The 69,964-nt window shown below is 46.2% G+C and overlaps 4 protein-coding genes across 4 annotated transcripts in view; 3 read left to right on the top strand and 1 right to left on the bottom strand.

Moving 5' to 3' along the window:
• NXN (nucleoredoxin) overlaps positions 1 to 21,787 on the top strand; it is a 93,784-nt gene extending 71,997 nt beyond the window's left edge. The window contains exons 6-8 of the mRNA XM_081945469.1: positions 1,776 to 1,955; positions 13,570 to 13,694; positions 18,566 to 21,787. Coding sequence (XP_081801595.1) covers positions 1,776 to 1,955; positions 13,570 to 13,694; positions 18,566 to 18,748 — 488 coding nt within the window. The 3' untranslated portion in view covers positions 18,749 to 21,787. The remainder of the gene's footprint in view (positions 1 to 1,775; positions 1,956 to 13,569; positions 13,695 to 18,565) is intronic.
• An 11,995-nt stretch (positions 21,788 to 33,782) lies between these two features.
• On the bottom strand, positions 33,783 to 39,821 carry MRM3 (mitochondrial rRNA methyltransferase 3). The gene is made up of 4 exons (XM_081945484.1): positions 39,540 to 39,821; positions 37,928 to 38,172; positions 35,640 to 35,807; positions 33,783 to 34,440 (listed from the first exon to the last, which is right to left on the bottom strand). The coding sequence occupies exons 1-4, from the start codon at positions 39,812 to 39,814 to the stop codon at positions 33,914 to 33,916; spliced, it is 1,215 nt and encodes a 404-aa protein (XP_081801610.1). The 5' UTR covers positions 39,815 to 39,821; the 3' UTR covers positions 33,783 to 33,913.
• Positions 39,822 to 40,045: 224 nt separating this feature from the next.
• GLOD4 (glyoxalase domain containing 4) lies at positions 40,046 to 58,871 on the top strand. The gene is made up of 9 exons (XM_081945494.1): positions 40,046 to 40,265; positions 45,052 to 45,101; positions 47,423 to 47,543; positions 48,411 to 48,555; positions 50,524 to 50,660; positions 52,921 to 53,007; positions 54,696 to 54,809; positions 55,410 to 55,496; positions 58,103 to 58,871. Exons 1-9 carry the CDS (start codon positions 40,176 to 40,178, stop codon positions 58,166 to 58,168), a joined length of 897 nt encoding a protein of 298 aa, XP_081801620.1. The 5' UTR covers positions 40,046 to 40,175; the 3' UTR covers positions 58,169 to 58,871.
• A 4,601-nt stretch (positions 58,872 to 63,472) lies between these two features.
• Positions 63,473 to 69,133, top strand: GEMIN4 (gem nuclear organelle associated protein 4). Its single transcript, XM_081945395.1, has 2 exons — positions 63,473 to 63,763; positions 65,832 to 69,133. The coding sequence occupies exons 1-2, from the start codon at positions 63,586 to 63,588 to the stop codon at positions 68,984 to 68,986; spliced, it is 3,333 nt and encodes a 1,110-aa protein (XP_081801521.1). The 5' UTR covers positions 63,473 to 63,585; the 3' UTR covers positions 68,987 to 69,133.
• Positions 69,134 to 69,964: the final 831 nt, after the last annotated feature.

Raw genomic sequence — 69,964 nt, 5'->3', positions numbered from 1 at the left:
GGAAGTAAACCCCCGAAGGACATTTCTTCCAACAGCAGTACCCACAGATTCTGCAAAAATTGTCTATACAGGTGCTCCTTGACTTACTGCGAGTTCATTTAGTGACCGTCCGAAGTTACAGCGACACTTTAAAAAATTTGACATGACCCTTTTTCCAAACTTAACTGCCGTTGCAGCATCGTTTGTCACATGATCCAAATTCAGGTGCATGGCAACGGGACTCGCCTTTATGACGGCCGCAGTGTCCCGGGGTCATGTGATCAACTTTTGCGGCCTTATGACAAGCAAAGTCCATGGGGAATCCGGATTCACTTAACAACCAGGTTAACTAATTGAGCAACTGATTCATGTAAGCTTGGTAAGAAAGGTTGTAAAATGGGGCAAAACTCACTTAAGAAGTTTCTTGCTTAGCAACAGGAATTTTGGACTCAATTGTGGTCTGTATAGCGGGCAGGTGTTTGTCAACATTAACAACTTTAAGATACTTGGACTTCAACTCCCAGAATTCCCCAGCCAGCATGTTTAAAGAGGGGTGGACTTCCACTCCCAGAATCCCCCAGCCAGCATGCTTTAAGAGGGGAGGACTTCCACTCCCAGAATCCCCTAGCCAGCCTGCTTTAAGAGGGATGGGCTTCCACTCCCAGAATCCCCCAGACAGCATGCTTTAAGAGGGATGGGCTTCCACTCCCAGAATCCCCCAGCCAGCCTGCCTTAAGAGGGAAGGACTTCCACTCCCAGAATCCCCCAGCCAGCATGCTTTAAGAGGGATGGGCTTCCACTCCCAGAATTCCCCAGCCAGCATGCGTTAAGAGGGAAGGACTTCCACTCCCAGAATCCCCCAGCCAGCATGTTTTAAGAGGGGAGGACTTCCACTCCCAGAATCCCCTAGCCAGCCTGCTTTAAGAGGGATGGGCTTCCACTCCCAGAATTCCCCAGCCAGGATGCTTTAAGAAGGGTGGACTTCCACTCCCAGAATTCCCCAGCCAGAATGCTTCAAGATGGGTGGACTTCCCCTCCCAGAATTCCCCAGCCAGAATGCTTCAAGATGGGTGGACTTCCACTCCCAGAATCCCCCAGCCAGCCTGTTTTAAGATGAGTGGACTTCCACTCCCAGAATTCCCCAGCCAGCATGCTTTAAGAGGGGTGGACTTCCACTCCCAGAATTCCCCAGCCAGCATGCTTTAAGAGGGGTGGACTTCCACTCCCAGAATCCCCCAGCCAGCCTGCTTTAAGAGGGATGGACTTCCACTCCCAGAATCCCCCAGCCAGCATGCTTTAAGAGGGATGGACTTCCACTCCCAGAATCCCCCAGCCAGCATGCTTTAAGAGGGGTGGACTTCCACTCCCAGAATTCCCCAGCCAGTATGCTTTCAGAGGGGTGGACTTCCACTCCCAGAATCCCCCAGCCAGCATGCTTTAAGAGGGGTGGACTTCCACTCCCAGAATCCCCCAGCCAGCATGCTTTAAGAGGGGAGGACTTCCACTCCCAGAATCCCCCAGTCATCAGGCTTTAAGTGGGTGGACTTCCCCTCCCAGAATCCCCCAGCCATCAGGCTTGAAGGTGAGTGGATGTCCATTTTGAATCGAATAATTTTCTTAATAGATGGTGGGGATGCTGTGTAGGCATAGTATATCTTGACTTCAGCACAATGTTTGACGAAGTACCGGGCGATGTGAAATATAGCACATAATATGACCTGATGAAGGTTTACTTCTTCTCTTCCTCCTTAACCCTTTCTTTATCTCGGTTTCTTTTTCGTTTTGTCCGATCGCAGGTATCCCTACTCTTATCGTCTTGGACACTAAGGGAGACGTGATCACCCGGCAGGGCCGAGTCGAGGTCCTGAATGACATTGAATGCCAGGAGTTCCCCTGGCACCCCAAGCCTGTCTTAGAGCTGACTGACTCCAACGCTGTCCAGCTGAACGAGGGTCCTTGCCTTGTCCTTTTTGTAGGTATGCAAACCGCCATCTCCCCCCCCCTCAAATGAAATCGGATTTCGCTGTTGTTTGTTTCTCTTTTGCCAACAAACAAGAGTGGAGCAAAAAAAATCAGGTGGAAGGGTAGTTTGCTATAAAAGTACTTAGGCTTGATGAAGTTTCTAGTCCTCATGATTGCAAAGAGAAACGTCTGCGGGCAATTTCTTAGTGGAAGCGAAGTCTTCTGTAAAAGTACTTAACTTTGGTGAAGTTTCTCGTCCTCATGATTGCAAAAAGATACTGTGGGGACAATTTTCTGGTGGTAATGTAGTTTTCTGTAAAAGTAATTAAGTCTGATGAAGTTTCTGGTCCTCATTGCCAAGAGATACTTGTGGGGAGAATGTGGACGTGTAGTATTCTGTAAAAGCACTTAAATCTGATGAAGTTTCTAGTCCTCATTGCCAAGAGATACTTGTGGGGAGAATGTGGACGTGTAGTATTCTGTAAAAACACTTAAATCCGATGAAGTTTCTAGTCCTCATTGCCAAGAGATACTTGTGGAGAGAATGTTGGACGTGTAATTTTCTATAAAAGTACTTTAGTCTGAGGAAGTTTCTAGTCCTCAAGCTTGCAAAAAGATACTTATGGAGATAATCTCCTGTAAACAAAAAAAAAACTGATTAAGTCTGATTAAGTTTCTAGCTCCCCTGATTGCAAAGAGAAACCTATGGGACAGTTTTGTGATGGAAGTGTACTTTTCTGTAAAATTACTTAAATCCGATGAAGTTTCTAGTCCTCCTTGTTGCAAAAGAGATATTTGTGGGGATGGTTGATGTCAAAACGTGAGGAGGCTGGATTTTAGATTCCTGCTGGTTAAGAAATTGACTTATATTAAGTCTGCACTCTTAACTCCTGAGGGATTGATTAGTCATGATGTGCTCAACGAAGGAAAACATGTTTTGCACGAAAACCTCCTGCCACTGTATGGAATTTAGAACATGGCGCTGCAAATTATGAAATCGTAATTTGGAACAAAGGTGCAAATCCTGCTCCACCTCAGTTCAACCGAACGTGTCGTGGCTTGTATGTTTTGTGCAATATTTTGCATTAAATGCAATATCTTGCACTAAAACCCACAACAATGTTCTTAAGTGCGGCAGGGGTTCTTCGCCGTTTTTCTGCCCGTTTAGTGAGTGTTAAAATGGTGGTTTGAAAAATATTTTCAGTGCCATTAGGTGGAACTGCCATTGGAAATTCACTATAGATCGTACTTAACTTAACCAACGTTCACTTAAACACTTGAAAATACGATGGTGCTGAAAAAAAATAACTTAGGAGCAGCCCTTTCAGTTAAAACCGTTGCGATGTCCCTGCAGTCATGTCATCACAGTTCAGGCACTTGGCTGCCTCTCTTAAATCAGGGAATTCTGGGAGTTGATGTCCACCCATCTTAAAGCATGCTGGTTGGGGAATTCTGGGAGTGAAACTCCACCCATCTTAAAGGATGTTGGCTGGGGAATTCTGGGAGTTGAAGTCCACCTATCTTAAAGCATTGCTGGCTGGGGAATTCTGGGAATTGAAGTCCACACCCCGCTTAAAACACGCCAGCTAGGGAATTCTGGGAGTGAAAGTCCACCCCTCTTAAAGCCTGTTGGCTGAGGAATTCTGGGAGTGGAAGTCCACCCATCTTCAAGCATGCTAACTGGGGAATTCTGGGATTTACAGTCCACCCATCTCCACACATGCTGGCTGGGGAACTCTGGGAGTCCAAGTCTTCTGACTTGGCTTGTCAGAAGGTCGCGAAAAAGGATCACGTGACCCCAGGACATTGCGACCGTCATAAATATGAGTCAGTTGCCAAGCATCTAGATTTTGACCCCATGATCCTGAAGCTCCTGCAAGGGTCGCAAGTGTGACAAATGGTCATAAGTCTCAGCTTAAATTTGGGGGGAGGGGGGAACCAACCCTGCGGTCACCCTCCACGATATAAATTCCTGCTATGTGGGAATGCAGGAACCGGCGCAAAGCAGAACTCCGCTCCTGCCGACGAAGGGAAAGGCAGTTGTCTTTTCCCCCCCCTCCTCTTCGTACACGAAGCATTCCATATGCTGCATTTGTTTCTGGCCCTGTTCGCGCCCCGCTGTGTCTGAATGGGGTATTGTGAAACCCCTGGGGCGCGCAGCCAGCTTAGTTCATCCGTCTTTAAACAGCACATGCGTTTAAGCCCCTCTCGTTTCCTTTTTTCCGGGGTTTTTACAAGGGGAAAAACGCAGGGGGTGGCTGCTTAGAAGCACAATTATGCCATCATTAATTCTTGTTTCTTTTTGGGGGGGCTTTGGCTTTGAAGCCTTAATCTGAGTCACGTTCCCTGGATTTCCTCCCGCAACAAAGCTTGTTCAAGGGGGTCACAACACTCCCGGCGTGCCCAGAGCTTGGAATGGGTTGTGCGGCTTTTGCACAGGCGTTGGTGCGCAGATTCTGGTTGCCTGGTGTGTAGACGACTCTTTGGTGGCTACACACCAGACAGCTTGGTGTGTAGTTTCTGCATCAGCTGAATTTTCCTCTGAGATCTCGTAGAGTTGGTTAAACGGAGGGTTGTCGTACAATACAATACAATAGCAGAGTTGGAAGGGACCTTGGAGGTCTTCTAGTCCAACCCCCTGCCTAGGGTGAGCGTGGATTTTCAGGTCATCCTGGACTTAACAACCACAATTGAGCCCAAGCGAGACATTTCTTCCATGCGTTTCGCCTCATGTCATGGCTTTCCTTAGCCGGGGTTGTTAAGTGAATCGCCCCAGTTGTTAAGTGAGTCCCGCGGCTGTTCAGTGACCCTGGACTCCCTCGTTGACTTGGCTTGCCAGAAGGTCGCAAAAGGGGATCACGCAACCCCGGGACCGTCATAAATATGAGTCAGTTGCCAAGCATCTAGATTTTGATGGATTGATCCTAGGGATGCGGCAGGGGTCGTAAGTGTGAAAAACGGTCATAAGTCCCTTTTCTTTAAGTGCCATTTGAATGGTGCAGTTTAGCCGTAGAACAAAACAGTTTTCAGGAATAAGCGCAGAATAAATTTTACCTCAGTTTCTTGATTATTTCCCCTCCCTAAAAGGGGATGATTCTGCGCTGTTAGATTAGGGTACAGGTAGTCCTCAACTTATGACCACAATTGACCCCAACATTTCTGTTGCTGAGCGAGGCAGTTAAAGGGGTTTTACAACCCGCCTTGCCACAGTTGTTAAGTAAATCACTTAACAATCACGGTTGTTAAGTGAACCCAGCTTCCCCATTGACTTTGCTTGTCAGAGGTGTCGCAAAAGGGGATCCCTGGGTACACTGCGACCGTCATAAATACGAATCGGTTGCCAAGCCTCTGGATTTTGAACACGCGACCGGGGGGGATGCTGCAACGGTTATAAGTGTGGAGAACGGCCATAAGTGACTTTTTTCCAGTGCTGTTGCAACTTCGGTCACTAAATGAACTGTTGTGGGTTGAGGACTGGCAGTAATTTATGCACTGGCTGAAACAGGGAACCATGGGGGTTGGAGTGACATGGATGGACATTTGAATTTCTATGAAAATTCGCCACCCAGATTGATATAGAATAGAATAACAGAGTTGGAAGGGACCTTGGAGGTCTTCTAGTCCAACCCCCTGCCTAGGCAGGAAACCCTCTACCGTTTCAGACAAATGGCTATCCAGCATCTTCTTAAAGACTTCCAGTGTTGGGGCATTCACAACTTCTGGAGGCAACTTCTGTTCCACTGATTAATTGTTCTCACTGTCAGGAAATTTATCCTCAATTCTAAGTTGCTTCTCTCCTTGATTAGTTTCCACCCATTGCTTCTTGTTCTGCCCTCAGGTGCCTTGGAGAATAGCTTGACTGCCTCTTCTTTGTGGCAACCCCTGAGATATTGGAACAATGCTATCATGTCTCCCCTAGTCCTTCTTTCTATTAAACTAGACATACCCAGTTCCTGCAACCGTTCTTCATATGTTTCAGCCTCCAGTCCCTTAATCCTCTTTGTTGCTCTTCTCTGCACTCTTTTTAGAGTCTCCACATCTTTCCTACATCGTGGTGACCAAAACTGGATGCTGTATTCCAAGTGTGGCCTTACCAAGGCCTTGTAAAGTGGTATTAACCCTTTACCTTGATTCTCTCCCTCTGTTGATGCAGCCTAGAACTGTGTTGGCTTTTTTGGCAGCTGCTGCACACGGCTGGCTCCTTTTTAAGCGGTTGTCCTAAGCGAAGAGCTGTAAGTCAAGGACTACTGTATAAGGTCACGAATCTTCGATTCAGTCTTTTTGTTCCCGAGCAAGTTGGGAAGACCGGGAGTGGGGCGGGAGATTGAGGCTGGGAGTGAATGATTTGGGGAGGGGTGTCTCGTTCCCCCTCTCCCATTTTTAATCCCTGCACTTTTTAGCAACTGCCTTTCCTGTCCTTAGGCGGTTTTGCCTTTCTCTGGATTGTCATTATTTTGTGCGCTGTTTAGTAGCAACCCCTTGGGACCTGGGTACAAATGCATTTGGTCATAAATAGGTATTTCTAAAATGGAAGCTATTTGGGAAGTGGAGAAGTAAGCCCGTTCTGTGAAGGGAGGGGGGGAAAGAAGGAAGGGAGGGAGAAAGGGGGAGAGGGGGGGAAGGAAAGGAAAAAGGAAGAGGAATGCAAGGAAGAATCTAAGGAAGAAAAGAGGAAGGGAAGGGAAGAAGGAGATAGCAGGAAGGGGGATGGTGGGAGGAAGGGAAAAGGGAAGGGAAAGAGGGTGGGATGGAGAGGAAGGAAAGGGGAGCCTAAGGAAAAAAGGAGGAGAAGGAGGGAAGGAAAGAAAGAAGAGAAAGGAAGGGGGATGGAAGGAAGGAAAGAAAGAAAAAGGATGGGTGGATGGATGGATGGAGGGATGGAGGGATGGAGGGAAAGGAAGGGAGGGAGGAAGCATAGGAAATAGGAAAGGAGGGAAAATCTAAGGAAGAAAGGAGGAGGAGATAGCAGGAAGGGGCATGGAAGGAAGGAAAGAAAGAAAAAGGATGGATGGATGGATTGGAGGGAGGGAGAGAAGGAAGGAGTGGCTTCCCATGAATGGAAGGAAGGAAAGAAAGAAAGAAAATGGCTGGCTGGATGGCTGGATGGATGGGATGGAGGAATGGAGAGAAAGGAGGGGAGAGAAGGAAGCAAAGGAAATAGGCAAGAGGAAAGGAAGGAAGAATCTAAGGAAGAAAGGAGGGGAGGAAAGAAAGAGGAGATAGCAGGAAGGGGTGTGGAGGGAGGGAAGGAAGGGGGGTCTTCCCACGAAAGGAAGGAAGGATGGATAGCGAGACAAAAGAGAGAGGAAGGAAAAAGGAAAGGAGAAAGGAGAGAAAAAGAAGATCAGCAGGAAGAAGGAAAAAAGGAAGAGCAAAAGGAAAAAAGAACAAGGAATACAGGATGGAACGAGAATGAGAAAGAAGAAAGGAAAGGGAAAGAGAATAGAAAGGGAGGGAGGGAGGAGAGAAAGAAGGAAGGTTAAAAGAATGAAGAAGGGAAAGGAAAGTAAAAGAAGAGAAAGGGAAGGAAAAAAGAGAGAAAAATGGAAGGAAAGACAAAAATAAAGGAGGAAAGAAAGGGGTGGGGAAAGAAAGGGGCTATTTTGAATTTAGCCTGATATCCCCCTCCTCCCTCTCCTGGGGGCTCTCCTTATTTCCCCCCCCCCTCAAAAAAAACAATTCATAACTACTCCCCTCTCCTCTTTGCTCTCCATCAAACCTTCCCTCCATCCATCCCGGCTCTGTCTAGTTAAAAAGGAAGGAGGATTCGCACAATAACCACATTTCCCTGGCTTGCAGGGTGAGGTGGAATACATTTTCATGCGACCCACATAGGGTGGGTTTAATTGTGGGGTGGGGTGGGGGCTGCTGTCTCACCAGTGATGGATAACTCTGGGAGGGAAATGCTTAGCCTCGTTGTGGGATGGCGTCTCTCTCCTTTGTGTCTGGCCAGAGAGAGGGGCATCAATTCAGACTGTTTATTTAGCAAGACGTTGGAAGGGTCCAGAGAGTTGAAGCTTTTGAATAGAATAGAACAGAACAGAATAGAATAGGATAGGATAGGATACAAATAAGAATGAAGAGAATAGAATAGAAATAAGAATTTGGAATAGAATGGAATGAAATGAAATAGAACAGAAATAAGAATGAGTAGAATAGAAATAAGGATTGGATAGGATAGCATAGCAAAGGATAGAATAGAATAGCAATAAGAATAGAATAGAAATAAGAATAGGATAGAATAGGATACAAATAAGAATGAATAGAATAGAAATAAGAATTTAGAATGCAATGGAATAGAACAGAAATAAGAATGAAGAGAATAGAATAGAAATAAGAATTTAGAATAGAATGGAATGAAATAGAATAGAAATCAGGATAGGATAGAATTTGAATTTGAATTTTATTGAATTTATAGACCGCCCCCTCTCCCCGAAGGGACTCGGGGCGGTGTACAGACAGCAGCTAAAAAACCATATACACAATAGAAAATATTAAATACCCCTTAAAAACAGATTAAATATACAGCCGTACAATAATAAAAATTAAAAAACAGTCTAAAAAGTCTACCCCTGAAAATTTAAAATACCAGCCAGAAGGATTAAAGATTAAAGCTACGGTTAGGCCAGGCCAGCTAAGTGGAACAGGTGGGTCTTAAGTTTCTGTCGGAAGGAGCGGAGATCGGTGGTAGTTCTGATGTCGGGGGGGAGGTCATTCCAGAGGGTCGGGCCCATCACAGAGAAGGCCCTACTCCTGGGCGCCGCCCGCTGGCATTGCCTAGTGGACGGCACCCGGAGGAGTCCCTCTCTGTGAGAGCGAATTGGTCGCAGGGGTGTGTGGGGTAGGATGCGATCCCGCAGATAGCTAGGTCCTGTGCCATGGAGCGCTTTGAAGATGATAGTCAACACCTTGAAAGGATAGGATAGAATAGCAATAAGAATAGGATAGGATAGAATAGAATAGCAATAAGAATTAGAATAGAATAGCAATTAGGATAGGATAGGATAGAATAGCAATAAAAATAGAATAGAATAGAATAGAATAAGATTTAAATAGAAGAATATAATATAATTAATATAATATAATGGAATAGGAATAGAAATAGAATAGCAATAAGAATTAGAATAGAATAGAATAGCAATAAGAATGGAATAGAATAGAATAAGATTTAAATAGAAGAATAGAAATAGAATAGAACAGAATAGAATAATAACTTTTATTGTCACTTTGAATGTATAATCAGCATATATGAAAGTGAAATTTCGTTGCATACAGTTCTCTCTCACCTCCAATATAACACTACAATAAGCATGACAAAATAAATAAATACAGAAGTATGCATATAGCCACATATATTACCTGTCACATATTTCATTTGGGTAAAAATGCATAATTTTTGTTGGCTCTGCTGGCACGATGGGATCTGGTTAGGCCAGAGGTGGACATCCAGAAGTCCCCGATGTGGCCAAATCCGTTGGTTTCCAAAGGAAAAATCATCTTTTTTTAAAAAAAGAAGAAAGAAACGACCCTTTTCCTCTCTTCCTTGAGGACAGCGCTGGGCCACCTTGGATTATTATTTAGAGTGTCCGTCTTACTCTTTCGTTTATTTCTCTTCTATTTAATTTTAATTTTATTATTTTTATTTTATTTTGGGTCATCCCGGACTCTTCAGGGGGAGGTGAAAGAAAAGAAGGGGAAAAAAGAAAATGAAGAGAATGAATGAATATTTTTCTTCTTAAAAAGTTAGAATAAAAAATGATTTAATTTTTTGTTTAGAAAATTAAAAAAATAGAATAAAAAACCCGCTTTGGATGCCAACCTCTGCTTAAGGTGCCGCCTATGCTGAATCCGAAGCAGACTTTTTCAAAAGGAAAAGTTTAGCAGACACGTTGAAAAATCCTCCTCCCTCCCCTCCCGTCCCCTTTTGCGACCTTCCCACAAGCAAAGTCAGTGGGGAAGCCAGATTCACTTAGCTGCCGTGTCGCTAACTGAACAAGTGCAGCGATTCGCTTAACAACAGTGGCGAGAAAGGGCGTAAAATGCGGCAAAACTCACCTGGCAACTGTCTCGCTTAGCCAGGGAAATGTTGGGTGGGCTTTCAACCATGATGGTCGTGAGGCCGGGGTGACCCGAAAATAAAATAAAACAATAAAATTAAAATTAAAAAAAAAAGAATAAAATGAAATGAAATAAGGCACAATGAAAGAAAAGTTAGAACAATTAATCAGTGGAACAGAAGTTGCCTCCAGAAGTTGTGAATGTCCCAACACTGGAAGTCTTTAAGAAGATGTTGGATAGCCATTTGTCTGGAACAGTATAGGGTTTCCTGCCTAGGCAGGGGGTTGGACTAGAAGACCTCCAAGGTCCCTTCCAACTCTGCTATTGTATTGTATAAAAAGAAGGAAAAGAAAAAGGAATAAAAATTAAAAATAAATAAAAGAAAAGGATAGATAAAAGAAAAGAAAAAGAAAAAAGAAACAAATAAAATAATAAAATAAACAATAAAATTTTAATTTTTAAAAATAGAATGAAATGGGATAAGGCACAATAAAAGAAAAAGAAAACAACAAAAGGAAAGGAAAAGGAAAAGGAATAAAAATTAAAAATAAATAACACAAAAGAATAGAGAAAAGAAAAGTAAAAGAAAAGAAAAAGAAATAAAGTAATAAAATAAAACAATAAAGCAAAATAAGAAATAAAGTGAAAAAAATAAAGTAAACATAAAAACAAATTAAATAAGAGAAATAAAATAGAATAAAGTAAAATAAAGTAAAACGAAACAAAAAATGAAACAAAACATAACAAACATAAAATAATAAAATGAAATAAAAATGAAATAGTAAATAAAATAAAATAAATAAAATAAATAAAATAAATAAAATAAATAAAATAAATAAAATAAATAAAATAAATAAAATAAATAAAATGAAATAAAATAAATAAAATAAATAAATAAAATGAAATAAAATAAAATAATAAATAAAATAAAATAATAAAATAAAATAATATAAAATAAAATAAAAATAGTATATTGTCCTTGCTTCCGGCTCCGCGTTCTCCCCTGCCCCTAAGTTGCTCCCTTCCCAGGTCCAGACTCCTGGCAGAAAAAGCCCCCTCCCTCCCTCCCTGCCCCGTCTCCCCTCTTTCTCGCCCTCCCTCCATTGCAAACGCTCCTTTTTGAGGCTGGGGGCCATCCCCGCTGCTGCCTGTCTCTTCCTCTGCAGAGCGTCGCGTGGGTGGGGGGCCCTTTGTTAATGGGTTTCGCCCCGTTGATGTTTGCCCCCTCGGTGGGAGCCGCAGGAGAGGTCAGCCCAAACCCCCCTCCCCCCAGAGAGCTGGATCTGAGCCAAGGGGCTTTGGGTAGGGGGGACAGATTTAATCCCATTAATAATGTTTTTCTCGCCGAATGCAAACACTGAAAGAAGCTGGGAGGAATTTGAATTGTTGTTCTCAGCAGATTCTCTTCGGGGGTTTAAATAACACTGCTCATTTTGGGGAGGGGGGGTTCAGACAGCTTCCCGCCCCCTCCCCACAACGCCCCACATGTCCAAAATTCATCACTCCCGCCTTCAAACCTTTTCGTGGACCACAGATAATCCTCGACTAACCATAGTTCATTTAGTGACCGTTCAAAGTTGCAACAGCACTCGAAAAAAGGTGACACGGCCATTTTTCACACTTATGCAGCAGCCAAGGGAGGAAGAGGAGGAGGACTGTGAGATCCTTGATGCTCTCTGAGCTGGCTGTTTTTTTGCAGACGTTTCATGACACAACTAGGTAACATCATCAGTGATAGAAGGGAGTGAGGTTTGTGGAGCGAAGGAGAAGGGGAGGACGAGGAGAAGAAAGAGGAAAAGGAGGAGGAGGACTGGGGGGTCCTTGCAGCTCTAGGAACCTGGTTGTTTTTTTGCAGATGTTTCATGACCCAACTAGGTAACATCATCAGTGATAGAAGGGAGTGAGGTTTGTGGAGCGAAGGAGAAGGGGAGGACGAGGAGAAGAAAGAGGAAAAGGAGGAGGAGGACTGGGGGGTCCTTGCAGCTCTAGGAACCTGGTTGTTTTGTTGCAGGCGTTTCATGACCCAACTAGGTAACGTCAACAGTTCTAGAAGGGAGAGGGGTTTTGCGGAGAGGAGGAGGAGGAGGAGCAAAATATGGAGAGAAATGCTTAAAAAATAAATGGAACAAAGGCCTCGCAAAAGAGAAATCTAGGAATCCAAACGGAAGCAGAAAAGAGGAATGAGGACTAGAAACTTGAAATATGCGTTCTGCCACTTTCAGCAGTCACCCTAAAATGGAGAGGAAATTCTTCCACACGTCGTCCTCGGCTTACGACCAGTCGCTTAGCAACAGTTCAAAGTTCCCATGGACTCCCCCATCCCTACTCCAGGGATGTACAACTCAGATTTGAAATTTGAATGTCACCTTTCACAAATGTCACAACATTTTGAGGTTTCTGTCACTGGCCTGCAGTCATATGACCTCAACTTATGACTTTTCCCCCAAAAAACGGTGTTTACTTCCAGTTCTGGTGAAAACCAACCCGTAACGAACAATGGATGCGCTTAACGACTGCGGCATTCGCTTTACGACTGAATGCAAAAAAAGGTATAAAAATGGATCCAGTTACGTGCTAATTCACTTTGCGGCCATAATTGCCAGGCTCCATGTTGGTCATAACTTGAGGACTGTTTGTAAGGTGTTTACAGCAACCCTCTACCTCCTGGGCTCTTTTCTCTCTTGCTATCTCGCTTTCTCTCTGCTTCTGTCTCTCTTTTTTCTCTCTCCCTTTCTCCTCTTTCTCTCTCTTCTCTCTGTCTTTTTCTGTCTTCTCTGCCTCTGCCTGTCTCTTCTCTCTGTCTCTCCTTTCTCTCTCTCCCTCTTTCTGCTCTTTTCTCTGTCTCTTTCATCTCTTCTCTCTCTCCTCTCTCTGTCCCTTCTCTCTCTCTCTTCTCTTTTGTCTCTCTCTTCTTTCTCTCCTCTGTCTCTCTCCTCTCCTTTCTCTCTTTCCCTCTTTCTACTGTCTGTCTCTTCTTTCTCTCTTTTCTCTCTGTCTGTCTCTTTCATCTATCTTCTCTCTTTCCTGTCTCATCTCCCTGTCTCCTCTCTCTGTCTCTTCTCTGTCTTCTTTCTTCCTTTCTCTCTCTCTCTCTCTCTCTGTTTCTGTCTATCTATTCTTTCTCTTTCTCTGTCTTCTTCTTTTTCTCTCTCTTGTCTCTCTCTCTTTCTCTCTCTTCTCTCTGTCTCTGTCTCTCTTCTCTGTCTTTTCTCTGTCTCTTCTCTCTCTCTCTGTGTCTCTCTTACTCTGTCTCTTCTTTCTCCTCTCTGTCTATCTTTCTCTTCTCTCTTACTCTGTCTCTCTTCTCTGTCTTCACTGACTCTCTCTCTCTATCTGTCTATCTCGTCTCTGTCTCTTCTTTCTCCTCTCTCTGTCTATCTCTCTCTTCTCTGACTCTGTCTCTCTTCTCTGTCTTCACTCTCTCTCTCTCTTCTCTCTCTCTATCTGTCTATCTCTTGTCTCTGTCTCTTCTTGCTCTCTCTCTTTCTCTTTCCCTTCCTCCTTTTCCTGTCTGTACCCACTTTGGGCGTGTGTTCATCATTCCTCCTTCTGTCTCCCCCTGTGCTTCAGATTCCGACGATGACGGAGAATCCGAAGCGGCTAAGCAGCTGATCCAACCGATTGCCGAAAAGATCATAGCGCAATACAAAGCCAAAGACGAAGAGACTCCACTGCTGTTCTTTGTGGCCGGAGAGGTAAGGGGCAGAAGGGAGTGGGAAGGGGGAAACTAGCAGACATTCGTGGTTTACGGGCAGCTGTGCTTCAGACGGGTGGCTAGATCCATTGGCCTGCCTTAGCCCAGTTTTCACAACCTGGGAAGCCTCAGCAACAGCTTCGTTTACAGGTAGTCCTTGACTTACGACCACAACTGAGCCCCAAACCTTTGTTGCTGAATGAAACATTTGTTCAGAGAGCTTTTGGTTCCGTTTGATGACTTTTCCTGCCCATCGTTGTTAAGTGAATCCATTCAGCTGTTAAGTGAGTTAAGTGAATCCCCATTAACTTTTGCTTGTCAGAAGGTCGCAAGAGGGGATCGTGTGACTTTGGGAAACGGCAACTGTCATAAGTACGTGCCATTGGACAGGCGTCCGAATTTGGATCACGTGGCCATGGGAATGCTGCAACGGTCGTAAGTGTGAAAAACAGTCAATCACTTTTTTTTCCCAGTGCCGTCGTAACTTCAAACGGACATTAAATCAGCTGTTGTAAGTTGAGGACTTCCTGCAGAGCAAACTAAACTACACTTGGTTGCCAGACTGATGTTCTTGCTTTTCCCTATACTGTGGCTTCCATCTTGATGTCGTGGCCCGCCAGTGGCCAGCGGAACTACCAGTAGATTCGGACAGTGAGGAGGTTGGGGAGGAAGATGGGCCACTCCTGGAGTCTGGGGAAGGCTCGGATGAGGGCTCTGTGTCGGAGGCAGAGAAGGGGCCAGGGCCGTATGCCAGTTATCAGCTGCCTTCAGAGTCAGACATCAGTGAGGCAGACGAACAGTTGGAGCCTGTTCCCAGTATGTGCGTGCACAGAGTTGCCAGACGAAGGGAGCAGCTAAAGAACAGGTCAACTTGGGAGTGAGGCCACAGGTGGACGATGAATGGCCCCTCCCAGAGGGAATAAAAGAGGAGCAAAAGGGGAGTGGAGTTTGCAGGAGACCATTAGTTCACTTCATTGGTTCGTGATTCTCCTTGCCAAGTTCTGCAGATCTTGGCCTGGCAGCTCTCCAAGCCAGATAAGGTCTGTGACCGTAAATCCTCCCTTGAAAGACTTTGCTGGATGTGAAGGAGCAGAATTCACAGTCAATTAAGAAAAGGGTTTTTTTGTCGGGACCAGAAGTTGGCTTCATGCTCTTGGGAAGCCTCGGTCAGAACACTTTATTGAAGAAGGGCACTTTAGTCTATCAGTCCTTCCCACCCTCCCCGGGACCACCAACCCCATTTCCCACCCCTCTGTCCTTCTCCACCCACCCACCTCTCCAAAAGCTCAGGAGACACTCCCACCTACTCTGCTCCGGAGATCGCTGAATGTGTCCGTTGTCAGCCCAATGAATCCTCAAACAAAAGACCCTCTGCGCCCCCTAAACCAACCCCTCCTCGCCGCCCCCCTCCCCACACCCCTATCCCTCCTACCGACCTCACTCCGTGGCCAGGCCTGCCCCAAACTACACAACAACTTCATTCATCCACCCGTCCATCTGCTCGCCGGCTCAGCTGACAGCTCTCTGAATGACCCATTCATCGGACGCCACGCTTCGCCCTTCGCGCCGGCCCTGCGAGGGGAAGGGGGCTGCGGCAGGGTGGGTGGGGGTCACGAGGAAGAGGCCTCCGTGGGGATAGATTTGGGGGGTGGGGATGCTGGCTCTTGTACATGCACCCCCCCGGGTAGGTTAGCCTTTGCACCGAGGGTGTTGAGAGACAATAAAACAAGGCAGCTAAAAAAATTTAGGAGGAGATGGTTTTGGAGGAGGGAAAACACCTGTGTGCTAGGACAACAAGCAACACACACACACACACACACAATCTTAGGAACCAACATAATGACCCTACGAGTGTGTGGGCCATGGCAATCCCTTGGAGGGAAATATACACCAAATTCCAGGTTTTTTTTTCCTGGAAGAGGAGGACGATCACAGCTCCGATTTCTGGATTTCGTCCACCCGTTCAGCTCAAGATGCACCGCCTTGGGTTTCCGGGCCGGGGTCTTGGGCGCATTGTGGGGAAGGGTAGGGTGGGGAGGACGACAAAAAGAGTTTCAGACAGACATACACACGTACACACCCCTCTTCGACAAACGCCCTGCCCTCTCGTGGTCTACCGGCAAGTCAGGAGTTACACACACCCGCCATTTTGCGGAGGGCAGGAAAGCAAGATGGACGCAGGGAAGCAGGTGGGTGGGTGGGCTGCGGCAGGACCCACACAAAGCCGGGAGAGATAATAAATTCAGCTATAAATTCTATCTAGCAAGCCTTTTTTTTTTTTTTTTGCAATTGGGAGCCTCTGGGAAAAAAAAGCTGCAGAATAAAGCCAGTGGAAGAAGGAAGCCGGTGCCGGGGCGAGATTTATTTTTCCCGACTTAAAATAATTCTAAGCTGTCTTGTTTTTATCGGAGGAAAAGCAGTGCCAACAGAAAGCAAATTATTTAAGGCCAAGAATGCTATTCAAAGGGAAGCCGCAGATCCAAAATATTTTAAAAATTTGCTGGCCTCCAAAGATGGGAAACGTCAAGGCAAAGAAATGCACCTTAAATATTGGCGCTTATAGGGCATGGCAAAATTGGAATAATAAAAGGTATTCCAGGCACATGGGGGGGAAGGGCCCCCTACTTGGTGGATACCAACCTGCCAAGGAGATAATATTGTGACCAACCTTAAGACAAGCAGGAGAGGTTGAAGGGAGAGAAGTACATCACAAGGGTGTTGTATAATGTAGGAAGGGAACTGCAGAGTATATGTAGCAGATACTGGATCAGTGTTTCTCAGACTTGGCCAGTTTGGGATTTCTGGATTCCAACTCCCAGAATCCCCCAGCCAGGATGCTTTAAGAGAGGAGGACTTCCACTCCCAGAATTCCCCAGCCAGGATGCTTTAAGAGGGATGGACTTCCACTCCCAGAATTCCCCAGCCAGGATGCTTTAAGAGGGATGGACTTCCACTCCCAGAATTCCCCAGCCAGGATGCTTTAAGATGGGTGGACTTCCACTCCCAGAATCCCCCAGCCAGCCTGCTTTAAGAGGGATGGGCTTCCAATCCCAGAATCCCCCAGCCAGCATGCTTTAAGAGGGATGGGCTTCCACTCCCTGAATCCCCCAGCCAGCCTGCTTTAAGAGGGATGGGCTTCCAATCCCAGAATCCCCCAGCCAGCATGCTTTAAGATGGGTGGACTTCCACTCCCAGAATCCCCCAGCCAGCCTGCTTTAAGAGGGGAGGGCTTCCACTCCCTGAATCCCCCAGCGAGCATGCTTTAAGATGAATGGACTTCCACTCCCAGAATTCCCCAGCCTGGATACTTTAAGATTGGTGGACTTCGACTCTCAGAACTTCCCATTTAGCATGCTGACTGGGGGATTCTTGGAGTGGAAGTTCCACCCATCTTAAATTTGTCAGGCTTAAGAAAAGAAAATTCTGTGGCTCAGTCATTCACCATACAGCTAAGTCTATTTCTGAAATTTGTAATTTGTGGAATAAAATTGGGAGGAATGGAAAGTGCTGTTAAAGATGGCAAAATTTAGAAGTAGAAGAAAAAGAGATTTGCTTGTACACCCCAAAAATGTACAAAATATAACTGCAAAGTATAAACAGGAGACCTGGAATAAAACAGGCAGAAGAAGACTTGAAATCCCCCAAGAAAAATATTAAAGCAAAGAATGTCAGTTTCGAATAAATCGGATCTTGAGAAATGCTTGTGAGCTGGAAAATCCAGAATTAAGGAAGGCCAGATGTGGTTAGGGGAGTCTGCCTCGTGGCTGGAGATGATGCAATTTAATCGCAGGGCTTTGAGACCGCAAGAAATTTTCAATCTTAGGAAATCTCTTGGCCGGTTTCAAAGGCGGAGGTCTTCAACCCATCATCCACTGCTTGCGTGGAAATTTTGGCCGTTCAAATCAGCACCGTAACCTAGTCCGGAATGCAGTGAACCAAAATGCAGTGAACAAATTAAATTTGTTAATTAAATTGGCGATTGCAAGGGTGTATGTATGTATGTATGTGTGTATATAATGTATAATGACCATGTTGACTAGCTTAAGAACGGCAGTGACTCACTTAACAATTGTGGCAAGAAAATGTTCTAACCGAGGCTTCCCGAGAGCATGAAGCAAACTCCTGGTCCCGACAAAAACACCTTTTATTATTTTGCTGTGAATTCTGCTCCTTCACATCCAGCAAAGTCTTTCAAGGGAGGATTTACAGTCAGACCTTCTCTGGCTTGGAGAGCTGCCAGGCCGATATCTGCAAAACTTGGCAAAGAGCCTTGGAGAGTCACGAACCAATTAAGTGAACTAATGGCCTCCTGCAAACTCCATTCCCCTTTCGCTCCTCTTTTATTCCCTCTGGGAGGGGCCATTCATCGCCCACCAGTGGCTTTATTCCCAAGTTGACCCCTCTTCTTTAGCCCTTCCCTTCGTCTGGCAACTCTGCGCATGCGCACACTGGGAACAGGCTCCATCTGTTCTTCTGCCTCACTGATGTTTGACACTAAAGGCAGCTGATAACTGGCATACGGCTCTGGCCCCCTCTCCGCCTCCGACCCAGAGCCCTCATCCGAGCCTTCCCCAGACTCCAGGACTGGCCCAGGTTCCTCCCCAACCCTCCCCACTGTCTGAATCTGCTGCTACCTCCCTTGACTGCTGGCGGGCCACAACAGAAAAGTCGTAAAATGGGGCAAGACTCACTTCACAAACGTCTCACTTAGCAGCAGAAAAGTGGGCTCCGTTGTGGCCATAAGCGGAGGGCTGCTTGAGTAGCCTTGAGCAATACATTTTTGACTTTTGAGCTTGGCATTAATGCCCCAAACTAATTTTAATGAAATTTATTCTCTTTTCCCCCGTTTTTCCTTATCTGTCCCCTCTCCAGGATGACATGACTGACTCTCTCCGGGATTACACCAACCTGCCCGAAGCCGCCCCTCTCCTCACCATCTTGGACATGTCAGCCCGTGCTAAATACGTCATGGATGTCGAAGAGATCACGCCACCGATTGTGGAAACTTTCGTGAATGACTTTCTGGCCGACAAACTGAAACCTGAGCCTATCTAATGCCGAAGCTGGGGCAGGGACGGAGGAGGGGGGGTCTTTTCTCACCCCTTCCCCATCTCTGAGATGCTATTTAAAAATGGTCTGCGCTCCCCCTTTGGTGCGGGCCGGCTGTCATTTCCTCGTGGTGCCTTGTTTTAACCCCAGAATGATATTTCTGTCCAAATGCTTTCCAGGTGCTTTTTTTCCCCGCAAGCAACGCGGTTGGGTGGGTGGGGGGCTCCGGGGAGGGGCAAAATTTGGCTTTGGGGATGGGTGGGTGATGGGGTAAAGGGACGGGGGAGGTACCCAGAGGCCATCCAGACAGGGCAAGCAGGAGACTCTTTTAAAAAGCTCCACGTTGCAAAGCGGTTTTCATAAACCGGGATGGATTTCAGAACTGACGCTCCGAGCCCAGAGTAAATTTGGCGTTTGTACCCCCGCTTTCCACTCCGCAGACCCCTGCCCACTTTTGAGTGAGGACACTCATCTCTTAATTTCTTCCACCAAGCGTTGAAAGGGTGAACCAGTGGGGGGAGTGAGTCGACCCATCGAAATGTTGGTTTAAAGATGGCTAAAGCTGAGGATATTGCCGCAAACTAAACCACTGAAGAAGACATTAGCACCACGTCCGTATTGCTGTGTTTCTCAACCGTAGCAACTTGAAGTCCCCCCTCCCCCCCCCCGGTCAAAAAGGACTCTGGCTGGGGAATTCTGGGAATGAAAGTCCACCCATCTTAAAGTCCACCCTTTTCAAAGCCAGTTGCCTGAGGAATTCTGGTAGTGGAATCCATCCATCTTAAAGCGTGTGTCAGGTTTCCTAAAAATGCCCTAATTGATTCATGAGTATCAAGCCAAATTTCAATACAAAACTAGTCATTTACTAGGAGCACCATTAAGGCAAGATCTTTTCGCAGCCAGGTCTAAGCTTTGTTTGATTTATAGCTGAACTTTAGCCCTGTTCCTTCCCTCCCCTCAGTCTGTGTCATAAATCACATTCCCCTATGACTGTGATGGCGAACCTATGGCACGCGAAGCCATGTTGCCTGGCACGCGCAGCCTTGCCTGTTTGTCTTCTGGGTTTCTGGCACGCTCGTGCGTGCAACAATCAGCTGTCCTTCACGCATGTGGCAATGCCGAAAACCGGTGCGCTTATGCGCGCCGGCCAGCTGATTGTTGGGCACCCATGCACGTTAGAACCTGGAAGTCAGGCTTTTCTGGAGCGCAGCCCATGACGAGCGTGCGTGCGACGTTCCTGTACGACCTTTTTGGCACTCGGTACCCTATGAGATGCAAGCCTGCTGCAGTAATCTGAGGTCGAGACGTCAGCCGACAGTATGCATGGTATGTGCTTCCCCCCTTCTCTCACTGACAATGTTAGGAGTTCACAGCATGCTGGCTGGGGAATTCTGGGAGTGGAAGTCCACCCCTCTTAAAGCATCCTGGCTGGGGAATTCTGGGAGTGAAAGTCCATCCCTCTTAAAGCATCCTGGCTGGGGACTTCTGGGAGTTGAAGTCCTCCCTTCTTCAAGTTCCCACGGTTGAGAAACACTGCAGTTTATTGCAAAATTTAGTCTCCTCTATTTGCTGGGGGGCAGGAAAAGTATTTTAAGGGTCCTGATTCAGAGAATCGATGGATTGTGTTCCCCCAGGATGCTGAACCCTGGTTCGCTGAACGCGGTCTCCGACCTTTGCTCGAGATATAATCCAAAACTGACCCCAGAGCCTGGATTCGCACATGGAAAAGGCGGTTACTAGGCTGTGTTTCTTGTGAAGGCATCTTGGAGACAGCTAGAATCCTTTAGTAAAAAATGGGTACCTGTGAAATGGGGAGAACTTGGTCTTGCATACACTTTAGCTATGAGAGGTGACCCCAAAACTCGTAAAGGACTGGGCACAGTGTCCTCTATGTCAGAATGTCCCGAGACAAACGCAGATTGTGTCATTGTAGCATTTGCACAGAGACACGGGATGTCATCGTGCCTTGCACCAAATGGCCCCGTGGAAGTTTTCAAGATGAGCAGCAGTGCAATTTTGGAAGGTGATCGACTTTGCAGGAGCCGTGTCTATTTCAATCGTGCCATTTCTCAAAGCTATGCCAAAAGGTTTCTAACTTAAGTTCATAGCTGGGATGGATTCAGAGGTGACGTTCCAAGCCGGGAGCAACTTTGGTGTTCCTGCCTCTTCATCTTCCCCAACCGCCTGCCGATTTTTTACAAGAAAAATGAAACCCCTCATTTATTTCGCCAAGCATAGAAAGGTTGAAGTAGCGAGACAAATAATGCAGATTGTGTCATTGTATCGTTTGCACAATGAGGCAGGGGTTGTCATTGTGTCGTGCACTAAATGCCCCCATGGAAAATTTAAAATGAGCCATGGTGGATTTCTGGCGGGTGGTCAATCTGACTTTGCAGGGGCTGTGCTTATTTCAATCGTGCCATTTATCAAAACTACGCCAAAAGGTTTCTAACTAGACAGGGACTACGCCTACTTCAATCATGCCATTTATCAAAACTACGCCAACGATAAACTTCATTATTTCAGTGACTTTCCTGAAATTGGACCCGCCTGCTGCCCCCAACTCACGGGGCAAACCCGCTATTTTTTTGAATGTCGCAGTCTTAATCACCCTAAGCCATTAATTATAATAACTATAGCAATGGATTAAAATCAGCCTCTCTCTTTTTTTTAGCCAGAAGGTGCTATGGAACATCTGTGAACATTCCAACTGCTAAGGATTCTGGGATCTGTAGTCCCAATGCAGACAGAGAGCAAGCGGGGCGGGGGGAAAAACACCACTCGAAAATAACATCCAGGATGCTTTTTAGATCGTTTCTCCCTCTTTCTTTTAACCCAAATGTCTCTCTTTTTTTTTTTTTTTGCCTCTGTTCCCCATCTTGGTAGAAGAGTTGTAGATAAAATTCTACCACAGACTGGTGATTTTTGATTTGGGGAAATTGGAATTAACGCGTTGTCTTCTCCTCTTCTGGCTAAGTGGAAGTTGTAAAAACTGTACATGGTGATTGGATCTTTGTAATAAAAACGGTTCTAATAAACTCACAATACACTGTAATTTGCTTCAGAGGCACGCCCAGTGGTGAAATTCAATTCCACCCCCACCAGTTCTGTGGGTGTGGCTTGGTGGGTGTGGTCATGTGACTGAGTGGGTGTGGCTGACGAGGCGGGCAGTGGCTCCGGGGCCTCGGAGAATGGCGCGTCCCTGGACCCTGCCCCAAGGTGAGTGGGCGGAATGCGGGCGAGGCGACTGGTGAGGTTATTATTATTATTATTATTTATTCACATTTCTAAACCGCCCCCTCTCCCAAAAAGGGACTCGGGGCGGTGTACAGTCCACAATAAATCACAGATAAATACAAATATAAATAGAACTATAAATATATGTATGTATGTGGAGGAGATTAAAATTAAGAGTACTGTACAGAAGAATAAATATGAGGCTAAAAGCCCTAAAAACAATTAAAACTAAAACATTACCCTTAAAATAACCAGATGAGAATATACTACCAGGAGTTCATAGATGTAACATTTATAATCATGCCAGGCCAGCTAGTCGGAACAGGTGAGTCTTCAATTTTTGTCGGAAGGAGCGGAAGTCCGAGGTGGTTCTAATGTCGGGGGGGGAGGTCATTCCAGAGGGTTGGGCCCATCACAGAGAAGGCTCTACTCCTTGGCGCCGCCCGCTGGCATTGCCTAGTGGACGGCACTTGGAGAAAGCCCTCCCTGTGAGAGCGGATTGGCCGCAGGGATGTATGTGGGAGGATGCGATCCCGCAAGTAACTAGGTCCTGAGCCATGGAGCGCTTTAAAGATAGTAATCAGGACCTTGAAACGCACCCGAAAAACCACAGGTAGCCAGTGCAGCTCGCGCAGGAGCGGTGTTACGTGGGAGTATCTAGACCTCCCCATGATAACCCGCGCGGCCGCGTTCTGGACTAGTTGCAGTCTCCAGGCGCGTCCCAAGGGAAGCCCCATGTAGAGAGCATTACAGTAATCTAGGCGAGACGTCACCAGCGCATGAGTGACTGTGCGTAGGGCATCCCGGTCCAGTAGGGGGCGCAACTGGCGCACCAGGCGAACCTGGTGGAACGCCCCCCTTGCAACGGCTGCCACATGGTCATCCATTGACAGCCGGGCATCTAGGAGGACGCCCAAATTGCGCGCCCGTTCCACAGGGGGCAGTAGCTCGTCCCCTATGGCCAGCGATGGAGTCAGCTGGCTGAACCGAGGTGCCGGAAGCCACAGCCACTCAGTCTTGGAGGGGTTGAGTTTGAGTCTGTTGTCCCCCATCCAGACCCCGACGGCTTCCAGACACCGGGACATCACTGCGACAGCCTCGTTGGGGTGGTTTGGGGTTGAAATGTACAGCTGCGTATCATCAGCGTACAGATGGTATTCAACCCCAAAACCACGGATGATCTCGCCCAGCGGCTTCACGTATGCATTGAACAGAAGGGGCGAGAGAACCGACCCCTGCGGCACCCCACAAGAGAGTGGCCTCGGGGTCGATCTCTGCCCCCCTGTCAACACATATTGCATCCGGCTGGAGAGGTAAGAGTCGAACCACCGTAACACGGTGCCTCCGACTCCCATCCCCTCCAGCCGGCGCAGAAGGATACCATGGTCGATGGTATCAAAAGCCGCTGAGAGATCTAATAGGACCAGGATAGAGGAACAACCTCTATCTCTGGCCCTCCAGAGATCATCAACCAACGCGACCAAGGCTGTCTCAGTGCTGTGCCCGGGTCGGAAGCCGGACTGGCGTGGGTCTAGATAATCGGATTCATCGAGGTGACCCGGAAACTGCTGCGCCACCACATTCTCAACAATCTTCGCTAAAAAAGGAAGGTTGGAGACTGGACGATAATTAGCTAGCTCCATTGGGTCGAGTGAAGGCCCCTTGAGTAAGGGCCTCACCACCGCCTCTTTCAAGACGGTAGGTAAGGATCCCTCACCCAACGAGGCGTTCACCAGGCCCAGAAGCCAGCCTCGTGTCACCTCCCAGGATGCCAGTACCAGCCAGGAGGGACACGGGTCCAATGAACATGTGGTGGGTCGCAGCCTTCCACGCAACCTGTCTAAATCCTCGGGGGCAACAGAGTCAAACTCCTCCCAGAGTGGACTCACAAGACTCACTGTTGACGGCCCGTCCAGACCACTGGAGGGGGCCCATCCACTCCGGATCTGAGCGACTTTGTTCTGCAGATATTCTCCAAACTCCTCTGCTCTACCCTGTAAGGGTGCCCCCCGCGTCTCTTGCACCAAGAGGGAGCGGGTGACCCTAAACAGGGCGGCAGGGCGGTTATCCGCAGACGCAATAAGAGCGGCACAATGTCTACGTTTGGCCGCTCTCAATGCCACAAGGTAAGTCCGTAAATAGGCTCTTACCTGTGTTCGGTCAGACTCGGAGCGTGAGGACCTCCACCTGCTCTCTAGACGTCTCCTCTGGCGCTTCATCACCCTCAGCTCCTCGGTATACCAAGGAGCCCGGGTGGGTCGCTGCCGTAGGAGAGGTCGCAAAGGCGCAACCCGGTCCAAGGCCCCAGCCGTCGCCCTATTCCAGGCGGCCACTAGGTCCTCCGACCGAGCGCGGGTCAGGGCTACAGGTAGCGGCCCAAGCTCCGTCTGGAACCTATCTGGTTCCATCAGGTGCTTGGGGCGGTACCAGTTTGGACAAACTGGCTCTGCCTCCTCGCGGTGGGGGGTAGCGCCAGGGAAGTCTAGCCGGAGACAAGAGTGATCTGACCATGACAGGGGAGTAATGTCTAAGTCCCCTATTCCCAGATCACTCGTCCACTGCTCAGATACAAAAACAAGGTCCAGTGTGTGGCCACCCTCATGTGTGGGGCCCTGAATTAGTTGGGTCAGGCCCATGGCTGTCATGGAAGCCATGAACTCCCGAGCCACCTCAGATGCTGCTCCCGTCGACGGCAGGTTGAAATCCCCCATAACCAAAAGTTTGGGGATCTCCACCGCCGTCTCCGAGATCAGCTCGAGGAGCTCGGGCAGGGCTGCTGACGTATAGCGAGGAGCCAAGTATACAATCAGCAAACCCCACTGCCTCCCTGGGCCCCATTTCACACCAAGTGACTCACACCCGGGTATCTGAGAAACAGTGAACTCCCTCGGCTCTAGACCATCCTGTATAACCACCGCCACCCCTCCACCCTTACCCAGGGCCCGAGGCTGATGAAATGCATGGAAACCTGGTGGGCACATTTCCACGAGGGGCAAACCACCCTCGTGACCCAACCAGGTCTCTGTTATTCCTGCAAGGTCCAGCTCCCCCTCAAAGATCAACTCATTAATGAGGGGGGCCTTGTTGGTCACGGACCTTGCATTGCAAAGCATCAGCCGCAGGCCCTGTCTCTGTAGATCCCGACCACCTAGGTTGCGGGGGTTGGTACAAACGACCGGGCGTAGCCAGCAGCCACGGTCTCCCAACTGACCTTGTGATCTTCTCTTGTCCTCACATCCCCCCCCTCCCCGCGACCGTTGTAATAAAACAACCCTCTACTGGAATAGTTTGTTCCCTCTCCCCCCCCCACTCCGCTCACTTCCCTCCTGGACTCACCTGTTCGTGTGGCACTGGCTTCCCTCCTGGCCTGGTTATCCCCCCCCCTTCCCAGAACCCCCTAAAAACAGTATAAAACATTTTGCTAAAAAGCCCCTCAGCTTCCTCTTCTTCCACCTCTCGGGGTTCACGAACCCGTCATCAAGGCTGGCCCTTAAGAGAGCCAAGGGCCATACCTGCGAGAGAGGGGCCTCCTGCAGGCGAAGCAGGTCTGTCCTCGAGTAAATTGGTAGGTTGTTGACCATCCCGATAGGGTAGGGGTGCAGATGATATAAAAGTTAATAGTTAAAAACCAGCGGGCTAGAGTCTCAATGGAGGGCGGAGGGTTTTTCAATGTCCAGGTGGTACTTAGAACTTGGAGAGAAAGGGGGGGGGAGAGCAAGCCATGATTAAATATCCCAGATGGTGGGGGGAAAGGCAAAGGTGGTAAATGGTAAATGGTGGCAAAGGATAGGTGATAGTTCCATTCATCTGTTTCATGGTGGATGTGGCCCCCCCCGATGGATGGGGGGGCATTCTTGGCCCAGCTGCTTGGCTCCCAATGTTAGTCCGCTCGAGCCAGCAGGGTGATTAACTGGGCCGCGTGGCGAAGGCAACATATAGGGCGGGAGTGAGTGGGCGGGGCAAACAGCTGGAAGGGGCGAGCGGCTGGAAGCAGTGGTGGGTTTCTGCCGGTACAGCCATAACGGGAGTGGCCTGGAGCAGCTGAGAGCGTACCGGTACGGTGGCTTGTTTAGCCCACCCGCCTACCCGCGCTCTATAGCTGTATTTATGCCAAAAGGCACACTGCGCACAGCATGTAGCGCCTGCGCAAGCCCCAACAAGCAGCTGGTTGTCGCAGGGGTGGATTGCGCATGCATGCGCAGCGCACGTCAGGCACATGCACAAACAGATCAAGTCCGCTAGCGACAGGAAGAGCAACCCACCACTGGCTGGAAGGGGTGGGAGGCGAGTGGCCAAAAGGGACGGGCGGATATGGGCGGAGCCAACCAGGGGTGGTCGAATTTCACCGTTGGGTCTGCCGTTCCCGCCTTCTTCCTTTTCAAAAACCCCATTTTACAGATTCAAAGCTTCCCTCCCAAAACAGAATTACAGGTACGGTAGTCCTCGACCCACAACTGAGCCCCAAATTCCCGTGGCTAAGCGAGACAGTTGTTGGCTGAGTTTTACCCCGTTTTACGAACCCCCCTCTTTCCACGGTTGTTAAGTGAATCCCTGCCGTTGCTAGGAACACGGTCGTTCAATGAATCGGGCAACTTTGTTGGTTAGTCGGTCGCAAGGGGGGATTGCGTGACCCCCTGGGACACTGCGACCGTCATAAATAGGAGTCGGTTGCCAAGTGTCTGAATTTGGATCCTGTGACCCTGGGGGGCTGCTGCAACGGTCGTAAGTGTGAAAAATGGTCATAAGTCACTTTATCAGTGCTGCTGCAACTTCGAACAGTCACTAAATGAATGGTGGTGAGAATTACTTGTATTCAAGCTTAATCAGTATATTAGACATCTTAGACAAGCCCTGGAGATGGATGGATGGTTTGTTGGTTATAACACTACAGTCTTGTTTGTCTGTGTGTAACCTTTAACTGGGTTATGACACTTGGCAACTGGCATGTATTTATGACAGTCGTGATCCCCCTTTTGCGACCTTCTGACAAGCAAAATCAACGTGGAAGCCAGACTCACTTAACAACGGTGTGGCTACCTTAACAACTACAGCGATATCTCAGGGGCTGCCCCAAAGAAGAGGGAGTCAAGCTATTCTGCAAAGCACCTGAGGGCAGGACAAGAAGCAATGGGTGGAAACTAATCAAGGAGAGAAGCAACTTAGAACTGAGGAGAAATTTCCTGACAGTTAGAACAATTAACCAGTGGAACAGCTTGCCTCTAGAGGTTGTGAATGCCCCAACACTGGAAGTCTTTTAAGAAGATGTTGGATAGCCATTTGTCTGGAATGGTATAGGGTTTCCTGCCTAAGCAAGGGGTTCGACTAGAAGACCTCCAAGGTCCCTTCCAACTCTGTTATTCGATTTGATTCAATTCATTTATCAACTGTAGCAAGAAAGGTCGTAAAACGAGGCAAAATTCACTTCACAAATGTCCATCGGGACAACCCAATGTCTCTCCTTGCCTGGGTCTGTCTGTGTGCGCAGGACGGGAAGAATGCAAGCATTTCTACCAACAATGTCTGAACGCAGGGCGTCCCCAACAACCGTTCATTTAGTGACACTTCAAAGTTATAATGGCACTGAAAAAAGCGACTTACAACCATTTCTCACACTCACCAGATTAGACAAGACAGACAGATGATAGACGGAAAGGTAGACATAGAGATAATAAATACCGTATATAGAAGATAAATGATAAGATAGATGATAGAGATGATACATAGATGATAGATTAGATACACAGAGATAGATAAGATACTTAATAGGTAGATATAGATATGCATAGATTAGTGTGGATAGATGATAGGTAGGTAGGTAGGTAGGTAGGTAGGTAGGTAGGTAGGTAGGTAGGTAGATGATAGATAGATAGATAGATAGATAGATAGATAGATAGATAGATAGATAGATAGATAGATAGATAGATAGATAGATAGATAGTGTTGTGGCCCAGCAGGAGCCGTTGGAGTTGCCACCAGACTCCGACAGCGAGGGTCCCTCTGAGTCGGCTCAAGAGGAGGTGGGGGACCCTGGACAGGGTTCCGACGCTGAGCAGGGCGCAGAGAGGCTGGTTGGCCACCAGGGGGTGCCTGAGGCATGGAGCAGTGGTGAAAGCCAAAGGAAGGGGGCTCCTGATGTCATGCCTTGGAGCAGTGGGGTGGAGTCACAGGACAGTGAGTCAGACATCAGCAGTGAGCTATTAGATGCTCGTTACCGACGTGCTACCCGGCATAAGGAGCAGTTGAGCAATTACAGGAGGTAATGGCTCTCAGCTGCTGATCATTAGACTCCTCTCCAGACTATAAAGGGACTGCTTGTGGACACACCCTTTGCAGGAATCAACTGATCATTGGAGTTGGAGAAGCTCAGATCTGTGTTGTACTTTGGCAGGCTGGATTGCTGTCAATCTGTTCCCTGGACCTTGGCAGGCAGGAGTGCTGCTAAGGTGATTATCTGGAGCTTGGTAGCTGGATTGCTGCCAAGGGGTGTCGCTGTAGCTGGATTGCTGCCCAGAGTGCTATCTTGACCTTGGCAGGCTGGATTGCTGCCAAGGTGGAACCTGTATGTCAATAAACATCTTTGAAGAGACTTTGTGTCAGAGTGTCTTGGTATACAAGAGGAGGGGGTCAGAATAGATAGATGATAGATAGATAGATAGATAGATAGATAGATAGATAGATAGATAGATAGATAGATAGATAGATAGATAGATAGATAGAAATAGATACAGAGATGGATGGATGATAGATTGATAGATATGGATATATAAATAGTATGGATAGAGATAGATGATGGATGGATGGATGGATAGATAGATGATAGATAGATATACTGTAGATAATGATATAGATATAGGGATGGATGGATGATAAATTGATAGATATGGATAGATGTAGATGGATGATAAACAGATAGATATAGGGATGGATGGATGATAAATTGATAGATATGGATAGATGTAGATGGATGATAGATATAGGGATGGATGGATGATAAATTGATAGATATGGATAGATGTAGAGTAGACAGATGGTAGATAGAGTGATGGATGGATGATAGATAGATAGAAGATAGATAGATAGATAGATAGATAGATAGATAGATAGATAGATAGATAGATAGATAGATATAGGTAGAGCGGATGGGTGGATGATAGATATAGAGATAGATTTATAGAGATGGATAAACAGATATTAGATTGATAGATAGATGATAGACAATACAGACAGACACCAGAGAGCTGTGGGGTCGGTGGTCTCATCTAGCCTTACAATGAAGACATTGCCACCTGCTGGCCAGGAGTAGCTCTCCGGCCTCATTTCCCAAAACCCCAAAGGAAAGTATTTGAGAAAAATGCTTCCGAGTCCAGGAAGGGAAAACCGATACGACATCTAAGCCCTCAAAAAAGGAGAAGAAAAAGATTCCTGTCAATCGCTCCTCTTGCAAATGGCAGCTCCGCCCAGGTGCGGAGAGACACCTGGGAGGAAGAAGCATTTCGGAAGATTCAAGAGCCCCTCCGAGGCCTTCATTAACTGGGGGGAAACCAGGCTGGGCAATGTCCCTTGTGGTTTTCCAATGTCTTATTTTAAGCCCAAGAATGATGAGGCTAAATGATGGCTTAGTTGAAATCTTAGGTTTGTCCTTGGGACTTGGATCTCGACCAGCTGGGTTGTGCTTCAAAGTTATTATTTTTATTGTTTTTTTTTCTTTAAAACTTTTAAGCGTGAACATCTGCCTGTCAGGTTTGGAAATTAAAACGAAAGGGGGGAAAACCCCCAATTAAAATAACCTCACGGCTTGAAAAAAGTTGCATAGAAGACAAAAATATACTTCCTGGGCTAAATAATATGGTGCCCCAAAATTAATAGCGATGTAGAGATGTGGAGACTCTAGAAGAAGTGCAGAGAAGAGCAACCAGGATGATGAGGGGACTGGAGACTAAAACATACGCTGAACAGTTGCAGGAACTGAGCATGGCTTGTCTAGGGAAGAGAAGGACCAGGAGAGACAGGAGAGCATCTTCCAATATTTGAGGGGCTGCCCCAGAGAGGAAGGGGTCAAGCTATTCTCCAAAGCACCCGAAGGCCAGACAAGGAATAATAGATGGAAACTGAACAAGGAGAGATTCAACCTGGAAATAAGGAGAAATTTTCTCACAGTGAAAGCAATGAACCCATGGAAGAGAAGTTGCCTTCGGAAGTTGTGGGAGCTCCATCCCTGGAGGCTTTCAAGAATAGACTGGACTGCCATCCATCAGAAATGGTGTAGGTCTCCTGCTTGGGCAGGGGGTTGGACTAGATGACCTGCAAGGTCCCTTCCAACTCTGTTAATCTGAATCTATCTAAGATTATCAAAGGCCTGGAGATTAAAACACACAATGAACAGTTGCAGGAATTGGGCGTGGCTAGTCTAGGGAAGAGAAGGATCAGGGGAGACATTAGAGCAGGGGTGTCCAAACTTGGGAACTTTAAGACTTGTGGACTTCAACTCTCAGAAATCCCCAGCCAGCATGGCTGGCTGGGGAATTCTGGGAGTTGAAGTCCACAAGTCTTAAAGTTCCCAAGTTTGGACACCCGTGCATTAGAGCATCTTCCTAGATTTGAGGGGCTGCCCCAGAGAGGAAGGGGGTCAAGCTATTTTCCAAGGCACCTGAAGGGCAGAGAAGGAAGAATGGATGGAAACTGACTAAGGAGAGATTCAACCTGGAAATAAGGAGAAATTTTCGGACAGTGAAAGCAATGAACTAATGGAACAGAAGTTGCCTCCGGAAGTTGTGGGAGCTTCATCACTGGAAGCTTTCAAGAATAGACTGGGCTGCCCTCTGTCAGAAATGGCGTAGGATCTCCTGCTTGGGCAGTGGGGTTGGACTAGATGACCTACAAGGTCCCTTCCAACTCTGTTAACCTGGTAAACTCTAATGCACGGGGATTACGCCTTCAGAGCAAAAAGAAAATAAGATTTGAGTTGGAACACAAAGTTTTCTTTACGACCGAAAGACCTCAGGAGTCCTGCAAAGGAAGGGCAATTCAACACAAGGGGAAAATATTATTTTTTTAAATCCAAAGGGAGCCAAGCCCCTCCTGAACAAACACAGCCAAATTTGGGAGTAAGCGAGCCTGTCCGGCTTTTTGGCCAGGGATCAAAGGGAAGAAGTGATGTCACCCTGCGGTCTTTTTCACAGGGCCAGTGGATTTTATGCAGCACATTGTAAACGTTTTCGGCAAGAGGAAAAACAAAACAAAACAGAAGGATTACAATTCTTTTGTTGCACATTGTTTTCGCCAGCTCGGCGGTCTGAACCGACTTTCATCGCTTTTGACAAGCAAAAGCAGGGGATGGAAATGGAAAAAAAAAAAAGAAAAGGAAAGGAGTGTGAAAATGTGAACTGGTGAGAAAAAAAATTCTTTGGCTGCCAGCTTCTGAAATTTAATTTAATGAAAAGAAGGACTAGGGGAGACATGATAGCAGTCTTCCAATATCTCAGGGGTTGCCACAAAGAAGAGGGAGTCAAGCTATTCTCCAAAGCACCTGAGGGTAGAACAAGAAGCAATGGGTGGAAACTAATCAAGGAGAGAAGCAACTTAGAACTGAGGAGAAACTTCCTGACAGTTAGAACAATTAATCAATAGAACAGAAGTTGCCTCCAGAAGTTGTGAATGCCCCAACACTGGAAGTCTTTAAGAAGATGTTGGATAGCCATTTGTCTGAAACGGTATAGGGTTTCCTGCCTAGGCAGGGGGTTGGACTAGAAGACCTCCAAGGTCCCTTCCAACTCTGTAATTCTGTCTTCAACTTATTCTCAGAGAGCTAACTACGGACCCTCAGAGTACTAATGACCAAATGCATGCAAAGAATATAACCCCTTCCCTTCCCCACCATTCAGTCTGAATTGAAGAAGCTTCTTGGATGAGAAGTGAAACATTTTCAAGAGAAAACCTGAGAAAGTTAAGCTATTCTCCAAAGCACCTGAAGGCAGAACAAGAAGCAATTCCCCAACACTGGAAGTCTTTAAGAAGATGTTGGATAGCCGTTTGTCTGAAACGGTATAGGGTTTCCTGCCTAGGCAGGGGGTTGGACTAGAAGACCTCCAAGGTCCCTTCCAACTCTACTATTGTATTTGTATTGTATTGAATGAAAAGAAGGACTAGGGGAGACATGATAGCAGCCTTCCAATATCTCAGGGGTTGCCACAAAGAAGAGGGAGTCAAACTATTCTCCAAAGCACCTGAGAATAGAACAAGAAGCAATGGGTGAAAACTAATCAAGGAGAGAAGCAACCTAGAACTGAGGAGAAATTTCCTGACAGTGAGAACAATTAAACATAGTCCTAAACATACAACGGTTTGTTCAATGACCATTCAAAGTTACAACGGCACTGAAAAGTGACTTATGACAGTTTTTCACACATACGACCATTGCGGCATTCCCACAGCCACGTGATCAAAATTCAGGACACTTGGCCACTGATTCGTGTTTATGATGGTTGCAGCGTCCCGGGGTCATCTGTTCCCGTTTTACGACCTTCTGGCAAGCAATGGGGAAGACAGATTCACTTAGCAACCGTGTTCATAGCTTCACTGTAGGGATCCCACTGAACAAACTGCGGCCAGAAAAGTTGTAAGATGGGGCAACATTCACTTAGCGTCTCACTCAGCAACAGAAACGGTGGGCTGGGCTGTGGTCGTAGATTGAGGACTACTTTAATCCGTGGAACGACTTGCCTCCAGAAGCTGTGGGGACTCCCATCACTGGAGGTCTTTAAGAAGAGATTGGACAACTCTTTGCCTCAGATGGTTTTTAGGGTCTCCTGCTTGAGCAGGGGGTTGGTCTAGACCAGTGTTTTTCAACCTTGACAACTTGAAGATGTCTGGACTTCAACTCCCAGAATTCCCCAGCCAGCATTCGCTGGCTGGGGAATTCTGGGACTTGAAGTCCGGACATCTTCAAGTTGCCAAGGTTGAAAAACACTGGTCTAGAGGACCTCCGAGGTCCCTTCCAACTCTGTTATTCTGAAATGAGTACTGTTAACTCATCCAAAAGACTGGAATTTTTACTGACCTGCTAAATTTCTGTGCGCCGCTAAAGCACAGAAAGAAATCAATCCAGACGGCCAGTCGCCACGAGTGTTTTATTACATTGCCAGAGGCCAGGGGTGTCGGTCGGAAGAATCCGAGAGCCGTGTTTTGGACTCAAAAACATTGGATTGAAAACTTCTGACGCTTTCGTGAGCTGCAGCACGTTTCAACAGATGCCTGGGGCGACGTATAACCAGAATTGCGACGGCCGTTGAGGACTAGCTGCACCCCGATCTCTTCATGGATTTGCCAAGAAAGTGTGCAAATCCTGACCCACAACAGCACAGTCCCTTTTGGCAACATCCGCCCTCAACTTGCCCTTCGCGGGGCTGCCAGAAATTGTCCCGTTTGGACAGAGGGGAAGGTGACATGTGTGTGTGTGTGTGTGTGTGTGTGTGTGTGTGTGTGAGAGAGAGAGAGAGAGAGAGAGAGAGAGAGAGAGAGAGAGAGAGAGGAGGGAGGGAGGGAGGGAGGGAGGGAGGGAGGGAGGGAGGGAGGGAGGGAGGGAGAGAGAGAGAGAGAGATCTGTACCTGTGTGTGATGTGTGAGATCTGTACCTGTGAGATCTCTGTGTGAGATCTCTGTGTGTTTGTTTGTGTGTGTGCATGCACATGTCCCAAAAAGTCAAATGGCCCATCCCCAGCTTTGCCTGACCAAAGCCTCGCATCTATACGAAAGGGGGCGGAGTTCGGTTACCTAATTTTTGTGGCCATCTTGACTTTTTTTTCCCCCTGCCTCCTCTCTGAAAGCCCCTCTCCCCCAAGAAGCCGCAATGTAGCGGAGGCTGAAAAGGAGACCACTCGGAGAGCCTTTTTTTAAAAAAACTTTCCAAACAAAAGTCGAGATTCGGGATTCTAGTCCTCACTGTTTCAACTGGAGCCCGGAAGCACCGCTTTCCTTCATCAGCCACTGTCTCTTGGCCTCGAAGAGGAGGATGCTGGCAGCCATGGCAGAGTTCAAACTCTCCACGCCGGGGACCACGGGGATGGCCAGCTGCTTCCCGCCACTCCTCTCGACCAGCTGCTTGGCTTCGGGGCTCACCCCATGGGTCTCCCCGCCGACCACGACGGCCACGGAGGCCTCCATCCACGGATTGTAATACGGCTGGAGTTTCAGCAAGATTGGTTCTTCCTCCTCCTTTTTCTCCTGGCCGCCCAGCTGGGACGTCCGGTTGGAGGATTTGGGTTTCCAGGGAGCAGCCTGGGCTGGGGAAGCCTGTTTGGCCTCTTCTGGGGGCCTCCCGTGACCACTCTCGGCCACGTGGATGCAGCTCTCGGTGGGCAGGTAATTGGGCACCAAGTCCCACTCCAGGTTGGAAATGATGGGGATCCGGAAATGGGCTCCCATCCCTGCCCGAAGGACTTTGGGTTCCCAGGGATCAACGCAGCCTGCAGGAAGGAGGAGAGGAAGAAGAAAGAGGAGGTAGCAATACTTCGCCATATGGGCAAAGGTAAGGGGGGGAGACTTCAACTCCCAGAATTCCACAGCCAGTTAGAGGGTACAGCCCTCTTAAAGCCTGCTGGCTGGGGAATTCTGGGTGTGGAAGTCCTCCCCTCTTAAAGCATGCTGGCTGGGGGATTCTGGGAGTGGAAGTCCTCCCCTCTTAAAGCATCCTGGCTGGGGGATTCTGGGAGTGGAAGTCCTCCCCTCTTAAAGCATCCTGGCTGGGGAATTCTGGGAGTGGAAGCCCACCCCTCTTAAAGCATGCTGGCTGGGGAATTCTGGGAGTGGAAGCCCACCCCTCTTAAAGCATCCTGGCTGGGGAATTCTGGGAGTGGAAGTCCTCCCCTCTTAAAGCATCCTGGCTGGGGGATTCTGGGAGTGGAAGTCCTCCCCTCTTAAAGCATGGCTGGCTGGGGGATTCTGGGAGTGGAAGTCCTCCCCTCTTAAAGCATCCTGGCTGGGGGATTCTGGGAGTGGAAGTCCTCCCCTCTTAAAGCATCCTGGCTGGGGGATTCTGGGAGTGGAAGCCCACCCCTCTTAAAGCATGCTGGCTGAAGAATTCTGGGAGTGGAAGTCCATCCATCTTAAAGCATAGCTGGCTGGGGAATTCTGGGAGTGGAAGTCCATCCATCTTAAAGCATGCTGGCTGGGGGATTCTGGGAGTGGAAGTCCATCCCTCTTAAAGCATTCTGGCTGGGGGATTCTGGGAGTGGAAGTCCATCCCTCTTAAAGCATGGCTGGCTGGGGAATTCTGTGAGTGGAAGTCCTCCCCTCTTAAAGCATTCTGGCTGGGGAATTCTGGGAGTGGAAATCCTCCCCTCTTGGCAGTCAAAGAAGCTGCACAGAAGTAAAACCATCTTTTTACCCTCTTCAAATTGAGACAATATCAAAATCTGACGACCCAGGATTCGCACTCGGGCTCGGCTCATGAAACCCTCCTTTCCCTTTGCAGGGGAAACATTTTGATACACCCGCCTCACGTAAAATTTCCAAGCAAAAGTCCTGACTTTTGCCAGAAGCGATCCAACCACCTCCTCCCACCTATTGTGCCAATTTCCCCCTTCCCACCCCATGGAGGGATGACCGAGATCAAATCCAGCCCACTTCTCCCCATCCAACCAATGCCCAGCGGCCCCCTCCTCACCTTTTACAAGCAACACACTGTAGCAGCCGGCTCCCGCCGCCGATCTGAGGATGGTGCCCAGATTTCCGGGGTCCCGAATGTTGTCGCAGATCAGGGTGAGGGGCAGGACTTGCTCCTGCGGGATTTCGGGGTAGGTCATTTTGGCGTGATGGGGCATGGCGAAAATGCCTGCGAGAAAGCAAGAGAGGCGGGAGGTGATTGGCTGGGAGGGGAAGAGGAGTCAGACTGGGTTGGGGGCAGAGAAACAGGCCTTGGTCCAACCCCCAGCTGCAGATTGAACCCTGAGCTGACCAGATCCTTAATCCCCATGGCCTCAGCTGGACCTCTGTAGAGATTCTCAGTCACCCAGGTCATAGTTGTCCCCAAAGTGCTTTTTTCAGGAGGCAAATGACCTGCTGTCTGCAAGGAGTTTCAACCCTTCCATTCCCCAGAGCGGAAGAAGCTTCTTTGGATGAGAAGTGAAACCTCTTCAAAGAAAAAACAAGAAAGTCCAGTTGCCTCCTGAAAAAAGCACCTTTGGGGCAACTGTGGCTTGGATGACTGAGAATCTCTACAGACCTTTAGCTATACAATTTGGGATGGACACCCTTGGAATGGTTGTGGGAGAAGGAATGGATTTCCAGAGGGAAAAGAATTGCAGACTACAGTAACAATATTGCACCACCCAGGTGACCCTGAGGACACAGAGAAACCTCCAAGTGGGCTGAAGGACGTTCTAAAAGGATGCAAATGACCAGCTGTCTGCAAGGGGTATCAATCCTTCCGTTCCCCACCATCATCCAGTCAGAGATGACAGTGGATGACAGTCTTTTCTAGTCCCGTCTTAGGCACAGAAATTCAGCCGGGTGACTTTGGGTCAATCACTAGGAGACTGTGAATTCTAGTTTCATTTTAGGTGGCTAAAGCTGGCTGGGTGACTATGGGCCAATGATTGATAGTGTAGACTGAACTCTAGTCCCGCCTCAGGCACGAAAGCCAGTTGCGTGACTTTGGGCCAATCACCAGGAGACAGTGAGTTCTAGTCCTACATTAGATATGAAAGCTGATTAGGTGACTTTGGGCCAATCACCAGGAGACGGAGAGTTCTAGTCCTACATTAGATATGAAAGCTGACTGGGTGTCTTTGGGCCCATCACTGGGACATGGTGAGTTCTAGTCCTGTCTTAGGCTCGAAAGCTGGCTAGAGGATTTTGGGCCAATCACCAGGAGACGGTGAGTTCTAGTCCTGCATTAGGCATGAAAGCTGATTAGATGACTTTGAGTCAATCACCAGGAGATGGTGAGTTCTAGTCCTGCATTACTGTAGTTTTCAGAGTATAAGACACACTTTTTCCCTCAAAAAAGAGGCTGGGTGCGTCTTATACACTGAATACAGCAATTTTGCCTCCCGAAACCCCACCCCCTTCATCAAAATGGCCGTGCAGAGTCTTTAGGAGGCTTCCAGAGTGCTCCTGGGAGTTGGGGAGAGAAAAAATAAGCGAAAAACAGGGCTTTTTTTGCTCAATTTCCCCTGCTCCACCCCAGCTCCCAGGAACATTCTATAAGCCCCCTAAAGGCTATACATGCCTTTCTGACAAAAAAACTGGCCCTTTTCGTGAAAAATGGGCCATTTTTGGCTCATTTTTGCAGGGCCCCACCCCCCACGAGCACTCTACAAGCCTCCTAAAGGCTAGTCATGCCCTTTTTTTGAAAAAAAAAATGGGTCTGTTTTCACGAAAAACGGGCCATTTTTGGGAGGTCTGCAGAGAGTTTAATTTGCCTCTTCAAAATCTTGATGCATCTTATACTCCAGTGCGTCTTATACTCCAAAAATACGGTAGGTATGAAAGCTGATTAGGTGACTTTGAGCCAATCACCAGGAGACAGTGAGTTCTAGTCCCACATTAGGTATGAAAGCTGATTAGGTGAACTTGGGCCAATCACCAGGAGACGGGGAGTTCTAGTCCCACATTAGGTATGAAAGCTGATTAGGTGAACTTGGGCCAATCACCAGGAGACAGTGAGTTCTAGTCCCACATTAGGTATGAAAGCTGATTAGGTGACTCTGAGCCAATCACCAGGAGACAGTGAATTCTAGTCCTGCCTTAGGCATGAAAGCCAGCTGGGTCAGCTCCTGTCTCAGCCCAACCCACCTCACAGGGTTGTTGTTGTGGGGAAAACAGAAGGAAGAAAGAGTATTAGATATGTTCCTTGTTTCAAGTTACTTATGAAATCATAAAAGCAGGATAAAAATCTCATAAATACACAACAACTATGTCTGAAGCCTTCCGATTTCTACTGGAACTTACCAATTAACCCCTGTGGTGTGATGACGTCTGACCACATCTTGATCTCGTTGTATTTCACTTTGACGAGGGCGGCCCGTTTGAGTTTGGCCGCAGGCAGCAGCTTCAGGTTCTCCATTAGGCTAAAGAAGATCGTCTGCGGAACAGCTCCCGCCTCCAGGGCGTCTGTAATGAGCCTCCGTCCTTCCAGCAGGATTCTCCCATGCTTCTCGCGAAACGCTCTGGACTTAGCAAGGGTCACCAAATTCCTGTTGGGAAAAGCGGGGTCTGTGAAAGTCTGCCAGGAAGGCTTTAAAACAAAAGGAAGAGCAAAAGAAAGTAACAGGGCATCACCCAAAAGTGGGCTGATTCTCTCTATCTATCTAATCTCTGTCTCTATCTCTCTATCCATTCATCCATCCACCGTTCTAATTTTATATCTGTCTGTCTTTGTAGCTATCTTTCTTTCTCTATCTCACTAGCTTTAATCTATCAAGTTCTCTAGCTATTTCTATCATCCATCAATCAATATCTATCTGTCTGTCTGTCTATATCATATCTATCATCGAGCTATATCATGTTTCTATCATATTTATCCATCCATATCTATCTTTCTATCCATATCCATCTCTATTGTGTATCTGTCTTGCATGTCCATCTCTCTCTCTCTCTCTCTCTCTCTCTCTCTCTCTCTCTCTATCTATCTATCTATCTATCTATCTATATGCCTACCTACCATCCACCATCTGTCTCATCTCTATCTATACCTATCATCTATCAATTTCTATCTATCTATATGTATGCGTACATCTATATGTACATATCTCTCTCTCTCCCCCAGTATCTGTCTCTGTCAATCTACTCTATCTATCTATCTATCATCTATCTATCTATCTATCTATCTATCTATCTATCTATCTATCTATCATCTATCTATCTATCTTCCATCCATCCATCCATCCATCCATCCATCTATCCACCGTGTTTCCCTGACCTTGACCCCCAAAATAAGCGCTTGGACTTATTTTCAGGGAGGTCTTATTATTTTTGAGGTGCAGGAGGCAGCGAGCGTGGTTACCCCATGGCTGCTACTGTGCTGGAATATTTTTGGGGAGGGCTTATTATCCGGGGAGGTCTTATTTTCAGGGAAACAGGGTATCTATCATCTATCATCTATCTATCTATCTATCTATCTATCTATCTATCATCTATCTATCTATCTATCTATCTATCTATCTATCTATCTATCTATCATCTATCTATCTAAATATCTAATCTATCTCTCTGCCTACCTACTATCCATCATCTATCTTATCTATACCTATCATCTATCCATTTCTATCTAATCTATATGTATGTACATATCTGTCTCTCTCCCAGTATCTATCTGTTTATCTGCCTGCCTGCCTACCTGCCTACCACATTTATCCTCTATCTATATCATCAGAAAATCTCTTTTCGCCTCGATTCCCCTCAAAACTACAATTCCCAGGAAGCGTTGCGCGGTCACAAGCCGCGACTCCCCGTGTCTCTTCCGAAGGACGCTGGGAATTGTGGTTCGCTTCTTCCATTTCTATTTACTTCCCCCAGTAGCTCGCACTACAGCACCCAGGATGCTTTGCGCAAATGAAATTACCTCAGTCGCTTTTCGTTGGGTCCGGCCCGCTCATAACGCAGCTCCGCCTCTTTGGGTTCCGGTTCCGGTTGGCGCTCCTTTGGGGGCGCTTTAGGGATATAAGGGGCCTTAACTTTGCTGGGGACGATCCGTTGCTTCTCTTGCGCCTCCGCGGCCGAGGGAAGCACGCGGAGGGGTTTCCTTCTTAGACCGCGAATGCCGCGGCGGCTCCCAAAGCTAATCCGACACGGCGTCAAGAGTAGAGGAGCCCACGCATGCCTAAACAAGGACGCCATCTTGCTCACGGGCGGAAATAGTCAAAGATGAGAGTATTAGCACTAGTTTCGCGAGATTTCGATGTCAAGGAGATGGATAGCTGTGCCGAATCAGAACAATTATTCTTTTCAGCAATAGAGAAAATGATATAGAGCGCCTAAAACCAACGGGAACTTCCGGTTGGAAATAGCAGCTCCTATTGGCTGTAGTTTTCAATGAGGGGGTGGGGATTTTCTATAGCGAAAGATTGAGTCCGCGTGAAAACGGGTCTCCGGCCATGTTGAATCTGTGACGTTATCAGACAGCGACACGCCGCGACAAAATAAAATAGCCTACAATCCCAGAACCCGAATTACCTTCGCGATCTTTTGAAAGAAGAAAATGAAGGCGAGACGCGCGTTACACTTTGTCTTCAAAGTCGGCGACCGAGCTAAGACCATCCGTTTTTACCGAGAGCTACTGGGCATGCGCGTAAGTAGGCTGTGGGGGAGGCGGCCAGGGACCCGAGAAAACCCGGTGGGCTTTGAACCTAAGAGATGACGTCAGCGCTATGGGCACCCCCGAGGCGGAAGTCCACCAAGATTTGATTCCCTAGAGTGGCCATTAAGGTACGGCCACCTGTTGCATCCAAATTTCCGTGACGAACGTCGTTTGCTTTTTGCCAACGATTAATTTCATAAAGATTTACATTTAAGTTATTTTCTATGCACTAAGTAAGACCGTAGTCACTTGTCCATGTACAGGGAGTCCTCGGCTTGCAACAGTTCATTTAGTGACCGTTCCAAAGTTATAACGGTACTGAAAAAAGTGACTTAGGACTCTTTTTCACACTTACGACCGTTCCCATGGTCGCATGATCCCAATTCAGACACTTGGCAAACCGACGCATACTTATGACGGTCGCAGTGTCCCCGGGTTATGTGATCCCCTTTTGCGAACTTCTGACAAGCAAAGTCAATGGGAAAGCCAGCTTCCCTTAACAACCATTACACCGAAGTGTCTCACATTTATGACGGTTGCAGTGCCCCTCTTTTGCGATCTTCTGACAAGCAGAGTCAATGGGGAAGCCAGATTCACTACACAACCAGGTTACTAATGTCCTTCTATTTATTTTATTTATTTATTGAATTTATAGACCGCCCCCTCTCCCCGAAGGGACTCGGGGCGGTGTACAGACAGCAGCTAAAAAACCATATACACAGTAGAAAATATTAGATACCCCTTAAAAACAGATTAAATATACAGCCGTACAATAATAATAAAAGTTAAAAGCAGCTTAAAAGGTCTACCCCCCAAAATTTAAAATACCGGCCAGAAGGATTGAAGATTAAAACTACGGTTAGGCCAGGCCAGCTAATTGGAACAGGTGGGTCTTAAGTTTCTTGCGGAAGGAGCGGAGATCGGTGGTTGTTCTGATGTCTTCTACATACTAACAGCAGTCCTTCACTTAACGAATGTGGCAGGGAAGGTCGTAAAATGGGGCGAAACTCACCTAACAACTGTTTTGCCTAGCAACAGAAATTTTGGGCTCAATCGTGGTCGTAAGTCAAAGACTTACTGTATAGAAATATATTTGGTAAATAAATAATTCAAGAGACACTGCGTTTCTGTCTTTTCCTCTGTGTGCAAATGACTTGAATCTCAATCTCAATCCATGCAAATAGAGCTGGAAGGGACCTTGGAGGCCTTCTAGTCCAGCCCCCTGCTCAAGCAGGAGAACCTACTATCTCAGATAAGTCCAGTCTCTTCTTAAAAACCTCCAATGTTGGAGTATCCACAACCTCTGGTGGCAAGCTGTTCCCCGGGTTAATTGTCCTCACTGTTAGGAAGTTTCTCCTTAGTTCTAGATTGCTTCTCTCTTTGATTAGTTTCCATCCGTTGCTTCTTGTCCTGCCTTCAGGGGTTTTGGAGAATAATTTGACCCCCTCTTCTTTATAGCACTCCTCAAATATTGGAAGACTGCTATCATGTCTCCCCTAGTCCTTCTTTTCATTCAACTAGACATACCCAGTTCCTGCAACCGTTCTTCCTATGTTTTAGTCTCCAGTCCCCTAATCCTCTTTGTTGCTCTTCTCTGCACTTTTTCCAAAGTCTCAAGATCGCTTTTTTGACCAAAATTGGATGCAATATTCCAGGTGTGGCCTTACTAAGGCTTTATAAAGCAGTGCTAGTCCTTCATGTCATTGAAGGGGAATAGTAACAAGGATACAAACTTGTTGGTTTTCATAGAAATATTTGTTTTCTGTAACACATATATATTATGCCTTGCATTTGTAACATATAAGCTTGCGTACTGTAAGTGCCTTTTGTTCCCTGCAACTGACTTCCTATGGCCCTGTTATTAGGGTCTGTAGAATAACTGGCAAATGTCAAAACGTGTGATCCTTGCCATTTGAACTCTTATCAATCTGCAATCTATGGGCATAGAACTTATCCCAGAATGGAGCTGTAAAACTGACACCTTTGATATGTCCCCATCTTGCCTAAGAAGGTATCTCACTTTTGATCTGTGCCCTTCATGATAGGGGACTAAAATGGCCAATCCTGGGAACAGAGGAAAGATAGTTCAGAATGGAAAGATTGGTTCAGAATGCGGCCACGCGGGTAGTTTCGGGAGTCTTTAGATACTCCACGTAACACCTCTCCTGCGTGAGCTGCACTGGCTGCCTGTGGCTTTTCGGGTGCGTTTCAAGGTGTTGATTATCATCTTCAAAGCGCTCCATGGCACAGGACCTAGCTATTTGCGGGATCGTATCCTGCCCCATACATCCCTTCGGCCGATTCGCTCACACAGAGAGGGACTCCTCCGGGTGCCGTCCACTAGGCTGTGCCATCGGCCGATGCCCAGGGGAAGGGCCTTCTCTGTGATGGGCCCGACCCTCTGGAATGACCTTCCCCCTGACATTAGAACGACTACGGACCTCCGCTCCTTCTGCTGGAAACTCAAAACCCACCTGTTTCATCTAGCCGGCTTGGCCTAATTCCAGCTTTCCCTCCTCAGTTTGTATTTTTAAATTTTATGGTTTGGTTTTAAGATTTAAGTTTTTAATTCTTATAAATTTGTACAGGGGATATTTAATTCAATTTTAGTTATGTATATTATCGAGTGTATGGTTTTTAAATTTGTACCTATACACCGCCCCGAGTCCCTTCGGGGAGAGGGGGCTGTCTAGAAGTTTAATTAATTAATTAATATAAGACTGATAAGGCTAGTGAGTGGTATTGTAAAGCCAGGATGTTATTCTATGATGTCTCTAACTATATAAAAAGGAGCTACACCTTCTCTGAAGGGTAATTCTTCCCTGCATATCCTTGGAGTATGTTGGGAACAACTGACCATCATGTCTTTAAACTTTGATCAAATATTAAATGCTGATTGTTATTCAAGCCTCCCTTTAAGTCTCATGTTTGGCTCATTGTGATTTGGATGTGTTCTCAAACTTCTATGGGTCTCAACCAGGAGTGGGTTCCTGCCAGTTCTATAGAAGAGGTTCCACAAATCTACAGTGCCGTTTAGAACCGGTTGCAGCTCCCTCCCCCCGCCCGTCCGCACATCATCAAGATGAAGAGCGAGCAGAGGAATTCTGGGAGTTGAAGTCCACAAGTCTTAAAGCTGCCAAGTTTGAACACCCCTGGGTTTTTTTTCTAAAGGGTTAGGGGTGCAATTCACCCTTCTCATTTAGTGTATATCCTTATAAGAAACATTTTTTCCATACTTATAAGATTTGGGTGCATCAATGCTTCTAAGGTGGAGAGCCAGACTGGTATTTTCCTATAGTTTCATTGTTTAATTTTGTCCCACACTGATAACAATGCGTTTCTTATATAATGCCTTTGGAAGTATCGATATGCCATGTTTCTCCTGTACCAGAGAAACGCATGCCACCCTAGTTTATATATTGTGTCACAACCCCTGGTATGCCCAAATATGGGAGGGAACACACTGCTTCCCTTTTCTGTCATTCGACTCACTCCAGGAGACCATCCAGGCAGAAAACCACAGAGCTAAATAGTTTGAAATAGATCTATACTAGTCTCCCTTTATTTATTTATCAGCACAAATACAACATATATAATATGTTGTATGTGTATATATGTATATGTATGTATATGCGTATGTATATATGTATGTATGTATATGTGTGTATATATATGTGTGTGTATGTATGTATATGCGTATGTATATATGTATGTATGTATATGTGTGTATATATATGTGTGTGTATGTATGTGTATGTATGTATGTATATATGTGTGTGTGTGTGTGTTGTATTTGTGCTGATAAATTTGTAACACAAATACATACATACATACATATATATATATATATGCTGGTGTTGTTGTATTCAGGTCTTTTCCCGTGTAAGATTGAGATTGTCTTGGCCAACGTAGGCCAAGACAATCTCAATCTTACACAGGAAAAGACCCGAATACAACAACACCAGCATACCTACACCCGTGTGTGTGTGTGTGTGTGTGTGTGTGTTGTATTTGTGCTGATAAATAAATAAAGGGAGGCAACATTAAAAGTAAAAATATGGTTTTCTGCCTGGATGGTCCTCAAATTAAACATTGGACACAGTGTAACTGTCCTGGCAAAGTCTTTGCCATACATACTAAGATATAAAGTTATACATTATAACCACCATGCTTATTTACGTCTATTCAACGTTTACAAATATGATAAACATATCGTATTTCCAACCCTGTTGCTTTGTTAGTTTTAATCATACATTTTCACGATTATAGTTTCATACATAATTCTAAAATCCATTCTATAAATCTTAGTCATTGCTTATTTTGGGTCTTTCCTTTTTGTTCCAACCATCGATAAAATTTATCCCACATCAGTTTATCCATCTCAGCACAAATCAGAATTTTCCTAATTACTTCCTCTTCTTGTGGAATTTCACTGTTTTTCCAGTTTGGGGCAAAGATCATTCTTGCTGCCGCAATAATATGTATTGTTATGTTTATCGTTTAGGATTCCCAAAAGAAATAGTTCCGGTTTGAATTCTATTTCCTCTTCGGTTACTCCAATAATAATAAACTTCTATTCCTCAAAGTTATCCACACTTTCACCCCCGTGAGTGCAGCTGCTTGGTGGTACAGACCAAAAACCCCTTTCCCTTTCGACTCTTGCAGTAGTTTCAGATTAATTCTCTTTTTTTTTTCCTTGCCAAATGAATATACTTCATGTGATCTTGATTCTACGCCTCTGTTTACTGACCAGTTTGATGTGGGTTTGAACCAACAGGTCCTGCGGCATGAAGAATTTGAAGAAGGTTGCAAGGCCAGCTGTAACGGGTATGTCGGTTTCATCCTGGCTACTCTTATCAAAGAAACTGTCTGGATTGGAGGTTTTACAGGCTGTGGGAGGGAGGGAGGGAGGGAGGGAGGAAGGAAGGAAGGAAGGAAGGAAGGAAGGAAGGAAGGAAGGAAGGAAGGAAGGAAGGAAGGAAGGAAGGAAGGAAGGAAGGAAGGAAGGAAGGATGGATGTGTAGGGAACTAGACAGAACTTCTCTCTGTCTTCCTTCTGCAGAGATTTTGATGCTTTATAACTGCAAGCCCTCCAGCAGACACAGTGATTTTACCTCCTGTGTTAGCTTTGAGTTGTCTTAGCTGCGGTACAGGGTGTCCTTGACTTACAACAGTTCGTTTACTGGCCATCCGAAGTTACAGCGGCATTGAAAAAAGTCACTTCTGACTGTCTCACTAACGATCTGTCATGCCCCCATCAGATGGAAGATGAACAGCTGGCAGAGAGCCGGAGAGTGGCTCCGTTGGCTGTGGAGGAAACGGGGGAAGGGCAAAGCCAGGCTGGGCAGAGCAGGGGAGAGGTAGAACAAGGGAGAGGGGGCTCAGATGAAGGCCAAGGCCCACCCCCTCCTCCTCCTCCTAGGGCACTCAGGGAAGAAGGCAGAAGAGAGCAACGGGGGTTGTGTGGCTTACGAGGAAGGAAAGGGCCCCTATGCCCTTCGCAAGGCATTGTATTATCACCACCCTTCTTTTCCTTCCTTTTCTCCCTCCCTCCCTTCTCTACTTCCTTTCTTCCTCCTCTCCTTTCTCTTTCCTTCTTCCCTTACCTCTCCCCTACTCCTTTCTTCCTCTTCTCCTTCCTGCCCTTTCTCCTTCTCTTTCTATCCCTTCCTTCCTCCTCTCCTTTCTCTTTCCTTCTTCCCTTACCTCTCCCCTACTCCTCTCTTCCTCTTCTCCTTCCTGCCCTTTCTCCTTCTCTTTCTATCCCTTCCTTCCTCCTCTCCTTTCTCTTTCCTTCTTCCCTTACCTCTCCCCTACTCCTCTCTTCCTCTTCTCCTTCCTGCCCTTTCTCCTTCTCTTTCTATCCCTTCCTTCCTCCTCTCCTTTCTCTTTCCTTCTTCCTTACCTCTCCCCTACTCCTTTCTTCCTCTTCTCCTTCCTACCCTTTCTCCTTCTCTTTCTATCCCCTCCTTCCTCCTCTCCTTTCCCTTTCCTTCTTCCCTTTCCTCTCCCCTACTCCTCTCTTCCTCTTCTCCTTCCTACCCTTTCTCCTTCTCTTTCTATCCCCTCCTTCCTCCTCTCCTTTCTCTTTCCTTCTTCCCTTGCCTCTCCCCTACTCCTCTCTTCCTCTTCTCCTTCCTACCCTTTCTCCTTCTCTTTCTATCCCCTCCTTCCTCCTCTCCTTTCTCTTTTCTTCTTCCCTGCCTCTCCCCTACTCCTCTCTTCCTCTTCTCCTTCCTACCCTTTCTCCTTCTCTTTCTATCCCTTCCTTCCTCCTCTCCTTTCTCTTTCCTTCTTCCCTTACTTCTTCCCTACTCCTCTCTTCCTCTTCTCCTTCCTACCCTCTCTCCTTCTCTTTCTATCCCTTCCTTCCTCCTCTCCTTTTCCTCTCTCAACTGGTGTATTTTTGGGATGGTATAACCCGCAAGCCCGGTTATAACTTTATACTTATCATTTCCCATTCCCTTTTCTTCGCTATCATATCCCAACTATTTTTCATCTATATCTCATTCTTGAACATCTATATATTAATACTTGCTTTTCTATTCCCCCCCCCCCTCTTCCCCTCTTTTTCAATAAATAGTGCCTGGGTTTTATATCCCTCTCTCTTACTTTCTTTTCCAAATTTCTTTCTCTAGCCTGACTGTTTGAATTATTGTCCTGCTTCTGTGTGCTTATCTTGCCCTGCTGATTGATTGACAGCAGTCATTCTGCTTACAGCATTTGGACTGGAGTATCTGCAGCCAGAAGCTGCTGCAAGTTTGTGGGAGAGCTTTGCTCCAGGCCGGAGAGTAAACGGGACGTTGGGGGCAAAGTTGGTGCCAATAAAGGGACTTACAGCGGTTCTCTGACTGTGTTGCGTTAGTGCCACGCCTTGGGGCATCACACGATCATTGCAGCTTAATGACCGTGTGATTCACGAATCGGCTGAAGTGATTTGCTTAACACCCGGGACATAAAATTCAGCACACCTCGTTTAACAACTGCCTCGTTTAGCAGTGGAAATTCTTGTTCCGTCTGTGGTCATAAGGCGAGGCCTACTGCTAAACTCCAGGCTGTTCCGAGGGAAGGAGAAAGCATAAGAGATTTTTATTTTTTTTACTTGTGATGCTGTTCCTGTAAACAACTTAAGCTGGGTATGTTTCTAGTCCCTATGATGGCAAATGGAGTAAAACTATGGTGGGCTATGGACCAGAGGATGACCACTTTGTCGCCGAGCTAACATACAACTATGGCGTTGGGAATTACCACCTTGGCAATGATTTCCTGGTAAGCGTCATTCCCATTATGGCTTTGTGATTGTTATATAATCTGAAAACAATAACTTTGCAACCAAGGGGCACGTCAATTGGTTCTTGTGATAACAGAATAACAGAGTTGGAAGGGGCATTGGAGGTCTTCTAGTCCAACCCCCTGCTGAAGCAGTAAACCCTATGCCATGTCAGACAAAGTTATGGCATTTGCAGTGTCCTGCGATCACATAACCATGCTTTATCATGGTTTTGTCAATAAATTAGCAGTTATGACTGTCCAATCTCTTCTTAAAAACTTCCACCCACAACGTCTGGTGGCAAGCTGTTCCACTGGTTAATTGTCCTTACTCTTAAGAAGTTTCTCCTCAGTTCTAAGTTGCTTCTCTCCTTGATTAGTTTCCACCGATTGCTTCTTGTTCTACCCTCAGGAGCTTTGGAGAATAGTTTGACTCTTTCTTCTTTGTGGCAACCCCTGAGATGTTGGAACATTGCTAGTCCTTCTTTTCATTAAACTAGACATACCCAGTTCCTGCAACAGTTCTTCATAGATTTTAGTCTCCAGTCCCCTCATCCTCTTTGTTGCTCTTCTCTACTTCTCTCCTTGATTAGTTTCCACCCGTTGCTTCTTGTTCTACCCTCAGGTGCCTTGGAGAATAGTTTGACTCCCTCTTCTTTGTGGCAACCCCTGAGATATTGGAAGACTGCTATCCTGTATCCTCTAGTCCTTCTTTTCATTAAACTAAACATACCCAGTTCCTGCAACTGTTCTAAGTATGTTTTAGTCTCCAGTCCCCTAATCATCTTTGTTACTCTTCTCTGCACTCTTTCTAGAGTCTCCACATCTTTTTTAAAAAATTATTATTTTTTCCCCATGTTTATACAGGGGATGACTGTTGCCTCGAGCCAGGCTGTGAAAAATGCCAAAAAAATGCAGTGGCCGCTGAGGGAGACCTCAGGAGGCATTTATGAATCAGAAGCTCCAGGAGGATATAAGTTCTTTCTGGAAGACAAAGAACAACCCCAAGAAGGTAAGGATCAGAGCAGAGCAATGAAGCTGCAGCCACTCTGTTTCCACATTTGATGATGCTCTGAAGCCTTAATGCAGGGAAGATGATAGAAAGTACTCAAGAGCTTTGAAGAATCTATCTATCTATCTATCTATCTATCTATCTATCTATCTATCTATCTATCTATCTATCTATCTATCATCTATCTATCTATCTATCTATCTATCATCTATCTATCTATCTCTCTATCTATCTCTATCTATCATATATCTTATCTATTTATCTATCTCTATCTACCTACCTACCTATCTACCTTATTCTACATCTATTTATCTATCTATCTATCTATCTATCTATCTATCTATCTACCTACCTACCTACCTACCTACCTACCTACCTACCTACCTACCTACCTACCTTTCTGTCTGTCTATCTATATCTCTATCTATCTTATATGTATCTATCTATTTATCATATCTATTCTATCTATATCATATCTATTCTCTATCATCTATCTATCTATCTATCTATCTATCTATCTATCTATCTATCTATCTATCTATCTGATTCTATCTCTCTCTATCTTATTCTATGTCTGTCTGTCTGTCTGTCTGTCTATCTATCTATCTATCTATCTATCTATCTATCTATCTATCATCCATCTATCTATCATCTATCTATCTATCTATCTATCTATCTATCTATCTATCTATCTATCTATCTATCTATCTATCTATCTATCTATCTTATCTATCTATATGTTGTGGCCCAGCAGGATCCGGTTGAGCTGCTGATGGACTCGGATAGTGAGGAACCATATGAATCTACCTTGGACAATGTGGAGGATCCTGTGCAGGGTTCAGACTCAGAGCAGGGACCAGAGAGGCTGGTTGGCCACCAGGAGGCGCCTGAGGCATGGAGCAGATGGGAGGATCAAAGGCAGTTTGTCCCTGATGCTAGATTGAGAAGGGCTGAGAAACGGAAGCAGCAACTCCGTAGGCAGACTCACAGAAGATGATTAAGCACAGGTGGTTGTGGATTGGCCCCTCCCAAGAGAGATTATAGGTGAGGCGTTGGGAGGGGACATTTGCAGGAAACAACCGTTCGAATTAATAGTGAAGAAAATCTATCTGTGTATTCTAGTCGTGTCTGTTTGTTTGGACTATCAGCGTTGCTTCATTTTGAATTATCTGGGTTGCTCCATTGAACTTGAGTTGTCTGGGCCCTCAGCCAAAGGATTCGTAATTAAACAGTGGCAAAAAGCCAAGCCTGTGTTCTGGTTTATTCACAGGTGTGGGGGGGGGGCGGGTCAGAACATCTATCTATCTATCTATCATCTATCTATCTATCTATCTATCTATCTATCTATCTATCTATCTATCTATCTATCTAATCTCTCTCTCTCTCTCTCATCTATCTATCTATCTATCTATCTATCTATCTATCTATCTATCTATCTATCTATCATCTATATTTTTCCTTATCTCCCTCCCTCCCTCCCTCCCTCTGTCTGTCTGTCTATCTCTCCCTATCTATCTATCTATCTATCTATCTATCTATCTATCTATCTATCTATCTATCTATCATCTATCTATATTTTTCCTTCTCCCTCCCTCGCTGTTTGTCTGTCTGTCTATCTATCTAATCTATCATCTATCTATCATCTATCTATCTATCTATCTATCTATCTATCTATCTATCTATCATCTATCTATCATCTATCTATCTATCATCTTCTACCTATCTCTTCCAGCTCTATTCTATTCTAAGCATTCAGACACCCTTCAGAAGGGATTGGGAAACTCTGAGACCTTCTGCTAGTTGGGATGTGCTGTTGAAGGCCTCTGGCTGACCCACACAAGGGTCCGAATGTCCCAGGGTGAGTCTAGTCCAGGGGAAGATGTTTTCAGTGGCCAGGTGGCCCCCAGCTCACTTTGTCCTGCTATCAAGTCTTGACTCAAACCCATCTATGTTGTTGTTATCCTCCAGATCCGGTGCTAAAGGTGACTCTGGCTGTATCCAACCTGTCAAAATCGGTGGATTACTGGTCCAAATTGCTGGGCATGAAAGTGTATGAGAAGGACGAAGGCAAGAAGAAAGTTTTGCTCGGTTATGCCAATAACCAGGTGAGGTTGATGTCTTTAGGGCAATGTTTCTTCTCAACCTTGGAGACTTGAAGATGGGTGGACTTCCCAGAATTCCTCAGCCTGCATGCTTTGAGATATCTGGACTCCAATTCCCAGAATTCCTCAGCCTGCATGCTTTGAGATATCTGGACTCCAATTCCCAGACTTCCTCAGCTGGCATTCTTTAAGATATCTGGACTTCAATTCCCAGAATTCCTCAGCCTGCATGCTTTAAGATATCTGGACTTCAATTCCCAGAATTCCTCAGCCTGCATGCTTTAAGATATCTGGACTTCAATTCCCAGAATTCCTCAGCCTGCATGCTTTGAGATATCTGGACTTCAATTCCCAGAATTCCTCAGCCTGCATGCTTTGAGATATCTGGACTTCAATTCCCAGAATTCCTCAGCCTGCATGCTTTGAGATGTCTGGACTTCAATTCCCAGAATTCCTCAGCCTGCATTCTTTAGGATATCTGGACTTCAATTCCCAGAATTCTTAAGCCACCACATCCTAAAGCACACAGGCTGGGGAATTCTGGGAATTGAAGTCCACCCCTCTTAAAACTGTCAAGGAGACATTGCTCTATTCCTTCCATCCGAAGTGCCCTCCAGAATAGTTGGACAGCCAGTCCATAAGGCTCTGCCAAGGTTAACATTATGGGAAAAGAAGTACGATGCAGTTGAAGGGCATCACGTTGAATGAAGCTCTTACACTCTAGCAAAACTTTATGGTCAAGCCTGTAGTCCTCCACTCAAGAACGGACACCTGAGTTAGGAATGGGTTGTTAAGTGAATCTGGCTTCCCAGGAGGTCGCAAAAGGGTCATAAATATGAGTCAGTTGCCAAGCCCCTGAATTTTGATCATGTGACCATGGGGATACCGCAACGGCCGTTAAGTGGGAAAAACATTCATAAGTCACTTTTTCCATTGCCGTTGTAACTTTGAATGGTCACTACATTGTAAATTGTTTTAAAGTGAGGGCTACCTGTACAGTGTGACAGTCCCAGACTGGCGGAGAGCTGCAGGAGGCCGTCGCGGCTCAAAACAGAGCCTCGATGAGTGGCCTTGAGTTGGCCAAGCGCCCCCCCCCCTGCCCTGAATGAAACCACATTTCACACCCCTGACATAGAGAGACCGAACCATAGTTTCAACAGGGAAACCGTGAACATCCTAGACGAAGCTAGTAGTAACTTAATAGTAGTAACTGTGAGAGGGATCTTGGAGTCCTAGTGGACATCCATTTAAATAGGAGCCAGCCGTGTGCAGCAGCTGCCAAAAAAGCCAACACAGTTCTAGGCTGCAGCAACAGAGGGATAGAATCAAGATCACGTGAAGGGTTAATACCACTTTATGAGGCCTTGGTAAGGCCACACTTGGAATATTTGCATCCAGTTTTGGTGGCCACGATGTGGAAAAGATGCGGAGACTCTAGAAAGAGTGCAGAGAAGAGCAAGAAAGAGGATTAGGGGACTGGAGACTAAAACATATGAAGAATGGTTGCAGGAACTGGGTATGTTTAGCTTAAGAGAAAGAAGGACTAGGGGAGACATGATAGCAGTCTTCCAATATCTCAGAGGTTGCCCCAAAGAAGAGGGAGTCAAACTGTTCTCCAAAGCACCTGAGGGTAGAACAAGAAGCAATGGGTAGAAACTAATCAAGGAGAGAAGCAACCTAGAACTGAGGAGAAATTTCCTGACAGTCAGAACAATTAATCAGTGGAACAGAAGTTGCCTCCAGAAGTTGTGAATGCCCCAACACTGGAAGTCTTTAAGAAGATGTTGGATAGCCATTTGTCTGAAACGGTATAGGGTTTCCTGCCTAGGCAGGGGGTTGGACTAGAAGACCTCCAAGGTCCCTTCCAACTCTGCTATTGTATTGTAAGCTAAATCCAAAAATGGTAGAGAATTCCTGAAAGCTTGACATTCAGGCAGATCCACCATCAACAGGCAGGTAGAAATAAACCACATTTGCAAACCGCCACAAAAAGTCAACCAAAAACCACGAAGGGAAACAAAGCAGAAGACATCCTCTCCTGCTTTCTACACCCAGATAAGCAGGGATTAACACCAGACAAACTTCATCAAAATAAGTCGAAAGCCATGCTCCCAAGAAAAGACCGACTACCAGAATAAGACTCGACGTCCACCCAAATTTACAATTCAGACGTTTTTGCATCATGAACTGGCGTGTCATTTTGTGTGGCTTTTTTTTTTTGTAAACCCTATTGTTCTTATTTTTATTTTATTTTTAATTCTAGTGTAAACTCGAGTTGCAAAGCATCGAACAGGATGTGGATCACAGCACAGCTTTCGGACGAATCGCCTTCTCTTGTCCGAAGGAAGAGGTAAGATACAGGAGACACAACCGAAGCCCAGTGTGCAATTGTGACTATGGTTGGAGTTAGAGTAGGAAGGTCTGTTTTGTATTCATAGGGAGTCCTCGATTTACGACCACAATTGACCCCCAATGTTTCTGTTGCTAAGCAAGGCTGTTGTTAAGCGGGGTTTGCCCCATTTTATGACCTTTTCTGCCACCATTATTAAGTGAATCACCCAGTCGTTAAGTGAATTCACCTGCCCCCATTGACTTGGCTTATCGGAAGCAAACTAGGAAAGTCACAAATGGGGATCAGAGAATCCCCAGGATGCTGCAACTGTCATAAGTACATGCCAGTTGCCAATCACCCCAATTTTGATCACATGACCCTGGGGATGCCACAGCAGTCGCAAATGTGAAAAACGGTCATAAGCCTTTTTTGTGTGTGTCATCCTAAATTCAAACAAACACTAAAACAACACTTGTAAGTCAAGAACTTATCTGGATGTCTGTAGCACGAAGTATAGTGTCAGGAATGAAGAAGGGTTTTGAGCAATGTTTCAAAAAGGACTTCATGTCTAGAAAATCTTTTTGCATTTTGAAAATACTTTGTTTACATTTTGAAAATGATTTCATTTTGAAAATCTTTGGTTTTGAAAATTCTTTTTACACTTGGAAAATCTTTTTACGTTTTAAAAGTTCTTTCTGCATTTTGAAAATACTTTCTTTTTATATTTTGAAAAGGTTTTTCTGTTTTGAAAATTCTACGTTTTGAAAATCTTTATTTTAAAAGCTCTAGGTTTCGAAAAACCTTTGTACATTTTGAAAATACTCTGCTTACGCTTTGGAAACGCTTTCCTTTCATGTTCTGAAAATCATTTTATGTTCTGAAAATTCTTTCTACATTTTGAAAACCTTTTTACGTATTAAAAAATCTTTTTAGGTTTCAAAAAACCTTTTTACATTTTCAAAATACTTTCTTTTTACGTTTCAAAAATACTTGGTTTATGCTTTGAAAATGCTTTCTTCCCATGTTCTGAAAATCATTTTATGTTATGAAAATTCTTTCTACGTTTCGAAAGATCTTTTTACATTTTCAACATACTTTTGTACATTTTGAAAATATGTTTACGTTTTGAAAATGCTTTCCTTTTATGTTCTGAAAATCATTTTGTCCTGAAAATTCTTTCTACGTTTTTTTACGTTTTAAAAACTTTTAATGTCTTGAAAGATCATTTTACATTTTCAACATACTTTTTTACATTTTGAAAATATGTTTATGTTTTGAAAATGCTTTCCTTTCATGTTCTGCAAATCATTTTATGTTATGAAAATGCTTTCTACGTTTTGAAAACCTTTTTACGTTTTAAAAACTCTTATGTTTTGAGAAACCTTTTTACATTTTCAACATTCTTTTTACCTATCGAAAATACTTTCTTTACGCTTTGAAATGCTTTCTTTTCGTGTCCTGAAAATATTTTGGTTATGAAAATAATTTCCTTTTACATTTCGAAAATACTTTGTTTACGTTTCAAAAATGCTTTCTTTTCATGTTTTGAAAATATACTTTATTTTTCTCTTTTGAAAATTCTTTCTAGAAGGGGAGGGCTCTTGTTTGCAGCAAACTGACCATGCGTCTCTTATATTTGTCCTCCTCTCTTTCCCTTCTCCCCAAATTTCTTCTTCCTTGGATCCTGTTCCTCACCATTTGCCAAGTTGCCTGCTATCGAAGCCTTAATGAAAAAGGAGAACCAGAAAATTTTGACGCCTCTTGTGAGCCTGGACACACCAGGGAAAGCAACGGTGCAAGTCGTCATTTTGGCCGATCCTGTAAGTTCCCTTAAAATAGATATGTTACTGGGTTGTGGGCCGAACTTTGTTCATTTCCAGTCCCTGTCTTTCAGAGATAGACTGCTTCCGAACAAAGCAATAGCACTTAGACTTACCGTATTTTTTGGAGTATGAGACGCACCGGAGTATAAGACACACCAAGATTTTGAAGAGGTAATTTTTTTTTAAAATTGCACTGTGCAGACTTCCTAAACCCTCTGCACGCCTCATTTTTTGCCAAAAAATGGGCATGCATAGCCTTTAGGAGGCTTGTAGAGTGCTCCTGGGGGCTGGGGGGGGGGGGGCAAAAACGAGAAACAAATGGCCTCTCTTTTGCCCTCCCCAGTCCCCAGCAGCACTCTACAAGCCTCCTAAAGGCTCTGCACGGCCATTTTGGCAAAGGGGGCGGGGTTTCGGGAAGCTCAAAATGCTGTATTCAGTGTATAAGACACACCCAGATTTTCACTCTTTTTTGGGGGGGGGAAGGTGCGTCTTATACTCCAAAAATACGGTATATACCGCTTCACAGTGTTTTCACAGCCCTCTCTAAGTGGTTTACAGAATCAGCCTCTTGTACGGATCATCATTGATTTCTCGTAGGATGGCCACGAAATCTGCTTCGTGGGGGACGAGGCCTTCAGGGAGCTCTCCAAGGTGGACTCGAACAGTGAGAAGCTCTTGGACGAGGTGAGTTGGGGGTCCTCTCTTCCAGGTGTCTTGATAATGCGATGACCTGGGGGCACCAAGGCCCTTTATTGCTTCAAATTCCCCCCACATGCTTTCATGTTTCTGGCAAGTCCCAGAGCCAAGGGATGATGTGCAATGCGCACGCACACCCACACACACGCCCCTCAAGCAGCCTCTGGTTGCAAATAGTCCATCCCAATAGTGTGAGCCCCAAGAAAATTCAGCAGGCCAGTTGAAGGGTCCAGAAAGCCAAGGAACGAGGCAGGAATCCAAAAATCAAGAAGGAATCCAGGGAAGTTCAAATGTCAGCACTCACCACTCCAGGAAGTCAATGTTTGTTCCCGACAAATGTCCCTCCCTAAGTCTTAGTCCTTGTGAAGAGGGCAGGGCACTCTCCTCCCGAGTAGTCAGGTCAGCCTGCGCTATTCTCGCCTTCTCTCTACTCTCCATGCTCGTGGATCAGGAGGGAGTGGTTCCTGGTCATCGCCTGAGCTCTGTCTCGTGTTTATGATGAATGTATTTTTATGATGACTATGATCATGATTTATCACTTATAGTTTTTATGTACAGTGAGAGCTGATGCACCGAAGACAAATTCCTTGTGTGTCCAATCATACTTGGCCAATAAAGAATATTCTATTCCTTTTCCTATTCCTATTTCTATTCTTTTTCTATTTCTGTTCTATTTTCTATATTGTATTCTCAATAAAGATTCTATTCTATTCCTATTTCTATTCCTATTCTATTCTATTTCTATTCTTTTTCTATTTCTGTTCTCTGTCATATTCTCAACAAAGATTCTATTCTTATTCTAGTCTATATTTTATTCTAGTCTATTTTATTCTCAATAAAGATTCTATTCTATTCCTATTTCTATTCCTATTCTATTTCTATTTCTATTTCTATTCTTTTTCTATTTCTGTTCTATTTTCTATATTGTATTCTCAATAAAAATTCTATTCTATTCCTATTTCTATTCCTATTCTATTTCTATTCTTTTTCTATTTCTGTTCTCTGTCATATTTTCAATAAAGATTCTATTCTATTCTTATTCTAGTCTATATTTTATTCTAGTCTATTTTATTCTCAATAAAGATTCTATTCTATTCCTATTTCTATTCCTATTCTATTCTATTTCTATTCTTTTTCTATTTCTGTTCTCTGTCGTATTCTCAATAAAGATTCTATTCTATTCTTATTCTAGTCTATATTCTATTTTAGTCTATTTTATTCTCAATAAAGATTCTATTCTATTCCTATTTCTATTCCTATTCTATTCTATTTCTATTTCTATTCTTTTTCTATTTCTGTTCTATTTTCTATATTGTATTCTCAATAAAAATTCTATTCTATTCCTATTTCTATTCCTATTCTATTCTATTTCTATTCTTTTTCTATTTCTGTTCTCTGTCATATTTTCAATAAAGATTCTATTCTATTCTTATTCTAGTCTATATTTTATTCTAGTCTATTTTATTCTCAATAAAGATTCTATTCTATTCCTATTTCTATTCCTATTCTATTCTATTTCTATTCTTTTTCTATTTCTGTTCTCTGTCGTATTCTCAATAAAGATTCTATTCTATTCTTATTCTAGTCTATATTCTATTTTAGTCTATTTTATTCTCAATAAAGATTCTATTCTATTCCTATTTCTATTCCTATTCTATTTCTATTTTTCTATTTCTGTTCTATGTTCTATTCTCAATAAAGATTCTATTCTATTCCTATTCTATTCTATGTTTTATTCCATTCTATTCTATTCTATTCTATTCTATTCTCAGTAAAGATTCTATTCTATATTCTATTCTAGTTATTCTATTCTCAATAAAGATTCTATTCTATTCCTATTCTATATTCTAGTCTATTCTATTCTCAATAAAGATTATATTCTATTCCTATTTCTATTTTTATTCCTATTGCTATTCTATTCTATATTTTATTCCATTCTATTCTATTCTCAGTAAAGATTCTATTCTATTCCTATTCTATTCTATATTCTATTCTCAATAAAGATTTTACAATACAATACAATTTTATTCTATTCCTATTTCTATTTCTATTCCTATTGCTATTCTATTCTATTTCTATTCTTTTTCTATTTCTGTTCTATGTTCTATTCTCAATAAAGATTCTATTCTATTCCTATTCTATTCTATGTTTTATTCCATTCTATTCTATTCTATTCTATTCTCAGTAAAGATTCTATTCTATATTCTATTCTAGTTATTCTATTCTCAATAAAGATTCTATTCTATTCCTATTCCTATTTTTATTCCTATTGCTATTCTATTCTATATTTTATTCCATTCTATTCTATTCTCAGTAAAGATTCTATTCTATTCCTATTCTATTCTATATTTTATTCTCAATAAAGATTTTACAATACAATACAATTTTATTCTATTCCTATTTCTATTTCTATTCCGATTGCTATTCTATTCTATTCTATTTCTATTCTTTTTCTATTTCTGCTCTATATTCTATTCTCAATAAAGATTCTATTCTATTCCTATTCTATTCTGTTCTTTATTCCGTTCCATATTTTCTTTTCTTTTCTATTCAAGGCAGGGAACAATATTTATTTAATTTTTTCTTCCTTGCAGGCAATGGCGGCTGATAAGAGCCACGAGTGGTTTGCCAAACAGAACCGCCCCAAGCCTTCGGCATAACCCACCTATGACTCCTTTCCAAACCTGGCAAACAGGAAGCTTAAATCCCACCTCTGCGGTATTGCCGGATTTGTTGTCTTTTTCAAGTTTCTTTTCCCCGCCTCTTTTGGGTCCTGCAGGGTTTCGCAGTGAGGGAGGGAGGGTGTCGTTGTGCGTTCCAGTTCACACAACCCCATGACGTTTCTCGTTCCGATGAAAAAGCAGGAAAAAAACTCTTACTTTGGCTGGAAAATTACTTGGAACGGATTACAAGGACGATCTCTACTTGTCTGGACCGGCCAGCTAAAATGGAGATTTTGTTGTTGTTTTTTTCAAACCCTCAATTTAATTCTAGCAAACTGGCATTCCGCTCCGTTTAACGTGGCTTGAATTTTGAGCGGGCGGACAGTGCCAGATTTCGCGGTTAGGTGCAGAGTTTCAATGTGCCTTACTTTCAGTCGGGCAAGATACTGATTGCAACTGCCGTTGGGATTTTTTGGGGGACCCACCTTTTTTCTCTTCCCCTCCCCAAGCATTAGTGCATCTTCCATCTTCCAACTCAAGGTTTATAAACCACAGAGGCAGCTCAAAGAAGTCGCAAACACTAAACCTGGTTCAGAGGCCAGTTGCGGAGGAAAAAAAACCCTGGATGTTGAGAATTACAACTGGCCTGCAAAATCTCGAATCTGAGACCCGTGGAATTAAAACAAAAAACTTACAAAAAGGATTTGTATATGTCTGATTCTTTCTTGCCGGTGGTGGCGGCCGATAAAAACCACAAGTGCGTTGTCAACAGCAATAGCGATCGCACTTAGAGTTATATACTGCTTTATACTGCTTTAAAGCCCTCTCTAAGTGGTTTAGAGTCAGCATATTACTCCCCTCCGCCCCTCCCAATGATATCTGGGTCCTCATTTTACCAATCTTGGAAGGACGGAAGGACGAGTCAACCTTGAGCCAGTCAGAATCGAACTCCTGACTGAGCAGAGTTAGCTTGCAATACACCTTTATAACACTTGTGCAACAATGCCTATCTGTCTTCCTTCCTCCCTTCCCTAGCAATAGCCCTTAGACTTATATACTTCTTCGCAGTGCTTTTACAGCCCTCTCTAAGCAGTTTATAGAGTCAGTCTGTTGCCCCCAACAATCTGGGTCCTCATTTTACCCACCTCGGAAGGATGGAAGGCTGAGTCAACCTTGAATCAGTCAGGATCGAACTCCTGACAATGGGCAGTGTTTGTCTGCAATAGTATTTAGACTTATATACCATTTCACAGTGCTTTACCGCCCTCTCTAAGCGGTTTACAGAGTCAGCCTCTTGCCCCCAACAATCTGGCTCCTCATTTTACCAACCTTGGAAAGATGGAAGTCGACCTTGAGCTGGTGAGGATCGAACTCCTGACAATTAGCAGAGTTAGCTTGCAATACTTCCTTATAATTGTGCCACAATGCCTGCCTGCCTGCTTTTCTTCCTCCCTCCCTTCTGTTCCCTCCCTTTCTCTTCCCTAGCAATCACACTTAGACTTATATACCGCTTCATAGTGCTTTTACATCCCTCTCTAAGCAGTTTACAGAGTCAGCCATCTTGCCCCCAACAATCTGGGTCCTCATTTTATCAACCTTGGAAGGATGGAAGGATGAGTCGACCTTGAGCCAGTCAAGATCGAACTTCCTGGCAGTCGGCAGAGTTAGCCTACAATGCTGCCGTCAGGCCTGCAGTTATATTCCTTTTAGGATATTTGGCTTGACACACACACACTATTATTTTTCTATGCTGTTTCATTAGTGTAGTAATTGGGAGGAGGGAATAGAAAGTAGTATAATTGTACAATGTGTTGTTGTCATTCCTTTCTAGAAGCCCAAGGTCATCTTTTGTCTCCGCTCCTCTGCACCTGACCAGAACCAGCTGGGTGGAGATGCCAGCGTGGCTAAAAAAGATTGGACCATGTGATGGATTTATGGGTGTGGGGATAAGATTATGAACTTTCAACTGGGTGCAATCCCAGGAAGCTTTTAGATTTGGGATTCCACAGTTTGTGCCAACATGTCTGTCTTATTAAATTGGAACTTTAAGGATAGCTCTGCCTTGGACTCTGATTTAATACTGCATGATATTTGGAACGCTGACAGCTGCATTCTAACCACCGGGGCTCCACTATATTAGAACATGTAGAAGAGTGGCGTCAAACCCAAGGCCCGCAGGCCAGATCAGGCCCAGGGTGTGGTTAGACCCTGCCCACGGGGCAGTGCCAGTCTATCCACATCGCTTTGGCCCAGTCTATCCAATGCAAAGAGGACACATGCCAGCAGTTTGGAGAGTGGCGTCAAGTGGGCCACACCTACTTAGCTGGCCATGCCCACCTGGTCAGCTACACCCAGTGAATGGTGCCAAGCTGGCCACACCTACCAGTTGGCCACGCCCAGCTGGCCCCCCGAGGTCAACCACATCGCTGATGTGACCCTCAATGAAATTGAGTTTGATACCCCTGAGGTAGAAAGACAGGCAAAGCTTTGGGGAGGGGGGAAGGGGGGGGAGCCAAGAAAGGAATCAGCCTGGAGTAGATACATTCCCACAAATGGTTTAAGTTCTACCATCAACAGGCAGGGGGGGGGGGTTGGCCTCTGCGTGCCTCATTCCCAGCCTTTTTTCTACCCATTTTCAAGGCTTTTCTTGACCTGTTTGGGGGGCTTTTTTGGGGCCCGTTTTTGAGGCTTTTTTCAGCCTGTTTTTGAGGCTTTTTTCGGCCCATTTTTCGGCTTTCCTTGGCCCGTTTTTGAGCCTTTTTTCAGCCCATTTTCTAGGCTTTACTAGGCCCATTTTCTATCTTTTTGGGGGGTTGTTTTTGAGGCTTTTTTGGCCCATTTTTTTGGCTTTCCTTGGCCTGTTTTTGAGCCTTTTTCAGCCCGTTTTCTAGGCCCATTTTCTATATTTTTTGGCCCATTTTTGAGGCTTTTTTTCAGCCCATTTTTGAGGCTTTTTTCAGCCCATTTTGTAGGCTTTTTCGGCCCATTTTTCAGCTTTCCTTGGCCTGTTTTTGAGCCTTTTTTCAGCCCGTTTTCTAGGCCCATTTTCTATACTATTTTTGGCTCGTTTTTGAGGCTTTTATCAGCCCATTTTTAGGGAGGGGGGAACGGGTCGAAAAAAGGCCTGAAAAAAAAGGCGTGCGCAGGCCAAAAAACGGCTGGCAGGTGGGCGTGCCTTTCGCAACATTCGGTCTATAAGCCGCACAGACATTTTCACCCCCTTTGGGGAGACAAAAAAGTGTGTCTTATAGTCCTAAAAATACGGTCGATAGCGCTTTAGAGTCCTCGCTAAGCGGCTTACTGCGTCAGCCTATTTTGTAACTGTCTTGCTTAGCAACAGAAATTTTGGGCACCCTTGTGGTCGTACGTCGAGGATACTGCTGGTTATTTCTCATCCCGGCCTCCGGTGCTTTGTAGAATACGTCTTGACGTAACGCCCTCCCGTTCTAGCCAGCTAACTAGGCCTTTACAACTCAGCCAAGAATTTGGAGGCACAAAGAGGCTGGCTAGCCGACTTAATCTACCATTTATCAACGTTCACACAGCAGGGAAGGGACAGACCGGTACAAGGAAAGGAAGCGACTTGCACCCAGGTTAAGTGTTAAGTTGCCTCCTGCTAAAGCTTGGAGCTTTTTGGGATCCATCATTCCTGCTTCTCCTTCCTGTCAAGATGGTCCTTGCTTAAACATCCTCCAGGTTTCCATTCGTCTGGCCAGGACATTCTCCCCCAAAGCAGCTGGTCCCCAGCCGCCAGCGGTCACTGATTTTAAAGGCTAAAATCAGAATTATTTTTCCCCCCGGCTGGAGGAGGCTGCCCTTACTTGTTGGACCACTGCAGCGGTTTCCTCAAATTCAAACGATGGCAGGTGGTCATCAGCGCCCCTTCCTTCTGGCCGGTGCAGAGCGACCTGCGGTTGATCAAGCGAGTGTCCGATTTATAAACGCTGTCCCTTTAAGGGGGAGGAAAGGAGAGACGCATTAGAAGCCTCCCCGCGAAGACTTTGAAATGGATGCTGTGTGCTTCTGTTTTATTTTATTTTCCATTTTTGTGTCAATTGTGAATCCTGCCAACTGCCTGGATGAGTCTTAAGTCCCTGCTGTATTTCTGGCGAGATTCTGACTTTGTCTCTGCCTCCTCCCCTTACTCCTCCACTCCCTTCTAGCACTGATGGTGTTACCTAGTTGGGCCATGAAACGTCTGCAAGGAAACAGCCAAGCTCAGAGAGCACCAAGGACCCCACAGTCCTCCTCCCTCTCCTTTTCCTCCTTCTTCTCCTTGTCCTCCCCTTCCCCTTCATTCTACAAACTTCATTCCTTTCCAGACTTGATGATGTTACCTTGTTGGGTCATGAAATGTCTGCAAGAAAACTGCCAAGCTCAGAGAGCACCAAGGTCCCCTGAAAGTTGTGACGATGTGATGACTCTAGTTTGACACCCCTGGTCTAAGGTCTCCTGATTGAGCAGGGGGGCGGGACTAGAAGACCTCCAAGCTCCCTTCCCAGCTCTCTTCTGATTCCGAAAAGTCTCTCCAAGGGACCCAAACATCCCAGAAAAGGTCAGTGGGTGGGGCGCAGAGCTCTCGCCCCGTTCCTTGGCCCAGCTGGGATGGGCAGGTGGGAAAAAGCCACCCTGCGCACAATGCGATCCTATGCCAAGCCGTGCAGTGCGATCCTATGCAGCAGAACCGTGCAATGTGATCCTATGTCCAGCACGCTTACCAGCTGTTATTGGCAGCCCCCCTCCCGCATGCAGCGCGATCCTATGAGGTAGAGCCATGCAGTGCGATCCTATGCCCAGTCGTGCAGCACGCTTACCAGCAGGTGTAGGCGGAGTCTCTCGCACACAACGCGATCCTATGCCAAGCCACGCGACCCTATGCGGCAGAGCCACACAACACAATCTTATGCTCAGCTGCGTGGCGCACTTACCAGCAGCTGTAGGGGGGGCACACGCAATGTGATCCTACGCTGAGCTGTGCAGTGTGATCCTACGGCCAGCCACATGGCGCACTTACCAGCAAGTATAAGCAGGGTGTCTTCCCGCCGCCCCCCGCACGCAGCGCGATCCTATGCCCAGGCGAGATCCTATGCCCAGCCGGTGTAGGCCGGGGGGCGTACGCAACGCGATCCTATGCCGAGCCGCGCAGCGCGATCCTATGCGGCACAGCCGCGGGGCGCGCTTACCAGCAGGTGTAGGCAGGCAGGGGCCCCGCTCGGGCGCGGCGTGCAGTGTTGCGCAGGAGCCGGCAGAGGTAGCTCTTGCGACGGTGCTTGGCTTTGCGCAGCCCCGTCTCGCTGGCTGAGCCGGGGCCGGAGGGAGGGAGGGGAGCCGGGCGAAGGGCGGAGGGGAAGCGCGGCTCCTGCGGCTCCCCCGGCGGGCGCCCCTTGTGCCCTGCGCGGCGTCCTGAGCGCACAATGGCCCGTCCGGCCTCCGTCTGCGGCGGCGCTGCCCAGGCGCCCTGCCCGGCTGGCTTGGCGGAGCCCGCGGGGGGCAAGCGGCGGCCGCGCAGCCCGGACCTCGACCATGCCTGCGCCCTGGCTCGCCCGGCAGGAGCCGCGTGGGGAGGAGACCCGGCGGCAGCCATGGACGTAGGTGGGTGGCTCGATCGCTCGGCCGAGGAAGGGAAGGCTTCTTTCTTTTCCTTCCTTCCTTCTCTTTCTTTCTTTCTTTCTTTCTTTCTTTCTTTCTTTCTTTCTTTCTTTCTTTCTTCTCTTTCTTTCTTTCTTTCTTTCTTTCTTCTTTCCTTTCCTTCTCTAGCCATCCATCCATCTGATCTCTTTTCCTTTCTGTTCCTTTTCCCTCCCTCCCTTCTTCCCTTCCTTCCCCTCTGGCTATCCATCTGTTCTCTCCATTCAGTTTCTCTTCCCCCCCTTCCTTCTCTAGCCATTTATTCATCTGATCTCTCCTTTCTTCCTTTCTGTTTCTTTTCCCTCCCTCCCTTTCCCTCATTCCCTTCTAGCCACCCTTCATCTGTTCTGTCCTTTCTTCCCGTTTCTCTTCCCTTCCTTCTCTAGCCATCCGTCTGATCTCTCCTTTCTTCCTTCGTCTGTTTTTCTTCCCTCCCTTTCTATCCTTCCCTCCCTTCTTTATCCATCCATCCTGTCTGTTCTTTCCTTCTTTCCTCCCACTCCCTTCCCTTTCTAGCCATCATTGCTTTCTCCCTCTTCCCTTCTTGCTTCCTCCCTTCTTCCCCCCTTTCCTTCCTTTCTTCCCTCGCTCTCTTCCTCTTCATTCTGCTAACCTTTCTTCCTTCTTTCCTCTTTTTTCCATTCCTCTAATCCACTTTCCCTCCCTTTTTTTCTCTTATCTTCCCCCTCTCCCTTCCCCTTCTATCCCTCATTTTTCCCTCCCTTCTTTCTTTCCTTCTTCTATATCCCTCTCTCCCTTTTTATCCATCATTCTTTTCTCCCTCCCATGCTTCCTTCCTTTCCTCCATACCTCTTCTATCATTCCTCCCTCCATCCATCAGCTGTTTAAGGCTGCAGGGATTGCTATAGCCCAGGGGTGTCCAAACTTGAGAACTTTAAGACTTGTGGACTTCAATTCCCAGAATTCCCCAGCCAAGCTGGCTGGGGAATTCTGGGAATTGAAGTCCACAAGTCTTAAAGTTCTCAAGTTTGGACACCCCTGCTATAGCCTATTGCAGCCTCTGCAAGCCCCATTTTCCCTGTTCGCTCCAAGGAGGTCAATTGCTGGGAGGCAGAGGCCAAAGGGTGGGGGCCGATGGGTGGGTGTATAAGACGCCCCCAAATTTTCACCCTCTTTTGGGGGGGAAAGGTGTGTCTTATACTCCGAAAATTATGGTAACCCAAAGCTGCTTTTTCAAGAGGCAACTGGACTTGTTTTTCTTTTGAAGACATTTCGCTTCTCATCCAAGAAGATTCTTCAGCTCTCACCTGAATGGTGGGGGAATGGAAGGATCCATCCTATCAGAGGTGAAGAAGCTTCTTGGATGAGAAGCAAAACGTCTTCAAAAGAAAAACAAGTCCAGTTGCCTCTTGAAAATGCAACTTTGGGACAACGGTGACCCGGATGACGGAGAATCTCCTTAGGCATTTCAGATTCACTTAACAACCATTTGACTACTTTAAGAACTGCAGCGATCCACTTAACGAATGTGGTGAGGAAAGTCGTAAAATGAGGCAAAGCTCATTTAACAAATGTCTCACTTGGCGACATCCATTTTGGGCTCCGCGGCGGTCGTACGTCGAGGACTACCTGTAGAAAACCTTGAGTTCCCCATGCTTGCTCTTCACCGTGTCAGGGTTCCAAATAGCGTCCAAAAGTAAATCAGAGTCCAAGGTAAAGGATTCCTCAAAGTTCCAATTGATGAAGAGTGCCATGTTGGCACATCTGGGGAAAACCCAAATCTGAAAACTTCCCGGTTTTCCCCACCCAGTTGAAAGTTCAAGATCTTGCCCCACATCCATAAGTCCATCACATGGTCCAATCTCCCACTGCCATGCTGGCAGTTCCACCCATCCACTTCCGGTCAGGTGCAGAGGTGCAAAGACAAAGGATGACCTTGGCTTTCTAGAAAGAATGTTGTTATGGCTACATATCATCAAACTCCGTACAATCCCCATTTTCCCACAATAGAAAATGCATAGTAGAAGAATAGAAAGCCCTGACACACTGTATTGTTCCTTCTTTGCAACAGGGCCCGTGACGATCTGCGGCGAAGTGACCATTCTGCACGGAGGATTTCTGCTGGCATCCAAGTTGTGCCATCCTAAACCGTTATCCGAACTGGCCAAATCCGACTGGCCGGTGGTGGGCAAACCCATCCTGGAAGCCCTGCAAGAGATCTGCACCTCCTATTCCTGTTATCCACCCCAGCCCAACCTCTGGAAGAAAAAAGCTGCCGTTGTCCTCTGGTCCAAACTCATCCTCTCGGGCGTCCCGTCTGACGAAAGGTGGAAGAGCGATGCTTTCTTCTCCGTCAGCAACGCGATCCCGGAGATCAACCATACTGTCCTTTTCGAGCTCTTCAAGGCGGTCAACGCGCCCCGGCTTTTCACACAGCTGCTTCTGGCATTGCCGGATCCCCTTTGCCAAAAAGAACTTCGGATGTTCGTGGTGTACATCTCCAAGGATACGTCTCCGGCGGACGTCGCATTCTTCCTGGACGTTTGGTGGGAGATTCTGAAGCACAAAAGAAGCGAGGAAGACCGCTTGGTGTTGCTCTTCCAAAACGTGACCCACCAACACGTTTTAGAGTCCGAAGAACTGGACCAACCTCCCAAGAGGTTCAAGAGCGGCCCTTCATCTGTGCCGGAGAACTCCGCCGTCCATCTCGTCCTCCCGATCTTGACTGAAGGGCTCAAAATGATCAAAGACAACCTCGGATCGACCAGGATGAAGTGTTACGCCCTTGCTAACTTAATGGATGTCTTGTCTGCCTTGATGACCACCGAGTGCGAAGCGAAGGTGTTATCTCCTCAGGCTTACTTGGAGAAGATCTCCTCGGTGGTGACCCTCTGGAGCAGTGACGGCGAAAACCGATACAGCAAGAAGGATTTGGACGTCAAGGTGAAGGAAGCCGAGAGGAGCATGAGTTTGCTGGACATGGTCAAGTTGTCCAAGCAATCGGTGCTCTCCAACCTAAGTTTCCTCCTCTCCTTGTTGAAGGAATGGTCTTCAGATCTCCAGGTCTTCTTGAATGATCCACGGCAGGTCTGCTACGAAAGCTACCGGCTCCTCGATTGTTTGGCATCTTTGCAAAAGAGGTCAGCCGATTGCGGTCCGGAGGACCTCGACCAAGCCCGAGTGATGTTGGATTTGGGCAAAGTCATCACAGACCTCCTGAAGAAGGTCCACCCTGAGACTTGGGGGAAGAGCGCCAGCGGCGATCTCGTTGCCTCAGTCGCCATGGTGATCATTGACAAGAAAATGGACCGACACAAAGACGTGTGCTCCGTGTTTGCGAAGGAGAAGAGCTGGGCCTTGAGCAAGGATTGGGTGGCTTGCCTCGTGAAGAATAAAGAACTCTTCCAGGATCCAGAACTGATCTTGAAGTTGCTTGAGACCGTCGCATCTCTAGAATCCTCTAAGGATTCACCCAGAAACCAAAAAGAACAACAAACCAAGATAGTCATCATCATCCTTGAGTGTTACACCGAGCTTTCCTTGCCGGATAAGAACAAGGTCATTGCTGGCGTTTTGGCGATGTGGGGCAGACAAGGCCTCTCCAAGGTGATGGTAGCGTTCTCAGAACGATTTCAGGAGGAACTCAACCTGGCCTTCAACCAGATCATCAAGAGCGCCTCTGGGGAAAGTTTTAAGAAAGCCATCCTTGCTGTGTCTCGGCTGGTGGTCCTCAACCCAGAAGGTACCATCAAGAAGATCAGCAATTTAGCTATCGCCAACTTGGGAACCCATCAGTACTTGGCCGAGATCCTCTGTTCATTCCCAGCTCTGAACTTCCAAGAACCTCAGGGTCAACCCGATGACTCCGTCCACTTTCTCCTAGAATGTTTGAAGGAGACGGTGTGGGACCGTCTCTCTTTTCCCAAGGAGAAGGAGCAGTTTTTAGAGTTCCTAGTTCACCTCATGCAACCGAGTGGGGCAAGTCCCCTCCTCTCTCCTCCAGACGTCATCCAAAACTTGATCTTTCCGTTTCTGAGATCAGATTCTCCCCGAATTGAGCTCTGCTTGCAGATCCTCGACAAGGCTTTGAAAGTTCCTTCGGAACAGAGCTGGATTCATACCTGCCACCCGTTTCCCCTCGTCTTCTCTCTCTGCAAACTCCTGGATGGGTTCTGCCAATATTGGCACCAACCACAAGACCAAGAGAGGTGTTCCTTGGAGACCAAAGATTTGGTGGTCACCAACCTAGCGCAGCTTTGTGATATCCTTATGGTCCAGAAGAACTCCTTGTCTCCGCAGCTGTGGACCCAATCGGTCGCCTGGTTGCACAAGAAGATCAACGTCTTGGACTGGACCATCGGCCTCCGCGTGAAGAACCTCTTTGGGGAACATTTCAAGAACGAAGTCCCGGCTACTCTTTTCGAGGTCTGTAAGCTTCCGGAGGAGGAATGGACGAGCCGTCTGCTCCCAAATTATGGGCCAGGCAGTGGGTTGCTGGCTTGGTTGGAGACGTGTTGTGTCTCAACAGCTCTACGGGAGCAGATGCTCGTTCTCCTCATGATTAACGTGGACAACCCCGAAGAAGTCAACCTCTTCAGCAAAGGGTTCTTGGTGGCCCTTGTGCAGGTCTTTCCGTGGTGTAGCCAAAGCGAGTGGAGAAGACTTGTCCACGTGATCAAAAGCCTCTTGGAACGGGAGATCCTCTACGTACCTTTCTCGCTGGAGTACGTCCAGTATTTGCCGTTGTTGAACCTCCGGCCTTTTGCCTACCATCTCCAGTTGTCCGTGCTTCTCCTGCGGGCCTTCCAGTTCCTCTGCGGTTCCAGCGGCACGACATGGATGCCGGCGGAGGCATGGAAACACGTAGGAAGGCTCTACTGCCTCAGCTTATCCGATCTGCTGGGATCGGTGAAGACCATCGCCCGCGGCCAGTGGCACTCTGCGGAAGAGAAGAACGTCATCCGGGAGCTGTCCTTCGTTTACATCCAGATGTTCTGCCACACGCTTCACGTGGCCGCCATGCTGCCCAGCCACGGCACCGAGGAACCTCTCCTGCTCCTCTCCTTGGAGATCCTCTCGCAGTACGAGATGCTGTATGACCTCGACGAATCGCTGGGGAGCGCCCTGCGCAAGGCAAACGAGGCCCACTTCCTGGAATCCATCGTGGAGAACGTCACCAACAAGGAACTGCGCACCATGCTTCTCCATAAGCTCCATAAGCTCTGAGGATCCAAATTCGGGTTCTAGGAGGCGCGTGGACAGCAGGGCCCTGGGTTGGGGTTCGAGAGAAGCCAAAACAGCGTTCAAGCCGAGGAGAGAAAAACCTCAGCGGGAAATTTGCAAGATCTATAATAAACCTTTATTATCTCTTTCTTCAGAAGGTTATTTGTTGGGTTGGGGCCGGCTGAGGAGATTACAATTGTGTTTCCCCGAAAATAAGTCTTTTATTTTCTTTTGGATACCCAAATAACCATGAGGGCAGTGTTGGCAAAACTTTTTTCCCCCTCGGGTGCCAAAAGGGAGCGTGCCCATACTTGTTATTAAATGCCCCCTCCCCCGCATATTGCCCACCTGCATATGCACATGCAAACACAACCCCTTCCCCCGCTGCCCCCTGAGCATGCGCGAATGGCTTTCATGGAGCCTGGGGAGGGTGGAAAAGGCCTCCCCCGCCCCCACAGACTCTCCGGAGGCAGGAAACAGCAGTTTTCCCGACTTCCGGTGGGGCTGTTTTTCACCTTCCCCAGGCTCCAGATGCTTCCTTGGAGCTTGGGGAGGCGAAAACGTCTGGTGGCAAGCTGTTCCACTGATTGTTCTAACTGTCAGGAAATTTCTCCTCAGTCCTAAGTTGCTTCTCTCCTTGATTATTTTCCACCCATTGCTTCTTGTTTTACCCTCAGGTGCTTGAGTCTGCCTAGCTGGGTAGTAGGTCTTTCCCTCCTTCCTTCCTTCCTTCCTTCCTTCCTTCCTTCCTTCCTTCCTTCCTTCCTTCCTTCCTTCCTTCCTTCCTTCCTTCCATACAATAGCAGAGTTGGAAGGGACCTTGGAGGTCTTCTAGTCCAAACCCCTGCCTAGGCAGGAAACCCTATACCGTTTCAGACAAATGGCTATCCAACATCTTCTTAAAGACTTCCAGTGTTGGGGCATTCACAACTTCTGGAGGCAACTTCTGTTCCACTGATTAATTGTTTTAACTGTCACGAA

The sequence above is a fragment of the Natrix helvetica genome (genome assembly GCF_964273705.1).
Source record: "Natrix helvetica genome assembly, chromosome: 2".
In the NCBI taxonomy this organism is placed as follows: domain Eukaryota; kingdom Metazoa; phylum Chordata; class Lepidosauria; order Squamata; family Natricidae; genus Natrix; species Natrix helvetica.
Note: the sequence above shows the minus strand (reverse complement) of the source record. Positions and strands in the feature narration are given on the sequence as shown.

Coding starts and splice junctions, on each gene's coding strand:
- GLOD4 (XM_081945494.1), top strand. CDS start 40,176: ATGAAGGCGAGACGCGCGTTACACTTTGTCTTCAAAGTCGGCGACCGA. Junction 47,544..48,410: donor ACCTTGGCAATGATTTCCTG/GTAAGCGTCATT, acceptor ATGTTTATACAG/GGGATGACTGTTGCCTCGAG. Junction 53,008..54,695: donor TCTCTTGTCCGAAGGAAGAG/GTAAGATACAGG, acceptor CCATTTGCCAAG/TTGCCTGCTATCGAAGCCTT.
- GEMIN4 (XM_081945395.1), top strand. CDS start 63,586: ATGGCCCGTCCGGCCTCCGTCTGCGGCGGCGCTGCCCAGGCGCCCTGC. Junction 63,764..65,831: donor GGCGGCAGCCATGGACGTAG/GTGGGTGGCTCG, acceptor TCTTTGCAACAG/GGCCCGTGACGATCTGCGGC.
- MRM3 (XM_081945484.1), bottom strand. CDS start 39,814: ATGGCGTCCTTGTTTAGGCATGCGTGGGCTCCTCTACTCTTGACGCCG. Junction 35,808..37,927: donor CACACCACAGGGGTTAATTG/GTAAGTTCCAGT, acceptor GCTTTCTCGCAG/GCATTTTCGCCATGCCCCAT. Junction 34,441..35,639: donor CAGTGTGTTGCTTGTAAAAG/GTGAGGAGGGGG, acceptor TCCTTCCTGCAG/GCTGCGTTGATCCCTGGGAA.